This window comes from Cryptomeria japonica, chromosome 4, assembly GCF_030272615.1.
Source record: "Cryptomeria japonica chromosome 4, Sugi_1.0, whole genome shotgun sequence".
Taxonomy (NCBI): domain Eukaryota; kingdom Viridiplantae; phylum Streptophyta; class Pinopsida; order Cupressales; family Cupressaceae; genus Cryptomeria; species Cryptomeria japonica.
In genome coordinates, this window is record NC_081408.1 from 680,246,233 (window position 1) to 680,307,907 (window position 61,675).

A 61,675-nucleotide genomic window follows, 5' to 3' on the forward strand; every position below is an offset into this window, starting at 1 on the left:
GAACATTATTTAATGTTTCATCATCAATTGAGCAATAGAACCATTCCCATTAACACTCATGTAAGTGTTATTACCCATCAAAATTTATGGAAAAGGATAATGCTCAAAAGAAGAGAACACACCCTCTGATGATGTCATATAATGTGAGGCTCCTAAATTTAGAAACCACATGGAGGACTAAGAATGCATCAATGAAAGGAAAGCATGGCCCTTCATCATGTCTTCACCACACTCTAATGAAGATGACCCAAAATGTCCAAGTCCTCAAGTGGTAGAAGAAGATGTACTAGATCAACGTGGTTGAATATTGTGCTTCTATAGTACATGGTATCTGAGAAAATATGTTAATTTATTGTCCATATTCTTCGGGGTTCCAACCTTGAGTAATTTCTCTGTGCACATTAGGCTCAAATGGAGCCTTCTTTCCATTTTTGGAATTTTTTAATTATCAGAAACCCCTTGTAAGATTAACTTAGGGAGTTACACACTTAATTGAAGGGAGATACAATTACAGTGAATGAATGAATTCTTTTAAAGGATGAATGGAACCCTAGGTTCAAAATTAGTATGCTAGATTAAATTAGCATGCACCAAGTGTCGCAATCATAATGAATGAGACAACTTAAGCTATTATTAGCCTAATTAAATAAAAGCAAAAAGAAACTAAGTTTAGCTTAAGTGAAAAAACAATTAAAGGACCTAATTAATAAACAATTAGATAAAGTATCCTAATTGGTCCAACACTTGGTATAAAACATGTGCAAGATCTGAAAAAACCACTTATAGATTCAAATTGATGTAAAAAAAATGTTCCAATGATATATGGTTTGTACAATTTTGACTTCATATGATGAAATTATGAGCAAAAAATAACTTTTGCTTTTTAGGGAAAATTAGGGTATGGAGGGTACATGCATGTGTTATCTATATGATGACATCATGTTGATGAACTAGCATGATATCAGTAGAATATTTATAGAATATTCCCCCACTACCTAGAAAAAAATAGTTTGCCAAAAAAATGAAGATTCCTCAATATATACCCCTAAGTGTCAGAATATTTTGTGTACATCCAAATGTAGAAGATCGCTAAATTTAGTGAATAAGGTGCAACTGCTAAATTTGGCGGAAGAGCTTGCTAATGTAGGAAGTGCATGCATTCATAGGTGTACAATCCATACAACGTTCATAGCACTAAATATTACCACGTTTTCAAAAGAAAATTGAGTTGCTTTTGATTTTACAAAGAAAAAAACTTAAATAATTTTTTCACAAAAAAACTATTGAAAATTATGGAAAAAATTAGCATTGGATATATTTTTTAAACCCTAAATGTGTGACCTATGTATGTTGATTGAGAAGGTATTTTTGCATATGAACCATATACTATATGGATCTATACATAGGTACAGAAATACGTGCCAGACTGCAAAAAAATCAACTGCATCATTTTTATGGTTTGACAAGAAATTTTAAGGTATTTGAGCCTTTTGAATCTAATGGTGACCTCCATTTTGCTCCAAATTGCCAATATTTTTTAGTTAGCCTCATATTTTTCCTCAACTTTTGTGCCCTTAGCCAAATTGACCCAAAATTTCAATTGCTTGGATTTTGATGAAATGAGTCAATCTTAGGGTTTTGAGCTACTATGAACATGATGGAAACCTTTATTTGAGCCTAATATACATAGAAAAATCAACCCATGTTGGATCTCTCAAGCATGCAAATAACAACTTGACATATTTGATACTCTAATACCATGTAGAAGTTGATGATACAATCACAAGATCCAAGAATCATCTACTAGAAAAACACCTACTACACAAAAGAGATCAAGCAAAGATAATATGCTCTATGACAACCTAAGAATTCTTTATTACTGCACACACAATATGGAGATTCAATTACAATAAATGAATGGATCCTTATAAAGGAAAAATGAAACCCTAAGTGCAAAACCCTAATGCTAAAATTAGGAGAAATAAAGCAATGCAAAGTGGGAGCTAAATTAAGCTCATCTGCATCTATAAATAAACATAGAAAAGTAAACTCCAGATAACAAAAATCACCTAAGTTTAGTGTAAGTGTAATACCCGTCAAAATACCCCAGAGAAAATAACTAAACTAACTAGTTCAAATAGAGCTAATTTTAAAAAATAAAAATAAAATCTACTAATGCGTCATATCAATCTATTGTTACTCATATGCATGATTCATAACATATCATGATTGTATAAACAACTTAAACATGATCATAATCATAGCAACATATATCGCAAGCAGAAATAGCATCATAACCATTATCATCTCAAATCATACATAAATCCATTTACTCTCTCCCTAGGGTATTCTGACGTCACTACTTACTAGCAAAAACACATTAACACATTCATATCATGAATTCATTAGCATCCATTTCATTTAAGTTCTACTCAATTACTTTCTTCCTACCATGAGATTATGAGTTGTCAAATGCCTATCTACATAACCCTATTAACTTTCTAAGTTCATTTTACAATACCAAATCAAATACATTCCTAATTCCCATATCTTTCCATTATTCATCTATCACATTATGAATAAATATATTCTTCTCCTACAAATGGAACTAGAATACTTCCTTAAGAATAACCATTACACATTTCATCAAGTTACTATCTACAACATATGCAAGATTATAACAGCAAGTACTAATCTTCTTTCCAATTAGGATCTCATGCAATTAGACCAATTCAAGAACCATTTGATACAACAAGAATGCACATAATCTAATCATTCAATTTCCTAATCCAACATAAGATCTCAATCTTAGCATAATGAACATTCTTACAACATGAAATATACAATGAATACATCATCTTATTTTATGACAAGATCATACTTTCTACATGATCGTATCCTATTACATAATTATATATGATACAAGTGAATAGTCTCCTTTCATTTACAATGTCATCAGGATACAATATGCTATCTCAATTACATAGGACTCAACTACATAATGAAAAATCATAGAATCCACATCCACGCATGCTACCATCCAATGAAGAACATCCCAATGGAAGAAGGTATCAAACCACCCAACCATGTGGAACCAAATAGGAACCACCCCCTATGCTAGGAGATGACATGGGGTTCCAACTCACATTCCTGACCTAGGTTGACACCTACCAACCAAGGGACTCAAGAAGACAACCACAAAGATAACAACCATAACAATGAATCAAATCACATCACAAGGCTAATCATAAATCAATAAACTCCCAAAGGAATAATCAACAATCAAGGAATAATGATATTGGAATCTCATCACATGCTAGCCTCATGTAGAATTTGCCTCAGCCTTGGAGCCAAACAAGGGAGGTTGGTTCACCGCCCCAACAGTCTTCCCAATCTTAGATCCCAAAATAACCTCCCTAAGACTCTTCATTGGGGCACAAACTCAAATTCATTATCTTGATTAAGTGAATTCTTAATTACCCAACCCACTAATCAATTTATTAAGGTTATCACTTGCAATTACAAAATAAAACTCTTCATGTGCTTCCATCTTGTCTAGACCCCTTCCTAAAATTTTATTGCTCATGAACCTCGTCCTACACATGCAAGAGCTCACTCCCCCTAATCATGGACCAATACCTTAGGGTGATATATAAACCACAAATATAGTCACAACAACATCATGAAAGCTCTCCAAGAACATATATACAGTCACAACATCATTGATACAAAATGAAACACAAAATGAATCATACACCCATATGCAAAGCAAGAGCCTCCACCAAATCAATACAATTAATGAAAAATGGTATATATGAGGTCGAAAGATAATCCAAGAACAATACCAACCCTCAACAGTGAGGCATAATCATCCCACTGGAACTTCTCATAAACATTCTTTAATAGCAAGGTATTCTTCCTCTTACTGGAGCAAATCAACATATAAGCAATACCCTCAACAGTAAGGCACAAATCATCCTACCAGAGTCATAAAAAATCATGAAAGAAAAAATACAACATCTAATGACCTCTCTAGGAATCCAAAATAATCACACAAAACCTCTGGTATAAGCACAAAATCTATAAAAGCTATGACACTGAGCTAAACTGACAACACTAACAAATCTGGTATATCAGTGCACCAACAAAATAGTCTATAGCATATGGGAGATATATTATCACATAGGGAACATTACCTAGTGCATTCATGGTGAACATTAGTGCATTGGTGCCAAATTTTAGTGTTTTGGGTTCAAAGAGAAAAATTGACATAAAACAGAAGAATAAAGTGACGAAACTACACAATCTTGTACATAGGCTCTCAAGATGAACAAAAGACTCTCCCAGAAGGTACAGGAGGAAAAAATAGATCCAAGGCAACATAGAAACAAGGGAATAAAATCATACATAAGGAATTTTGACATCAATTCCCTGCACCTCATACACAAAAATAGTCACAAACTCACTCAGAACTGCACAAAACTTGAAGGATAACACCAAGGATTATAATAATGCAGGGAGAGGTTTCATTTATCATACAATGACTAATCAAGGACTCAAAAAGTCCATAGATAATAAGGAAAGCAAAAAAAATCATATGCAGCAAATACATAATTGATGTTTCAAGCAACTCTCATACCCAATTTGAGACAATATTGCACACAGCTATGCATATATGTATTTATCACTCCCCATAGTATAATAGAAGTCTTAAAATACTAAAAATATTTCCAAAGAAATCTTTCAACAATCGTGGAGCAAACAAAACTTTTCAATCAAAATGTTGAGCAAGGAAATAAGCAACCAACCTAGTAATCACAAATAAGGCAAGAAATCAATTTGATGAAGAGAAAATAAAATCCCGCAAATCCAACCACTCAATCCTCAGATTCAATCAACAAATATTCAACAATCCAAGCTTCAATGAAATCAAATCTCCAAATGTAATGCTCCTGAATGGTAACCTAGCAACATTCCCAGAAAGCTTTATAAATAAACAATTAATTCAAAACTATACAAAATCATCAACCAATAAAAATATTCCATAAAACTATATATTTTACTTACCATGCACAATATCGAGGCAAGTAATATTTAATAATATTATTTACTTACCTCCCCCAATTCAGCCAATAGGATAAAGGGGTAGGTAGATTATGTATATAGGCAGAAAAATGGGGAATCCTTCTCTTCATTTTTACAACGATGGAGAGGACTTGCTAGTTGATGCTCTTGTGATATCCCACAAAAACAAATGGTAGAAATGTTCAATCAAAACATCAACAAGGATATCGGATATGAGCTAAGAAAAGCTTGTTTGTCTACCTTCAAAGAGGTCATTAAGAAAGGAATGGCGACAGAGAGAGTTCTTATCGAACAAGGTGTTACAAAAATATTCAAAGAAAACAAAGAGGAAGCAAACGGGAAAGACAAACGCCGTTTTTGGAACAAGAATAAGAACACAATCAATGATGGGGTGGTAGATGCAAATGTTGTGAAAACTAAGATAATTTCCCCGATGAAATCTCATTCAATACGAATGATCAAGTGAACAATCAAAGGCAATCAAAACCCTGAAGAAAATACACTCTGTTAGGAGAACCAATACATATTTTATAGCAATAATATTGTAAACAATAGTAAATTAATAATAAATCAAACCCAATAGGATAATGGGAAAGGTAATAAATATAATATCCAAGGGATAAATAATAAATCAAATAAAACTATATAAATAAACTCCACTATAATTAATTAAATAACAATAATTAAATAAAATCAAATAAATCATAAATCATAATTAAACAATAAATTACCAACAACAATAAATCAATTAATTAAATAAATCAAGCTCAACTAATCATTAACCAAGCCAATAAAAATAAATATTAAATAGTCATCCAAATAATAAATAAATAATCAAACTATAATATTAATGCTATATTAATCGCATACAATCACCTCAAGGCAACCCGACATGGGGTCAAACATTGACACAAAACTCTAACCACTGACTTGCGCCACAACATAAAAACAACAAGATGAACAACTTAATCCTAGAGTGTAAGAGGGAAACACATGCCATCTCCAACAACTTGCCATTGGGATAAAGACATGCTTAGACTTGAGAGACCAAGTGGAGTTGATATCTAGTACCTACAAACCTGCATCCACCACTAAACACAATACAATACAATATATATAAAACACATATACATCATAAATGATTAGGCATGTGATAGAGAATCACAATGTCATATCACTCACAAAGAGTGGTATGACATCGTCTCTAATCACCAAGACACTAGAAGACAATCACAATCATCGAAGCATCAACTCAATTATCATAATCATAGATTAGGGTTAGTGTATTAATAATGTAATCAAAATCCCATAAGAAATATGATCCATCATAAATAATGAGCACATAAAAACCATCAAATATAGATCCATCATCAGTATAGTCTAAGGTGTATCAAACATCCACATAGCTCGCCACATAGCATGTGTCCACATAAAGTATCTAACATCATCAATATCATCTAAGATATAAATAGAGTCATAAGTAATCATAAAAACATCAATCATATGTCTAAATAAGTCTATCAATGCATAAATCAAAATGCAAGTCTAGGAGGGACACTACATCCCCCCCCCCTTTGCCTAGGCTTACTCCTAGAAGCCTGAGAACAAATAGGGGTAAAGCTCTCTCATTCATGCAGCATCCTCTAAAGTCGCCAAAGAATCATCACTTGGGTCTTATTGGACCCTTACCTACTCTATGTCCTAACCCCTAAGGGTCAACCCTCAACACTGAAGAATGCACATGGGATCCAAAAAACGTTGCTCGTCCTCTACATGCAATGCATTCCAATCCAAAACATGTGATACATCAGGATGATAAGGCTTGAAAACAAACACATGAAACACATCATGGATATGGGACAAGCTGGGTGGTAAGGAAAGGTGATACGCTACAGGACCAATCCACTCCAAAATCTCAAATGGTTCAACAAATCAAGGCACAACTTAGAGCCTTTTCCATAAAGAATAGGATTCTTTCACGGATGCACTCTCAAAAACAGCTTGTCTCCTACCAAAAACTACCTTTCCACATGATGAGCATCTGCATATTTCTTTTGTATATCCTATGTTGTTGTCAAATGCTCCCTAATACATGCCACCTACTATTCCATGTCTTGCAACATCTTGGGACCAAGAAGCACTCTATCCTCCAAATGATCCCAACTCAACAATGTGTGATACGGTCAACCATACAATGCCTAAAAATGGGACATGTCAATCAAACTATGATAGCTATCGTTAGAGGAAAACTCCACCAAATCAATATAATCCTCCCATCTAGACTACTGGTCCATGACATACATTTGTAACATATCCTCAAACACCTAATTAACCCTCTCAGTATGACCATCTATCTTGGGATGATATGTTGAACTTAATTTCAGCTAAGCTCCTAAACCATGCTAAAGGGAAGTCCATAATGTTGAAGTGAACACTGGATCACGATCTGATATAATCTGTCAAGGAATACCATGCAATCTCACTATCTCCTCCATGAAAACACGAGACACTATTGCTAATGTGTATGAGGATTTCATCAAAGAGAAATGTGCCACCTTGGTCAATCTATCAATGGTGACCATGATAGAATTATGACAACGTGAAGATATAGGCAATCCAATGATAAAATCCATAGATATAATGTCTCATTTCCACTTTGGAACCAGGTTCGACTGCAACAAACTTGTTGGATGTTGGTGCTCTACCTTCACATGTTGACACTCTAAGCAACGTGACACAAAATTTTCTATATCTCTCCTCATGCCTGCCCAATGATACAGTTGTCACAAATCTGCATGCATCTTCTTGACACCTGGATGTGTCAAGTATGGTGCACGATGAGCCTCTAATAAGATCAATGCTTGAAGACCATCTAAAGGTGAAACATATATACTTCCCAAATGTTGAAGAAGACCATCAAACTCCAATGAGTTTACAACCTGCATATCTGCCATCCAAAGCTCTCCCTGAAGAAATCTCTGCTCTAACCTCTTGATACCAATCGTCTTGAGGGAAGGGCACTAAGAATCATGCTCCTCAAATCTACACTGAGAGTCATCATTGAAACCTCATACCTTCTACGACTCAAAGCATCTGATACCACATTCTCCTTGCCCTGAATGTATCTCACCTCAAAATCATACTCACAAGAACTCCATCAAATGTCATTGCCTAGGATTCAAGTTTGGTTGCATGAAGATGTACTGCAAAGTGCAATGATCACTATGCAACTCGAACCGATGCCCAAGAAGAAAGTGTCTCCATTGAACCAAAGCATGTACCACTACCGCTAGCTCTAAATCGTGAATAGGATAATTCAACTCATGATCTTTGAGCTTACGCAACTCATATGCTATCACTCTACCATCCTACATCAGAACAGCTCCAAGACCCTCCAAAGACATACCTGTGCACACCACAAAATCATGCAAGAGATTTGGCACTGCTAGAATAGGTGCACTCATTAGACACTCCTTAAGTATCCGAAAATCTATCTCACACTGATCTAACCATACAAACTTATTCCCTTTCCTCTGAAGAGAAGTGATAGGGTGAGCAATCCCTGAGAAATCCTAAACAAAACTATGATAATAACCTGCAAGCCCCATGAAGCTACGAACCTTGCCTGCATTAGTGGGTGCTAGCCAATCCACTATATCCTGAATCTTAGAGGGATCCACTGCGATACACACTCCTGATATAACATGGCCAAGATATCTCACCTCTGTCTAGAAAAACTCGCACTTCACCATATTGTCGAACAACTGATTCTCTCAAAGACACTACAAAACTTGCCTCATGTGCTCCTCGTGCTCCTCCGCTAATCTCAAGAAAACCAATATATCATCCAAAAATACAAGCATAAACCTATTGAGATACATCCAAAAACTTCATTCATCAAGCTCATGAAAACTGATGGAGCATTAGTGATACCAAAAGGTACCACTGTAAACTCATAATGTCCATTCCTATGTGGAATGTTGTACAATGAATATCCACCTCGTGAATCCTCAACTAATGATACCTGGACTTAAGGTCTATCTTAGAGAAGACCTTTGCATCCTTAATCTAATCAAACAAGTCATCAATCCTCGGCAAAATATATTTGTTCTTCACTGTTGCCTTATTAAGTTGTTTGTAATCAATACACAACCTAAGAGATCCATTCTTCTTCTTCACAAACAACATTGCCACACCCCATGCAAAGACACTGGGGAAAATCAATCCCATAGCCAACAACTCCTCTAACTACAATCTCAACTCGCTCAACTCCTAAGTAGTCATTCGATAAGGTGCCTTAGATATAGGTTTTGCACCTATAACCAAATCTATCTGAAAATCAATGTCGCGCTTCGACGGCATGCCTAGAATCTCAGTAGGGAAAACATCTGAAAACTCTTGGAGGATGGGATGATGATGAAAGAGATCATAGTGATTCCATCCTTCATCCAATTCATGCACTCTCATTGCAAACAACTAAAAACCCTGTCGTGCACACTGCTTCAACTGCATAGCAGAAATCATGTGAAGAGAAAGAGGTCGTTGCACACCCACTCTCTCCACACTCTTTCCACTATCATCTAAACACTGCACCCTCTTGCCATGGCAATCAATATTAGCCTGATGAGACTCAAGCCAATCCATGCCTATCACAACACCATAGGAACCAAAAGAGAGAACAAGAAGATCCACTGAGGTGGTACAAACTCCCAAATCCAACACACAACCATGCACAAAGGAATCAACTTCAACCTTGGACCCCATAGCCAACTGAACCTTCCACCTATCACCTTTCTTTTCTATAGAAAGCTTGTATTTCTCTACTACTAAAGGAGAAATAAAATAATCTAAAGTGCTTGAGTCAAATAATATTGAGCAAGAGATACCACCTATCTCACTTGTACTCTCAACAATTGTAGCTTGGTGCTTGGCCTGACGATTGTCAACTGTCACAAATACACAATGGGATCTCTTTACATCACCTACTATAGGCTCATAAGTTTTTGGTCTCTGAACTGACATCTATGTGGATCTTTGAGGGCAATGAGCTACGAAGTGACCCTGTTATCCACAAGTGAAGCAACTCCCTCTATGAAATCCTTAGGTAACTAAAGGTGCACCGGACTGTTGAACACTACCTCTACTAGGTTGTTGTTGAGAATTCCAAGCTAGCTGGGAAGGATATGAATGCATGTCATGTTGTCTGTTATGATCTCTATCAACTTGTGATCTAGCACCACGAGAAAAACCCAGCCTCTGTGCAAACTTCTTCCAAGACCAATGTCTACTCTTGAAATTTGAGGGATGACTCCTAGAATGTCCTAAAAAGTGTAACTAAGCACCTCTCACAACTGCTAGTGCAGTTGGAGCACTAAACGTCTGCACACTTGGCACACATCCCAAAGTGAGAGTCACATTCTCCTCTGCCAACCTTGCCTTCTCCACAACTATCTCCAAAGTCTTAGGCTCAAGAAGTCAATCCCCTCTACTGATGTGGTCACTGAGACCTCTAACAAAATGTTGAATCAACATAGGCTCATCATCTACTATCCCAACATACTTCTTAAGTTCAAAGAACTTACGCTCGTACTTCTCAACTGTCATGTTCTGCTGCCTCAAATCATGAAACTCATCTGCCTTTCTAGGTTAGTGTAGGATCATTGGGGGCCAAAAAGTGGCGATGTGAAAAAAATAGCCTTCTCCACTCACCTAAAAACGCGAAAATCCTTGTTGACTTTTTGCTTGGCCTGGGTGTCAGTACACCTTGGCATGGTAATTACCTAAGCAAATCGGATATCGGATAAAATCGGATATCTGATTTATATCCGATAATATCGGATATCCGATTTTTATTTGTAATTTTAAATTAAAAAATATATTATACAATATAATGAAATATAATGTAATATTATATATTACATATTATATTATATATAATATATTATTATATTATATTATATATTATATAATACATAATATATAATATAATATTAGATTATAAAATATTATATTATATTATATTGTATTATATTATATAATAATATATTATATAATATATTATTATATAATATAATATATTATTATATAATATAATATATTATTATATTATATAATATATTATTATATTATGTAATATATTATTATATTATGTAATATATTATTATATTATGTAATATATTATTATATTATGTAATATATTATTATATAATATAATATATTATTATATTATGTAATATATTATTATATAATATAATATATTATTATATAATATAATATATTATTATATTATGTAATATATTATTATATAATGTATATTATATAATATAATATACATAATATACTAATATATTATATAATACGTATTATATAATATATTATTATATTATATTATATATTATGGGTAAGTGCAAGAAGTCCACTTTTTTGTCAAAAAGTGGAAGTTTTTTCCCATTTTTTTCGATTTCATCATGTTTGACCTAAATATTTGAGGCACCTAAAGGATGATTCTTGAAAAAATTCAGTAATAGAAAATGTAGTGCTCGAAGTATACTTTCCAAATATGTAATTTTTTTCAATACCCAGATCTTAAAAAGGAAGTTTGAATAGGCATTAGTAAAACCTATAGTTTAAAAGTCACTTTTTAGGATCAAACCATGCCCATGTACGACAAGCATTACTTGACCTAAATGAAACTATTTTTCTTTATCCTTTTGGGAAAAGATCTATAACTCACTCATCTTTGATGAGGATATTTTTTTGTAATTTTTTTCCATATATTTTTTTTTTTTGTTATTTTTTAATTGGGCATAATCACTGTTTTGAAAAATCCACGTGTACAGCAAGCATAATTTGATCTAAACTTAAACATTTTTTATTTTTATTTTTTTTTAACTGTATATATTTGTCTATAGTTTGATGCCATATAATTTTTTTTTCAAAAAACTAAAGACAAAAAAGTTATTAAAATTTTAAAAAACCATGTTATTTCAAGTTTATGGATCTCTTTCATTAGAAATTATTTTAAAATTAAAAATATTGATCCATTCTCTTAAAAAATTATATATTTGGAATCTAGATAGTGTGTACTATAATGGGTTTTTGTTGTTTAAAAAAATTCTGAAAATTAGGTGTTCAGATATATTTTTGAAGTCATTTTTTTGTATGAAGCTTGATTTAGGCTTGAAGTTGCAGGTCAAACCAGTTCTGAGCCTCAGGTTTGGCTTTCTGAACCATTTACCAAGCCTAATTTCGAACCTACAAGTGGGCCCCAAAATAATCTTTTTACAAATGGGATCTTGTGTTGAGAACAGGATCCCGTGTTGAAAATGGGATCCCGTTCTTTATTGCAAATTATTAATAAAAAAAAAGCAAACGGGATCACATTTGCTTTTACCATTAATTTTTTTTTTTTTGAATTATATAAATATATGATCATTTAACATAATAAAACATGTCGATTCAAATTTGTGAGTTTTTAAATGATATATTATGATCTAGTTGTCCTTTGGATGCTTTTTGGTTGCAATTTTAGATCCATTTTTTGAAGGTGGCATTTATTGCATAAGTTTTTAGTCATGGGGTCTAAACAACATCAGAAGAAGAAACAAAGGAGGAAATTGACCATCAAGGAAATTCAAGAAGAATGAGAGGAGGCCAAACGTCAAAGGGATAGAAGAATGACGATTTGACAAATGAATAATCCTGATGCTTTTGGATCCACAACAATGGAAGAGACAAACATTCAAGATGATGCCTTGGGGGATCAAATGGACGTAGATGATGCAATTATGGATGATGATGATGTGAATGAAATAATTATGAAGAATATTCCAAGTACAACATCCTCAAATCCAGGTACATCTTCAAATCCTTCTCTACAAGACATGGATACTGTGATTATAGGTGATCTTCATATTGCTGATTTAGTAGAAGCTGGATATACCAATGTTGAGATTGATAGAATTGTCCATGAAAATGAAAACCTTCATGTTGGTAGAGATGAAATTCTTTTGAATGTTGAAACTGAAAATCCTTTTGAACATGATGAAAATGAAAATCCTCCAATTGTTGAAGATCAGGGAAACTTTTTTATAAATATTGAAAAAAATGTTTTGGATAATCTTCCTGGTAAGATTTCTTGGAGACAGATAAGAACATATGCCAATAGAATGTACAAAGAATTTTTTTATCAAAAAAAACTTGCAATTCAATGTCAACTTATGATGCAATTGATGAGAATGTGAAAAATGAGAAAAGTGATGAAAAAAATAGGCATCTATGTGAAAGCATCAAAAAAGATGAATTTGTTAAGCAAGTTATGTCTATTGTTGCAAGTGCCATTGAATCTATTGGTACAACGAGTCGATCTAAAGATAAGAATGCAGCGCGACGAGTTATAACAACTGCCATATTGAATAAAGCAACCTTGAATAAAAGGATGGTAAGCAACATTAGTGGAATTTTAAAGATGCATCCTAAAACATTGGTTAGAGCAGCTAAAAGAAGAGAAAGTATTGAAAGTGATCCAATCAACCAAAGTTGGAGTTTTAGTGGTAGACTTTGTAGGTCAGATATGAAATTGAATATTGAAGTGAAATCTTTGGTTGAAAAGTTTTGGCATGATAATACAAGGGTATCATCTAATGCTAGAGATGTTCTAAAGTTGAGAGTGGGGTGTAAAATTCGTGACCCTCATCCAAAACACCTATTAGACACAACTCAAACTAAATTGTATAGAAAATTTTTGGATGAAGTTTTGTTACCTGGAAATATCACTATAAGTCAAAGATCATTTGAAAAATGCAAGCCCTGGTATGTGAAAATTAACAAGCAAAGAGTCTCTTGTTGTTGTAAAACGCACGTGCAATTTCATTACTATTATGATGTTTTTCGATACATACGTTGTGTTTTGCATAGTAAAATTCTTATCCAGGAATGTGGTATTGATATGCCACCTGAATCAATCAAAGAATTTGTAGCAAGTTTATTTTGTCAAAGAACTGATGGACAATTATTTTATTTACATTCATGTATTTCTGGACAATGTTCTAGTTGTGGTAATTTTTCATCACTAGTAGAATGTATGCATGAGAGTAGTGAAACTAATTTTGGACAACAACTAGTGGATGTTAGAAGATTTAAGAATGTTGAGTATCCCTTAAAGGATGGGAAAATAGGAAAGTGTGTTGATTTAATCACAGAGAAGGTTAGTGTACATGCATTCATGTCAGAATTTAAAAGTAAGATTGTACCAAAATATGTGACACACTCTCAACATGCTAGATGGCTTGATTCTCAATTTCGCACATGTAGAAATACATTTCCAATTGGAAGTATACTATCTGTGGTGGACTTTGCAGAAAACTATACTCTTAAGCCACAAGAGGAAATTCAATCTCAATATTACAATTCCACTCAAGTTGCTATTTTTGTTCATATTGTTTATAGACATGCAGATGATAGCACAGAGGATGATAGAAAAATCCTAAGGGAGTATCATTTCTATGTGAGTGATAATAGGATGCACTCATCAGAGTTTGTTCAATATTGTTTCAGCATATTCTATAGAAATATAAGAGAAAGAGGAATCCAGATGACAGAACATCTTATATGGTCAGATAATTGTACTGGACAATTCAAGAATGCTCGAATGTTTTATTGTTTAAGCAGGGCTCACAAGGAATACAATATCCAACATATATGGAGTTGTTTTGAAGTTGAACATGGCAAAGGAGAACATGATGGAGTTGGTGCATGTGTTAAAATAATTCTTGCTAGAGAGCAATTAAAATTTGAAGATAATGTAAAATTTAAAGATGCATGTGCAATTGTAGATTGGTGCAACACAACCTTATCTACTGGATCAAGTGTGAACTCTACAATTCAACGATTCTTTTGGTTAGTTGAAGAGGAAAACATTGTGCCGAAACTTGATTGTGAGACAATTAGCGGATCAGCGAAATGGCATTCATTTAAGAGTTCAAATGCAAGCACATGGACTATATGGATAAGGGAACTTGCATGTTTTTGTCAGTTTTGTATTTCAGGTGATTCTGATGTATGTGAGAATACTGAATGGGTTGAAGATTGGAATCAAAGATCATTGACTCCTACTCAAGCACAAGATCAGATTAACACAATTGAAGATAATGATGAACTATTTGCATCAGATGATTATGATCGTGTTTAAGACCTTGTACAGAAAGGTAATCATTTTTTATTATTTTGTTGGCCATTTAATAAAATTAGTTTCAAACTTTTTTATATTTGGTGCAAATTAAAAATGGCATTTTTTTAATTCTAAATTGTGACAATTTATTAATTTTTTGTTTGCCTAGGACATGTGTATGTCGTTGTTGCACCTGAGGACAATGAAGAGGAAAGAGAATATTGGTTGGCTTGATGTGTTGAGACTAAACACAAACTAGTTAATCCTCGAGAAGATGGCGATGGTTTTCATTATCCCACTGGTTCAGTGGTAGTTGTTGGAACTTGGCTAAGGAAATATTTGACAAGGAAGAATGGTTTGCCTTCTTTTGAAGATTATGAAACACATAAGAAGATAATACACTACTCACATTTGATTGTTGCAACAAATATACAACTAGTGAGATATCGTGGCAGACCTAGTAATAAAAAGTTGTGGACAATTTCTATGGAAGATCACGAGACAATTATAGATGCTTTGGAAAAAAGAGAGGATGCAGATGGTACAATGGAATAAGTATTTAAATAAAGAGGTATGTATACATGTTAAATGTATGTATGTATCTATTGTGTACATGTATTATTTCTTTTTATTACATACCATTTGATCATATAGATGGTTTAAATATTATTGTTTGATATATATAGGTCCATCCCCTTATTGAGAGCTCTTACACAATTGTGTTACATGTAATGGAATAAGTATTTAATATATAGAGGTATGTATACTTGTTTTAAAATTATGTATGTCTTTTGAAATGATTATACTTTCTTTAAAATTATACTTCAAATGATCCTCTTTTAAGGCACATGTCCTATTTCTAGTTTGATCCCCTTAAGCCACATGTCCCACTTGTACACCAATGCCCTTAAGCCGAGTCATGTCCTAATCAATTAATATCGCCTTAAGTCATGTCCTATAATTTAGTTCAAATGATCCTCTTTTAAGGCACATGTCCTATTTCTAGTTTGATCCCCTTAAGCCACATGTCCCAATTGTACACCCATGCCCTTAAGCCGAGTCATGTCCTAATCAATTAATCTCCCCTTGAGCCATGTCCTATAATTTAGTTCAAATGATCCTCTTTTAAGGCACATGTCCTATTTTTAGTTTGATCCCCTTAAGCCACATGTCCCAATTGTACACCAATGCCCTTAAGCCGAGTCATGTCCTAATCAATTAATCTCCCCTTGAGCCATGTCCTATAATTTAGTTCAAATGATCCTCTTTTAAGGCACATGTCCTATTTTTAGTTTGATCCCCTTAAGCCACATGTCCCAATCGTACACCCATCCCCTTAAGCCGAGTCATGTCCTAATCAATTAATCTCACCTTAAGCCATGTCCTATAATTTAGTTCAAATGATCCTCTTTTAAGGCACATGTCTTATTTCTAGTTTGATCCCCTTAAGCCACATGTCCCAATCATACACCCATCCCCTTAAGCTGAGTCGTGTCCTAATCAATTAATCTCCCCTTAAGCCATGTCCTATAATTTAGTTCAAATGATCCTCTTTTAAGGCACATATCCTATTTCTAGTTTGATCCCCTTAAGCCACATGTCCCAATTGTACACCCATCCCCTTAAGTCAAGTCATGTCCTAATCAATTAATCTCCCCTTAAGCCATGTCCTATAATTTAGTTCAAATGATCCTCTTTTAAGCAACATGTCTTATTTCTAGTTTAATCCCCTTAAGCGACATGTCCCAATTGTACACCCATGCCCTTAAGCCAAGTCATGTCCTAATCAATTAATCTCCCCTTAAGCCATGTCCTATAATTTAGTTCAAATGATCCTCTTTTAAGGCACATGTCCTATTTTGGTATTTTAAATTAAATTTGACTTACTATTTTGGTATTTTAAATTTATTGTACACCCATGCCCTTAAGCCGAGTCATGTACTATTTTGGTATTTTAAATTAAATTTGACTTACTTAATATACATGCATTTAATAGATTATTTCTAATTAAGTTCTGATTAATTTTTTTTTGTGTGCATGAGGTATATCTTGTTACCAGGCTTTTAATTGTGGAGATCTAATTTAAAATCTCTAGATTGCTTTTGAAACTATGGAGATCTAATTTATCTAGATCACTTTTGAAACTGCTTTAAATGTCTTAGATTGGATCAAACTTATATAATACTTTAGATTTTATAATATTGAGTTAGACTTTAATATATATATATAGATTTAAGATGTGTGGATCTTGAAAAATTTTAATTTGAGATACATGGATGAAGCTAAATTATTATATATTCAAGAGATGCACCTGGATTAAACTTTTATATTTTTAAGCTTTTAGTATGTATATATGTGTGCATGTACATGGTAATTTTAGAAATTATCAATTGCTTTGAATTAAATTTTTAATGTATACAACATTTGTGTGTGTAAACATGTGTTATTTGGAAAAATATCAAAATTGCAAGTGTTTTATTTTTAATACATGATATATATGTACATGTGTACAAGTGTGCTATTTTTATAAATATCAATTCCTCATGTGTGTATATGTGTTCAATTGCACTTGCTATTTTGAGATGTGGATGAAGCTCTAAATTATTATATATTCAAGAGATGCACCTGGATTAAACTTTTATAAATATCAATTGCTCATACTACATATATGTGTTCAAAATTGCACTTGCTTCATTTATTTTTAATCTATTTATTTAGTATGTATGTGTACTAGAGAAGTGAACACTCCAACATAAAACATATATATATATATATATATATATATATATATATATATATATATATATATATATATATATATATATATTATATATATCACATGTACAAGCACTGCATATATGTATATCAAGTCTAGATGTGTGATGATCAACAAGTCCACATGTGGTCAACATGAAATATAATCAAAGTGTACATGCAAAATAAACAAGTCCATGTGTACACGCAAAATAAACAAGTCCCAGTGTGTACACATGTACACACATGTATATATCAAGTCCATGCTCAAAATGAAATATATAATCAAAGTACACAAAATAAACAAGTCCCATGGGATGGAATGATCAAATGTCAGAAAACTGAATGAAACATGTAACAAATCTAGCCCCTAAAATGAAGATGGTTGTAAGCCCTAAATATGATCTAGATTCCTCTTCAAGCCACGTGGACGAAGAGGAGAAGATCCACTCTGCAAGACAAAAATGTTCAAGTTTGTGAGAGTTCTACATAGTTCATGTTCATATATTTATATATATATATATATATATATTTAAAAACAATTTAAAATTTTCAATTATAAGTTCAGCTGCACATACGTGTACATGAGTAGGCTCATCTCCTCTAGACTCTACTGAGGGCTCTGCATCTCTAGGTGATATAGGGGCAGTCGATGGCACTAGTATCTCATGCTATATATAGTGCATGAACACACACACACACACACACATATAGATCAAGATCAATTGATGATTTAAAATAGAAATATAGATCTAAGTTATATTTAAAATGTTCATTTTGAACTAGAGATAATTTAATGTTCATACGCATACATACCTGACTCAGATCATCTCCTCTAGGCATTACAGTATTTAGGGTGACATCAAAAAAAACTAAGCCACTATCAACAAGATCCTACAAGGTATTTTAAAAAGAGTTGCACGTGTCAATTATATGTATCAATTAATTTAATTTTTAAATAAAATATGATTCTGAAACTTGTATCAATTTTTTTTAATTTAAATCAACATTAAATACCTGAAATGATGATGATGTCTGTAGAAAACTATGAAGAGGATCAGGATGATCATATGGCCCATCTGGATGTAAACTCATCCTGATGGTCGTGTCCACCTGTACAACAAAATTAATTAAATCTACATATTAAATCAAATGTACATGATGTTTATTTATTTATTTAAAATATTGAATGTAAGTTGGATGAACAAAATTAATTAAATCTCTAAATATATATATGTATATGGTGAAAATGGATAACAATAATAACAATATTGAAAGGCTAAATGAATTCAACCACAAAACCCTAGCCTAACAACAACAAAGATCCACCATAACATATGAAGATTACCTAAGACAATGAAAATCAAACGAAATCACAAAGATTATACCATCACATGTCCAATAGGGTTTTGATCTCCATTCTTCCTATCTCCATTGATCTTGCTTGATATATTTGCTCTCAGATTTTATGTGTGCACAAGAGCTCAACAAAGAACGGAATGTGGTTGCAAGTAGGATCGTAGTGTAGTCCAATGTATAAAAGATGATTCATTAGGATCATTCGGGTTTGATAATAAAGGAAGCATCTCCTTATATAGAAGACACTATATGAAATGGAGGGATAAGATTGAGAGGTGTAAAAGGAGGTTGGCTATGATTAGAGGGTAGGTAAAAGAAATAATAAAATAATGAAAGGGGTAGGTAGTGTATGAATTAAGAGATGAATGACATGTGTCATAGGTAGAAAAGGTTAATGAATTAATTAAATAAATAAAGATTTATTTAATTAATAGAAGAATTGGGATAATTAAATAAATAAAATATTTATTAAATTTAGGAAAAGGATAATTTAAATAAATAAATGTATTTATTTAAATGAGAAATAAGGCTAGAAGAGGATAAATGAATTAATTAAATAAATAAATATTTATTTAATTAATAGAAGAATTAAGCTAAAGTAATTACATAAATAAAATATTTATTTAATTAGACATGACAATTTTGGGTGTCTACAATATATATATATAAATTAAGATAGAGTGTCAACGTACCTAATCTCTTTTCTCATCTGCAACAACTGATGTTGGAGGAGCTACACTCACCATAGTGGCAGATGGGTAATCTGACGTGGAAGTCGGTGTCGTAGTGGCCCCAAACATGGGCTAGAGACATGTAAATGTGTAAATAGTGAAGACATATAGATAGGGAGATCTATATAAATTATGTAAATTTAAATATATATATATATATATATATATATATAAAATTGCAAACTGTACATGTATGTACTAGATCTCCCCATACCTGTTTACCACGTACATCATGATCTATGGGATGATCATTGGCACAAAGAAAATTGACATATGAACCAATATTATCATGATCAGTGGATGCTCCCCGTGCTGCTGAAGAGGATGGACCATGATGTGAACTCGAAGCAAGGTCTGGACCATCACAAGGCCCATAGTATAGTCGATGGCAACTCATACAAAAATGAGGTGTCGATGTATGTGGAATGGTTGTACTCATGTCAACATCATCCTCACCAGTGTCAATGTTGCCACGGTCCAACAAATCGCTTGTCTGCTTACTAAGGCTACCAGTGAGTGTGGTCAATGAGTCCAATGTGGAGATAACATAATGCTAATGAACAATCATAGGTATAATAGGCATAGGAGCCACAATGGCCTAGCGATGGGCAGGTCTATTGGGGTCAATATGTGCCGCCAACCTATCTTGTGGCATGCCACCACCAACACCCTGGAATGCTCTTATATCAAAATAATTGGGCTTTAAACCCAAAACAAACTCTACATATAATTTTCTCAAGAAGTATAAAGGGCACTCTAAGTTGGCATGTGGTGGAGTATCAAATACCATCTGCAATCAATCCCAAAAATTATCAGCCCTGCCTAGATGTGTACACCACCCCATGGATATGCGGGATTTGTTTGGTGGAATGGGTTCAGCTGTGATGGGGTTTGAAAAATATGGAACAAGGTGAGATTTGTCTATTCTTAGGTTCAAAATATCCTTATAGGAGAGGCCATCAAAATAAAACCGGTGTCTCTCCTCTTTCCATGCTCAATGTGAATCGAGCTCTGCATCTATAGACCTAACTGCATCAATAACGTTTTGCATCTTCGATGCAAAATGGTGCATGTGTGGGGATATATGTGGTGCTCTAAGGATCTCATTAACTTTTCCCTATATGAAAATAACATTCTCATCAATAATGACTCGAAATCGACCCTCAACAGAATCAGGAGGTGGAGGATGATGATCGGGTGGGGGTGGGGGTGGAGGAGGGGGTGGGGGTGGAGGTGGGGGTGGAGGTGGTGCACCATGGGCAGGGTCATCTGGGGGGGGTTTCTCAGGCCTTGTTTCATTAAGAAAATCTTCTATATCAAACAAATCCATGTGATGATGTGTATGTAATCTGAGCTCTGCATATATATATACACATGTACACATTCAATACATTTAATTTAAAATCTAAATTTTGAAACTAAAACATGAATTTAAATTATGAATAATTTTAAAACATGTACAATCTATATATATATACATTGTAAACATATATATACATATACAAAATTTACAAATAAATAAATGATAAAAAAATTACATGTGTACATATGAAATCAAGAACATGCACGATTGTACATATAATATATATGATCATGTACATAAGAATTTAAAATTTAACATCTACATGAAAATTTTTATAATTAATCATCAAGTGACACACATGACTTAAGGGGATTGGCCTACAGTTAGGACACATGGCTTAAGGGGATCAAACTAGAAATAGGATAATTTTGGCTTAAGGGGATAGGCCTAAATAGATCGTAATTAAATTTTGTAATTAATAATTTAAGACACATGACTTAAAGGGATTTTCCTAACTAGGACAATTGGCTTAAGGGGGTAGGCCTAATTAGGATGTATGTTAATAGATTGGCTTAAGGGGATTGGCTTAAGGGGATAGATTGAATGTATGTTAATAGGGGAATTGTCGTAATTGTATGTTAAGAGGCCCGTATTGTTGTAAATATAGTTGATTTAATGTACTTAGAATAGTAATTTCAAATTCAGCATCTACAAACTATAGGATGTATGTGGCTTAAGGGGACAAGCCTAAATTATAGGATGTACATGCATTTCCTAATTACATGTGTCTTAAGGGGACATGGTCCAAATTAAATTACATTTGATCATAATTAAGTTTAATAAATTGAATATATAGTTAATAGGACCTATTTTATGCTATTTAATATATATGGCATTTAATAATATATATAGTTAATAGGTCCTAGTATGTCAAAAGGGGAATTGTCATAATAGTATGTTAAGAGGCCCGTATGGTTGTAAATATAGTTAATTTAATGTACTTAGAATAGGAATTTCAAATTTAGCATCTACAAATTATAGGATGTATGTGGCTTAAGGGGACATGGTCGAAATTAAATTACATTTGAGTATAATTAAGTTTAATAAATTGAATATATAGTTAATAGGAACTATTTCATGCCATTTAATATATATGGCATTTAATAATATATATAGTTAATAGGTCCTAGTATGTCAAAAGGGGAATTGTCGTAATAGTATGTTAAGAGGCCCATATGGTTGTAAATATAGTTAATTTAATGTACTTAGAATAGGAATTTCAAATTTAGCAACTACAAATTATAGGATGTATGTGGCTTAAGGGGACGAGCCTAAATTATAGGATGTACGTGCATTTCCTAATTACATGTGTCTTAAGGGGACATGGTCGAAATTAAATTACATTTGATCATAATTAAGTTTAATAAATTGAATATATAGTTAATAGGACCTATTTCATGCTATTTAATACATATGGCATTTAATAATATATATAGTTAATAGGTCCTAGTATGTTAAAAGGGGAATTGACGTAATAGTATGTTAAGAGGCCCGTATGGTTGTAAATAGTTGATTTAATGTACTTAGAATAGGAATTTCAAATTTAGCATCTACAAATTATAGGATGTATGTGGCTTAAGGGGAGAGGCATAAATTATAGGATGTATCTGGCTTAAGGGGACAGGCCTAGAAATTATAGGATGTACATGCAACATTTCCTAATTACATGTGTCTTAGGGGACATGGTCGAAATTAAATTACATTTGATCATAATTAAGTTTAATAAATTGAATATATAGTTAATAGGACCTATTACATGCTATTTAAGAGGCCCATATGGTTGTAATTAGTTAATTTCATGTAAGTTTAGAATAGGAATTTCAAATTTAGCATCTACAAATTTTGTAATTAATCATTTAAGACACATGACTTAAACGGATTGGGCTAATTAGGATGTATGTGGCTTAAGATGATAGGCCTAATTAGGATGTATGTGGCTTAATACCATCTGCCTAGATTATAGGATGTATGTGGCAAGTAAAGGAAAGAAGATTTACTTTAAATATAGGACACACATGTGGCTTAAGGGGATCATTTTATAAGGTCCTAGTATATACATATAGTTAATAGGTCCTAGTATACATTTTAAAATATCCTAGTATACATATAGTTTATAGGTCCTAGTATACATATAGTTAAGGGGATCATTTTATAAGAAGATTTACTTTAAATATAGTTTATAGGTCCTAGTATACATTAAAACGGGTATGATTGTAATAGTATGTTTTAAGAGGGGTATAGTCGTAATTAGTTAATTATTTAATTTCATGTACTTAAGACACCTGACTTAAGGGGATAGACATATGTACACAATATAGGAGATCTTATGTGGTCAAATTGGGTCATAAGGGGTACATGTTGTGTACATAAATGTTAAAAAAGTGGCATGTGTGTGACGGGCCTTTAGGACCACATTGTGTTGTAAGGGGTCACGCATGTGTGACCCCTTAAGACCACATATGAGCCCTTTTAACATCCTATACTTGGTGTATGCAATATACCCCAACTACTAGGATGGTAAAAGGGGTCATATGTGGTCCTAAGGGGTCACACATGTGTTCTAACACGTGTGACCCCTTAGGACCATATTATGACCCATTAGAATAGAATGTGGTCCTAGTAAAGGCTCGTCACACACATACACGCATTCTAACTCAAGGTATAATATAGACATGGCTCAAACTAAATTATAGGACAAATGTGGCTTAAAAGGGGAATGAATTTGAAAATAGGAGATGGCTTAAGGGGATACACGCATGTGTTCTACAATGTACATGTGCGACCCCATGGGATCGTGCATAGTGTCCTAAGGGGTCACACATGTACATTAGAATGTGCATGCATGACCCCTTAAGGCCACATACATGACCCCTTTGGACACTATGGCTGATCCTATGGGGTCATATGTGGTCGTAAGGGGTTGGACGTGATGTGATCCTATGTGGTCATAGGGGGTATGTTGTATACAATTTAAAGATGTTTTAAATAGTTTCATTTTTGTTGTGATTTTTTGGTTTTGGTTTTCATTTTCATTTTTGTTTTGATCTTGTAAACTAAATGTTTTGGTTTTGATTTTTTGGGGGGTTTTCGTTTCGTTTTAAAAAAATCCTAATCTAATCAATTCATAAAAAAATTTCAAACTAAATTTAACTAATTTTTAAAATAAAAACATACTTTTCTAATTAAAATAAAATTATTGAACTAAAACACATTTTTTTCTAACAAAAAAATAAATTTAAAACTAAAAATTATTAACAAAAAAAATAATTTTTAAACTAAATTTCTAATTTTTCAACTAAAAAATTAATCTAAACATGAATTATTGAATAAAAATGGGTGTTGGGCATACCTGGAAGACTAGAAGGTGAGTTGTTGGCAATTCCTGTGAGGGATCCACACCTTGAATCAGTATCCCGTATGATAAAAATGAACTGCATTACGTTTAAAAAAAATTATATATTCCAAACGATCCCGCTTGGAGCTCTAGGCTCGAGATCCCAGGGCCCACAAGATCCTGTTTGATTTTAGGCTCGAGATGCTGAGAGCCAACGGGATCTCGATTCCTCTCCTATTCTTTCTGCCCAATTTCAACTTTTTAACTAAGTCCAAAACTTCCACATTAAGTGGACACAACTTCTTGCTCTTACCCTTTACTTTGATCATTATCTTTCTGTTGTATATAATTTGCTGATAGTGCATACCTACACATACTTTTTTTATATCAAACAATCTGTGTCCAATTATTGTAATTGTAACAAGGTCCGATAAACTCCATCAATTCATCAACTTTGTTGTAATAGACCTTTGTGCCATCCATGGAAAATAGGCCCAAACCATGCAACGACGAAGGTTCTATGCGATATATCCTTGGGTACCCATTGTTTCTATAGATGTTTGTACCTCAAGGGCACCTCAATGTTGCAGTTGGTCTCATCATCATAAGAACGTGACCCCCCTTGAGCAAGGAAAAATTTCATGCGTTTATTGAATTTTCTTCTAATCTTTTGACCTCTAGTTAATCTCCCTACTATAGACCTACTACATGTCTCACTTTCATTTTCTATTCCTACATTTCCCTCACTCGAGGAAGACACGTCTGACAAATACCTATTTGGTGGTACCTACACTCCATCAAATGAGAGAGTTAGCTAGTAATGAGAGAGATATTTTGCAAATGAGGTTAATGTTGATGAAGAAGTCGGCCCTAAAGTTGATGTTGAGATTAAAATTTGAATAATTCCAACTGGGGCCTCAAGTGTTGATAACTGTATCAGATTTGTTGCTAATGTTGAGGTTTGAAAAACTTAGGAAGTTTGTTTTCCAAGTAATTTTTAAAAAATAAACTATTTCTATAGGGTGTATTGACTTATACCTATCAATCCATGAGACTATATAGGATCCTCGTCAAAGGAGTTTAGGTTCCTACACATGTAATTCAATTATCTTATGTTAGCTAAAAATTACATAGTACACAACATGAACTTTGTAGACAAAAAGAGTATTAAATAAAAAAAAGACATTGTCATCATAATCATTGTAAATTTTTTAATTCCTTACCTTTACTTTATGTAGACTATGCAGGATCCTCAACTAAAGGGTTGACGATGTTTGTAGTCAATGACCTCTTCCCACCAAGGGTGACAGCATCACACAAAATATATACATGAAATCAGCACCTTCAATTGAGCATCATAAGCATTACATTTGTAAGTTGATAAACAATAAATACCTATGTATCATCAGCATCACATGATGTATCATCATATACGTAATTGAGCATCATAATTAGCATCACATATGTGTCATCATAAACTTGTAATCCATCACATATGTATCATAAATCAACATCCATCACATAGGTAATAAACAAACCACATTCTATAAATAAACACAAAGTTCAAAAAATGTCACATGTATCATCATAAACATTTAATCCATCACATATGTATTTTAAATCAACATCCATCACATAGCTAATAAACAATCCAAATTCCATGAATAAAACAAATTTTAAAAAATGTCACATAAATAGTCACTCTCCCTATCTCCAACTCCTCGGGGTGGCATAGTTCTAATATAAGGACCTGCTAGAGGTCATGCAACATGAATTAAAAACATTAAAAGGTGCATCATGAATTAATTATGTAATGGCATTAGAATTCAAGACATAATGAATTAATTATGTAACCATATAATTCAAATAAATTTCTATCAAGAAATCAATATTAAATAGATAATATACTAATTGCATAGCCCATACATTTCATTCATCATCATGACCATCATGATCGTCATCACCATCATCATCATCATCATCATCATCATCATCATCATCATCATCATCATCATCATCATCATCACCACCACCGCCATCATCGTCTTCGTCATCATCATCACCATCACCATCACCATCACCATCACCATCACCATCACCATCACCATCACCATCATCATCATCATCATCATCATCATCATCATCATCATCATCATCAGTAGCAGCAGCAACAGCTTCTTCTTCTTCATCATCATTGAGTAACTATCAATCGTGATCATCATCTACATCATCTTCTAATTCTTCGGTATCTTCTTCTTCCATTACATTATAATTTATTGGCCTTCCTCTTGGATCGTGTCTAACAACAAATGACCAGCCCAGTTTATGTGGAACCTCTGAGTAAAATACCTGCTCACATTGGCTTGGAAGAACATAGGGCTCATCCCCAACTGGTTCAAATGACCTTGTATTAACCATTGTAAAAATCATTATCATATTCAATAACAGTTCTATCAGGATCATTTTTATTCAATCGTAGCTTGTACCATTTGACGATGAACAAAACTAACTTGAAGGAATTAAAGTCACACTCAAGTATATCATCCAAAATGCCATAGTATCGATTTTGAGACTCTTGAGGAAGTATGTCGTTTCTCGATGAAATATTTGTCACCTCAAAGACTGTAGTTATCCCAGAATCACAAGTTTTCTTCGTGTCATCCAAATTTTTGATGCAAAATTTATGACCATTGCAGCACATAGCATTGTGGTGTTTAACCCGCGATATGTCAAACATGTAAAAATTACTGTATCGTGATTTGATAAACATATGGGTGATTAATAAATTTATACGTACTTGTTTATCTCTTAAACCATATGCTAAATCAATTTCCCTTTGCATAACATTGGAATCTCCATTACGATGAGCTTCTTTAACCAATGAAGCCACACCTTCCCATGTTAATGTGCAAGTAGAATGTTGACAACATTCAATCCATACCGTCATCCAATCAAGATTGATTGCAATATACAAATGTAGTGCATCCCAATCTCGACCAATTGTACAAAAAATAAATAGACGTCATACAACCAATTTATTTTAAAGATTAATAATTAATTAACTACAATAACATCTTATAATTACCTCTCACTTTCCTCAATCTACCTTTCCCCATCAAGTACTCCCCGGTTAGGATCCCAAATACGATCCACGTGGATCTTTGCTGCAAACTTAGGAAGATATTCAGAAATATACACTATAGTTTGGTATACCATATATGCCTCCACCAGAGAACCCTCAGGATGTGCTCTTTGTCAAACCAAAGCCTTCAAAAATTTCAAGTGCCTCTCAACCATCCACATTAACCTAGTGTGTACAAGTCCACACAATTCAATCTCCTCACCTTGGTGTATGAGGTAGTGTTCTTGTGCATTGAAAAAAGCTAAAGGTAGACACTTTTGCATTTCACACATGAGATGAGGAATTTTTCTCTTCCAATATTTTATATCTTCTTTATGGATTTCTTTACATGACAACCACCTACAAGATATTCAAGATGCAAAAAAATATATTACATAACAAGTAAAACAAATCGCAAATATAATATCTATACAATGAACTGAACAAATATCACTACTTACCTCATGTATTTTCCAAGATCATATATGAATTACTTGACATTATTGTCGAAGTCATCCGGGAGAGATAGAGGTAGAACGTATTGCAACAATTATAAAATTATCTTTTCATTTCATTTTTTTTCTAACATAATACAATGAAAAGTACATGCGTAGTATACAAATATATAGTAAAAACACAAGAACGTGAATTACCTTAATGAAGGTGTACCAATCATGTGTTTTCATCCCTGGCCCAAATTCACTTTTCTTTGATATAAGATTGTTTATGTTCGCAACAAATCCTGTGGAAAATTAAATTTTCGTATGAATTTTTTTTATAGCATTGCTTTGCTGGTCCGTTAATAACCAAGGAAGGTCACTTATATTAATCTGGTCTCCATGGCTATTTGATTGAATGACATTTTTCATTGCATGATTGGATTACTGAATGTCACTACAAATTTTGACAATTTTTTCTTTGTCATGCCTTCCATCCAATATTTTCCATAAAGTCTCTATTATATTCTTTCCAATATACATAGTATCAAACAAATGCACAATTTGTAACTTCTCATAGTAGGGAAACCTACTAAATTGTCAGGGATAACTTTTTAGTCCCTTAGGAAGGTGGTCATTTATGCCTTGACGACCTTCACGATCATCAATCACATCATCCATAAACAAAACACAATAGAAAAGATGTTTTATGACATAAACCATTAGATGGAATGGCATTACCTTGATGATTAATTCTATTATATTCCAACTTCCACAGGTGAGGTGTCATTCTTCATGGCTTTGATGTATTCTCTTCTTTCCCATTGAAAAGATGTTTTTCAGTATTTCGATACTTATGATTTTTGTGGAGAAAGTGCCTATACTCATGAAACACCTACTTTCCTAAACTTTTTGAATGACGATATTTCATCTTTGGACCACAAACTGGACATGCAAATTTTCCCTTTGTTTGAAGACCTACAAGATAATGTATAATTGGATTAAATATGTTAATTTTTTTAATTATAATTATCATGCACAACTTGAACACTATAACATACCACAAAAATGTGTTAGCCCTGGGGCATCATGTATTGTCCATACAAGCATCGCATGGAATTGAAATTGTCTTTGTCCAATTGGTCTAGAGACGTCATACATAGTGACACCATTTCATAACTCCAGCAACTCGTCAATAAGAGGCTCAATATATACATTCATATCTTTAACTTGGTACTTACCTACTCGAATGAACAAAAACATTACATAATTATTATGACCATTTTAATGCAATATTTATAATTAAATGTAGATGACTATTAAATGATAAAATACCCGGAACAATCATTGCCAACATTATGTGCTCCCTCTTTATTGACATCCATGGATGAATGTTATTGTTGATAACAAAAACAAGCCACACTAAGTAAATAGATCTCAGCTCTCCAAATGGATTGACATCATCTACTGCCAATGAAAGCCTAAAATTACGAGGTTCTTCTTTAAAGTGTGGCCACTTTTCCTCTATGTCCATAAATGTTGAACCATCTATAGTCATTCAAATAATGTCATCTCGACTTCTCTTGCGTGCATGGTAATCCATAAATTGTGCTAAGCTAGTGCACTTGAATAATCGTTGCATACGTGGAATAATGGGAATATAACGAAGAACCTTGCGAGGAACCCTTTTTGTTATTTGATTTATTCGATATCTACTAATATGGCATTCAGGGCATTTAGTTTGAAATTCGTGTTGTTTGTGATATATAATATGATCACTGGGACAAGCATCTATTGCTTGATACTCCATTCCAATATCTTTCATAATGGCAAATAATTCTCTGTATGAGCAAGGTGGAATATTTGATGGTGGTAACAAAAACTCACCTATCAATATACAACAAAAAAATATAATTTGTTAATATAAAGAATATTAATGGTACATGATTCACCATTTATTAATTATAATGGCATATATGGCATACATTAACATACGTTAGATTGTTATGTTGGATAAGCCATTCATAACCTTCAAGTTCACCAACAACAATACAACGGAGAGAAGACTTGTCTGGGAGCCTTCGTAAAGGGCCTCAGATGCCTTCTCAAGTAGAGGGACATCATGAACAACATCAAGGTCATCTTCATCATCATGATCAAATGTGCCAATACTAAATGTATCATGGATCAATGTATTTGTACCATTATCTTCAATTGTGTTTTGTGGCTCATGATCGTCATCTTCCATGGGATCATTATCTTCAGCTTTGATATTCACACCTCCATGTTCCTCCACTTCAAAAACCATATTCTCTAGGTTGTGTTGATCCATATCATGTGCTCTGGGGTGCTCGAACTATATAAAATTGATAAACATAAATAAACCATGATCATGATCTCATCATCAAGTGATTTCTTATGCATATAAATTGTTAAAATGATATAATGAAAAACTTACCAATGGATGATAATCATGTCCACCTTCAATGTGACCATGTAGCCTACAATGTTTCTTAGTTGTTTTGATTAGAAGTCTTCTAGTCTTTAACCCCTTATAGATTTTGCAGGGACAATAACATTTTTCATCACCTTTTCTTTTCAAGTTAGACCACAATCTAGAAGTTGAAATGTTAGTTCTGAAATCACGTTTTAGTATAATATACCAAATTAAATTACTTGAACATGGAAATTATGCAAATTGAACCAAAACCATTTAACTCTTCTTTTTCATCTCAAAACATATCTAATGGCTTTGTGGTGATTTAGACACAACTCCCAATGCCAAATGGGTGCATACCACTCCAAGGTATTGCATGACAACTTCAAGGGAACTATTTTTCATAGCCAAACACCCTTCTTTACCCTCCCAACCACCCTAAAGGTCACAAAGTATCCTACTGCTGCAACACTGTCCTATTAAGATAGGCATGTATGCTTGGGACAGTCACACTTTCAAGGGACAAACCCCCATCCCAATAATCCAAATTCTTATCATAAAGATTGTGAACCCCTTCTAATATCTTTCCTCACACCAAACACACACAAACCCCTTGCTTACACTCCTTTCCACTTGGATTATTTCAACCCATGACTGCATTGTTTCAATCTAAAGCACTGTCATTAAGTTAGTCATCATCTTCCTTATTTGGCTTAGGTATTTGGCATTGCCAACCCTTGGGACATATTTGTGATGTCTTCACACACCCTTCTAGACTTCCACTAACTCTTCCAAAGCCTGATTATTGCATTCACACCACCTAAAACTCATCATCTCATTATCTTATCAGACTAAGACACAAAAACCAAACTCTCCAACACACTTTGCACATGTAGATTGCATCATGGAACCATACAAAGCATAAGGTATAAAAACACATATGTACATAAGATTTTCCACCCATTGGTGGGGTTATTTAACTTAGAAATAAAACAAAAATCATTATTGTACAGACACTGGTTACCCCAATTGTAAGTTTGATAAAGATTCCTCAATGTTATATTGTCTTTTTACCAGCACATTCCTAGGAATGCTTGGTATGCGGACGGTAGGGCCTCTAGGCATATGTCATTAACTACTATATTTCCTTTACTTTTTGAAATGAATTTTTTTATAAACTATCAAAAAAATAACCATAAAAAATAATTTTATGTCTTTTGTATCAATAGCTTCATTAAATTTGAAATTAAGGTTTCTATTCAATAATTATATATTTCAAGTAATTCACATGTTCATTATCACATTTCAAAAATAATAGAATAATAAATATTGTGAACTCTATGAAACTGTATACTTTTATACATCTTTCAAAGATATTTTTATAACTAGTTTGGTGCATTCCAAATCGATAGACAAACTAAAAAAAATCAAAACATTGCTACATAAGAACTTACCAATGAGTTTAGATGCCAAATATAATCAAAGACAACATTATTTTATTGACAAAATGCTTTCTCTCATGACTTGTGATACTTAAGGAGCACTCAAATTTGGTAATGATATTATTGTACAAGAATTTAGCAGCAATATATGCAATATAATCTTTGGCTGGTTTATTTTCTACCAATTTGGCTAAGTAGTCAACACGGGTAATAATGAATATTTCTTTGGATAGCTTTGTTTAGCTCTATTTTCACCCTTTTCTTCATGTTAGGTTTTACGTGGTATGGTCTTTTCCTATGTGTTTTAGTGCTCTCATTTAGTTGTATTTTCATAGTACCTATTTCCTTAATTCCCTTCATCTCCATGAAAGTTTAGGGGAATAGTTCCACAAACTGTGTCAATAATTCAATTATTGATACTACAACTAGTTCTTTCCTAATAGTCTCCTATTGTTGTCATTTTTGGGCTATCTGATATAGCTATTTTTTCTTCTCAAAGATTAAGTGGTTAATTATAATAGTGATTTTTAGAATCCTTCTTTACTTGTAATTGTCATTCTCCTTTTCCTACCTTAATATCTATTATTGGATTTGCCTCTTCTTCATCCTTGTGAACCTTGTAACATCTATTTTCTACAAATTTTGTCTATTTATCTAGCCACTTGACTAACTTACATACTCCTTAACTTTGAGGTGGTGGGTTGGGTTCTAATTACTTTCAACCATTCTTCCAATTCCAGTCCTCAAATAACTGGTTCACTTATTTCTTCTTATTCCAGTGCTTTCCCCATTGTTTTAATTTAAGCACCAAGTCCTTTTGTTTGGCAAGGGCTGCTATTTCTAAAAGCATTTTAACTTCTTCCTTAGTGAAACAACCCTCCTCTTCATGTTATTGTTGAATTATTGATTATTTATCCTGCTCTACTACTCTCTCATGTTTCTTTTTATTTGGCTAAAAATATTTTGGTTCTTCATCATCTTCTTCTTCTAGACTATAATCTTCTTCATAACCTTCCTCTACCATTTATTTCTTCTTATTCTTTCTAGTATCAGTACCTTGTCTAGTTAGAACATGTGCTTTCTTCTCCCATCTAGTTTTCTTTTTCTTCTTATTCTCCATGACTGGTTTTCCTCTAGAGTACTCTTCCATAGAAGTATCCAAGGACCCCATATCCATTCTATGACATCCTCTAATTCATTGTTGTAGCATCTTCAAATCACTCTTGTTTCTCTTTGTAACTCATCACTTTGGGTAGGTTGACTAGCTAGTTTTTGAAAGAATATCCTTGCATTTTCATATGAAAATATATATTGAGTGTCTTGCTCGCAAAAATCACATTTCTCTTTCTTCTCCACCCAGCATATAAATGCATGATGTCTCACTTTTCCACAGAGAAAAAAATTTGCATCACATCTTTTTCTATTGCTTCAATCTCTTCATGTACCTCCTCTATAATTATATTGTTTGTTATTGCCATGATAACTTTGTTGTTAATTATTCAACATGTAGTAGGAATATTGGTTATCTTTCTAGTGTGGGATTTAGTATCCAACATTGCTTTTCTTATCCACATCATAGTTGTGATTATGACAATATTGATTTCCTCCATTTTAGATTGGAGGTTTTCTTCAGACAATCTTTTATTAGATGTATATTTCATTCTTGATAAATAACATAACACATAGAATTGGGTCATACTAATTTCATTGTAGCTAGTGTCTTCTTTCATCTTTCCTTGGGGCATTCATTTTGGATATGCCCTTACATATTACAGTATGTATACCAAATTTTCTTAGGATTTTTAGGTTCACCGACCTTGTTTACTTGTTGTACTAATAATTTATGTACTTTTAGTTGTAAATCTTCAAGGATTTTAGCATTACTATCTTTCTTCAGTCTTCTCCATGTTTGAGCTTCAATTTGGTATGCCATGGAAATCGAATAAACATATTTGTTAGGTACTTCCATCCAATCTTGCTCAAATATCTCTATGTAATACGTGTATGAACTATTCTATTTTCTATTTTTCACTTAAAGGTTCCTCCAGTTTTCTATATACTTCCTTAAATTTTTTGTTATAGCTTTTAACTGATTAATTGTCTCCTTGTGTTAAGTTTTGCATCCTACTAACACTTTCAGTTGGAATTTCTAGGGTGCCAAAGTTTGCTAAAAATTCTCTTTTTTTACTACATCCCAAGTGACTGAGTGTTGAGGATAGTTCTTCAAGTACCACTCCAATTCTTCTTTTCTCAATTACCCGATGAAAACCAATGGTCTATCATTATTTGCATATTTGCCCAATCCCTCTCATATAGACTCCAAAAGAAATGCATGGTCTAAAGCTTCGGTACTATCGAGTCAAGATATGAAAAAGAAGAAATGATTCATGAGGTACAGAGTGCAGAGCTCTCAAGGATAGTAAGAAGCAATAAGGATCCTGCAAATAAGAACATCAAAGCAAGAACAAGTTAAAAAATGTGAAATTTTGCCTCAGCTTATACTAAGGATCTCGGTAAACCAATCTTGATAGAAGAGAAGGATGAGTATGAGCAATACAACAAATGGAGGTACATAGCTGGCACTGCAAAAAGATTATGCACATATTGCAGGAAGATATCAAGGACAATATTCAATCAAGAGGAATCAGATTGGTCTAATCGATTCCAGAATTGTGGCTCAGTAGTTTCACGATTGATCATTATAAAAAGACCATTGTGTTTGTAGAGAGGAGGCATGCCATATTCAACTAAGTGTCACAGAAATGGTTCATCATTTCAGTCTGAGTTACATGTGTAGAGAGGAAATTTTTCAAATGCAGTGCAGGAGGTTGTTTCATACCTATGATAGGGCAGGAGATGCGATATGGAGACTGGTGACCTCCATCTTGGCTAGTGGTAGACATTGGTGTGATGGTTTTGTCTATGAAGTCGTGCTTTGCCCAATGATCGATGTTCTAGATTCAAAGGAGGCATGTATCCAAAAGATAGATGGGTTCATTCGCTTTGTGGATGGGCAAGTTGTTGCTAACAAAATTTGAACCTGGATTTAAGTAGCTGGGTAAGCTTGTTGGGTCTATATTTCAACTCGAGCAATTACGTCTCATCATATTCGGAAGAGGACCCAGACGATGAGGAAGAGGAGAATGTCCAAGAAAAGGCAGAGAAGGAAAGAAAGAATACCCTAATAGAAGATGCATGGGAGGTGTACCAAATTGGGGTCATCAACAGAAATTTAGCCCCCTTCCAAAGGATGTTGGATGCGGAATATGATTGGCTCTTGGCGGCTTCTGCGGTGAAAGTAGTAGAATTGACAATTATCTGGCTATCATTCTTTAAGCCCTTGTGAATTAATGTTATGTTTCAGAGGAATTATGCATGCAATTATGTCTATTAGGTCTAGTATAGTGATGATGGGAATGTAAGGAAAGAGGTCCTTTTTTGGATTATTCCTGATATGATGTACAGGAGCTTCAACAAGACTTAAGGGTTTTCTTCAGCATTTTATTTTAAGGTTCAACTTCCATATTTTGTTAGCATGATCAAGGTTAATATAGCTATCGATAATCATGATCTTCATAGATAATCTAGTTATCGATGGTGTGGCATAAAGTTCCCTTGCAGTAGGTCCAAAATTCATTGCAAAATTCAATATTATCAATGTTAAATCGATAATGTGCAACCCCAAAATGAAAATTTATATGAAAAATTAATATGAAGTAGAGCACCCTAACCTTTTAGTTGTTAAATTGCGCGAAATGTTGTCAAAGTTGGAATGTGTCGCCACAGTGAAGCTTGAATGTTGGGTTGGGTGGGAGTGATAGTGTTGGCATTTTCAGTAGAAAGGCAGATTGTTGATATTCATTAAGGATATTGAGAAGGTTGTTGAAGACTATTTGATATAACTGAAAAAGGATGATAACTATCTTTATAACATTATTTTCTCATTGATGTCAAGAAATTGATTTTCTGATTCAGTATGATGTTGCCATATCTTGAGGAGATTGATTTGAAGAGAATTAAGTGGTCGGTAAGTGACACAGAAAGAATATGAATAAGGGGAATAAGTTATTCAATGGGCAACTATTACCGAGTTAGACAATGATGAGATCATGATGTTTAGATTTTGTTGATATCCTACATATGTTGTTGATTGTAAGGTTAATACTATACTATGTCACCGAGCAAAGAACCTAGTCGGTAAACCCTAAGGAACCCAGTCGGTAAACCCTAACGTTATCGATATTGGTTAATGAAGGTGGAATGTCTATCGAGTAAAGTTTAGTATTTATCGAGTTGCAACCGAGTTATGACAGAGCGCATTGGATGAATACAAACATTATTTAATGAAGGAAAATGATGAGCTGGATATGTATAAATGATTGGAATGCCACACATAAAGTTTGTTAAAGGATCTATGGCAAAGAAAGATCGGCAGGAAGATCTACAGTGCAGATTGAACTGCAATAACCTTGTGCAAGTTCCAAGAAAAGACTGCAAGTCCTGAGGCAAGGTAAAACATTTTCAGATCAAAAGATGCATTGAACCTAGTCAAGATTGAAGATTTGATGGCTAAGATTGATCATGGGCAATGTGATCAAAGAGATTAAGCAGTGAGAATTGTTTATAAATAAGAAATCATTGATGAACAATGTATGCGGGCAAGTGTAAGCACAGGGATGCTACATAGTGATTACCGAGCACAGAAGCTTGGATACCTATTTGAATAACAGAGTAAGGAGCCCAGCAGAAGACTAGATAAGTCTTATAGCAAGATTGTTTTGAGCAAATAAGAATTTGCTTTAGCATTTTAGATGTGAAGTTGCAGATATATTTACTACTGTTGTTTATTCTGAATAACAGAGAAATCTCTTAACCGAGTGGACTTAACAGTCTTATTTGTAAACCCTCTAGCAAGGTAACATTCTAAATGAGTGTTTGAAATCCTTTCACAAGGTCACTTCTAACAAAGTGAAGATCCTAACAGATCTGAGGGAAATTTCTTAACCGGGTCACATCTAGCAATGTGTTTGTAATCTTTAACAAGATTTGCTTTTAACCGAGCATAATCTAGAAGAGTATATTTCTTAGTGGGTCTGAAATCCCATAGTGATTTTTCCCTATTTGGGTTTCCATGTTAAATCTGGTGTTATGAGTTTCATGATGATTATATGTTTATGCGTTTACATGTTTAGCAGTTTTTGGTTATATTGCTGAAATATATATTACCGAGGTTGAATCTGTTGATTTTATGGAAGTTTAAGTTTGTATGATTCACCCCCCCCCTCTCATCTTGTCAGCTATTGGCATTAGCTCTTTGCATCAAGTATTAGAACTATCAGATAGAGCTATTCTTTTCATAGGCAAGTAGTTTGATCTAGGATTGGGTGGAGGAGATCACACGCAGGGAGTGATAGAGCTCTGCTTGCGCGGGATTGCAACTTTGAGTTAAAATGAAATGTGGTGTTTCTTTTTTTTTTGAAGTAATGCCCGTTGTCATCGAAATTTCGACGAATGCAAACACTTTTAAAATATATATATATATCATTCCTAATGCCTTCTCCGTCGAAACCAAATGTGAAATTATCATCAAAATTCAAGGAATTCAGTCATTTTTTCAAAAAAAATTAAATTTGGTCACAATATACCTTCTCCGTCAGAAACCTCCATCAAAATTCTAAACCAAATGTATTAGTGTCATAATTCCGACGAACACGGGAAATTTTTTGAAAAAAATAAATCAATCCAATAAAGCAAAAGAAATCTCATAGATCATCGGAATTTGAGGCCAAATGTATTAGTGACATACAAGAATATCCACGATGAACATGGTGTGTGATGAAAGTATCAAACCGTCAAATTTTAGAAAAGAAACCACCAAACCTAATGAATAAAATAAATGGTCTAAGCTCAGATTTCACACTTACAGGGATAAGAAAACACATGCCAAACCACTTCAAACTTGAGGGGCACCCCCAAGCCCATGAATCAACAGAATAAGCAATAAATGATGACCACACAAGGCTAATATAGAATGCTAATGCAAGAAGAGGGAATATCCGTAGGAGAGACTTCCAAATATTCCAAGCCCTCAACTGTTGCCTTGTTAGCAAGAAAATCAATAATACAATTAATTTCCCTATAACAATGAGAGATAGTAAAGGAACTCAAAAACTTTAATTGAGCAAGAACTCAGTCTAAAAGGTATTGTAAGTGCCAAGAGGCACATTTCTTATTGGAAACCGAATGAAAAACCAACATAGAATCCCCTTCAATGACAATATCCTTAATGAGAAATAGCTAAATCCAGACCAAATGATAAAGCATGAAATTCTGCAGAATTGTTAGAACCAAAACCAATATACTTACAAGCAACTTTGACCAATTTTGAGTTATGGTCAAAAAGGACAGCTCCAATCCTGGATTTGCCCGAATTGCCCTTGGCAGCCCCATCAAAATTTAATTTAAAAGAGAGTTGCAGTGGAGGGGACCATTTAGCAAGCCTACGCTTGACAACAGAAGATAAATCTAATGATACAGCCCCATGAGAGGGAATGACTCGAAGAGCCTCCCAATTCCATGTCACCCAATTATCCCAATGGAAAAAGGAACATAAAGGATCCAAATTTTTATAAATATAGGAAATCACCACCTCAAAAATGAAATATTGAATCCTACCTATCACATCCGCCAATGAAGCAGATTTGTGCTTGAAAATCCTATAGTTCCTCTCAAGCCAAATATTCCAAATAACAATAGACGGAGCAACAATCCAGAGATAGGAATAAAACGAAGTCGAATACAACAAAGGCCAAGCCAAGAATTGAGATTATAAATTATAACAAATAGCAAATGACCATCCAAGCTTACCAAACAGCCAATACCACCAATCTGAAGCAAACCGACAATGCAAAAACACATGGTCCAAAGATTCCATGAAGAAGCCACAAAACACACAAGGAAACACAGCTGTAATCCCAAGCCTATCTAATCTCATCCCCGTAAGAAATCTATCTTGAACAGCTAACCAGACAAAGAAACCAGCTTTAGGAAGGCAAGTCGAATGCCAAAATAGATGAGAAGGCCAAGAGGGGAAAGAAGAGGGATGAGATAAAGCCTTATATCCCCCCTTTACTGTATAAGAACTTGAAACATTCTTAGTCTAGATAAAAAAATCCTCCTTATCCTGAAATACTAGTAATCTCTTCTCAAGCTCCTGCATATAAGCATCTTTGAGTTCTTGACCTATCAACACATAATCAATGGATTTCCAATGAAAAATAGGATAGGGACCTAAAACATCAACATAACAATAATGAGTAACAAACACACCCCACTGATCTGTGAGGATATCAGATAAAGGGGACCAATCCTGAATGGAAGTCATGGCAGCATGGCCATTCCAAACTTAATCCCAAAATTGAGCCTTTCTCCCATTATGAATTACCCAAGAAAGATGGGGAAGGATAACCAATCTACAATTAGAAATAAAATTCCAAAAAATGACCCTTTTGGAAGAGATGAAGCTGTGAATAACCGCTCTCTAGGAGACCCCCTCAAATACTTAGCAAACATAAGAGAGGCCCATTTGCTTGAGGGATCCTTGTTGAGCTTCCAGACAAGTTTCACCCCCAAATCTTTATTCTGAGTAAATAAATCTCTGATACCCGAACCCCCTAACTCCTTAGGAAGACAAACCCTATTGTAGGCCAAGAGAGGGATCTTCTTCTTGCCCCCAATATTTTTATTTTGAAGAAAGGATCTTAAAGACACCTTAAGCTCATGAACAACCTTGGAAGGAATTTTAAAAATAGACATCAAATAAATAGGAATAGCATTAAGAACTGACTTGATCAAAAGAATCTTACCAGCTAAAGTACGCCATTTATGATTCCAAGAAGGAATTTTGGAAGACATCGCATGAACCACTTTGTCCCAAAACATTGTCTTATCTGAACCAAAAAAAAAGGGAATGCCTAAATACTTACAAGGAAAGGATCCCACCTCAAAACCCCAAAATTGAGTCAACCTACTCTATACTAAAGGGGAAAAATTCAGAAAAAAAAACCTTAGATTTGAGACTATTAACTTACTGCCTAGAGAAAGAAGAGTAGTATGCAATAATTTTCTTGATGACTCTAACCTCTACCAATGAGGCTGAACCAAACAGAAGAATATCATCTGCAAAAATACAATGGGATTGGGAAATCGGATACCCATCTATATTAATACCTTTCCAAAGGCCTAAAGATCTAGCAACATAAATGGTCCTACTAAAAGTCTCAGCTAAAAGAATAAATAGAAAGGGGGACAAAGGATCACCTTCCCTAACACCTCGAGAGGAAGAGAAAAATCCAGAAAGGGGACCATTAAACAATACTGAAAAAAAGAGTAGAAGAAATGCAGGAAAAACTCATTTAACCCAACTATGAGCAAAACCAAAATGATTCAGAACAGAAACTAATGAATGCCATTCCAATCGATCATAAGCTTTAAGCATATCAAGTTTAAGGATCATAGCCAGAGGCTTTTGTAGTGAGATGGAATGTAGATTCTCATGTGCAACAATAGCACCCTCTGAAGTTTCCCTCCCAAGAACAAATCCACCCTGATCAACAGAAATAATCCTAAGAATGAGTTTAGCCAGCCTAACTGAGATTGTCTTAGTGATGATTTTATACAAGGTGTTACATAAAGCAATAGGATGAAAGTCAAAAAAAGAATTACGATTGTCCACCTTAGGGATAATAGAAATAAGAGTTGTGTTAAGCTCCTTCAAAATAGTTATATTGCGCCTAGACTCCTCAAAAGCTAATAGGACATCATTCCCCACAAAATCTCAGCATTTTTGAAAAAATAAAGCAGTGAACCCATCTGGCCCTGGAGCCTTCTCCGGAGACATGGAAAAGACCACCTCTCTTAACTCAAGACTAGTAAAAGGAGTCATGGGCATCTTATTGTCTTCCTCTTTAACAAGAGGATGAATTGAATTAACAAAGCTACTATCTAAATCCACAAAATCAGCAGAAAGAAAGGACCTAAAAATTTTAACAACCTCTGAACCAATTTCACCCTCATCAGACAGACAATTCCCATTAGAATCATGAATGCAAGATATCCTATTACAGTGTCTCCTTAGTTTAGTTGATGAATGAAAAAACTTAGTATTCCTATCACCTTCTGATAACCACAAATCCCTAGACTTTTTCCTCCAATAAGATTCACGAGCCAATACTTCCTCAAGCTAAGCTTTCAAATTTCCTCCTAAATCCTAGCCTTTTCACCAAACATATTCTTAAAATGAAGAGAATTCCATTCTCTAATCTTACCTTTAAGATAGGCCAACTTTTTAACAATTTGATACATCCTAGACCCACTCACATAAGGAGCAAACATCCACCACATTCTCAACAGGGGCAAAAAAGATTGATCCCTAAACCACATCAGCTCAAACTTAAAAGGAAGCTTCCAAGGGGCCCTATCCTCAAGAATAGAAAATAAAATAGGAAAATGATATGAACTAGTATAAGGAAGAACTGAGGAAAATAATTCCCAATCTAGACTAAACCAACTTTCAGACACCAAAAAATTATCCAACCTATCAACAATCCGAAAAAAATCCTTTCTCATGTTAGTCCAAGTAAAAGGACCATTTTGAGTTTTACAATCAACTAGGTTCAATTCCTTAATAAAATGACAAAAATCAATAATAATATGCTTGTTTGGAATAATACCCCCATCTTTCTCTTCAAGACTTGAGATATCATTGAAATCTTCCCCAAAATAAAAAAGGCACCTTCAATGGAGAAGCAATCACAACTAATCTCTCCCAAAGTTTCCTTTTCTCAACAATACTAATAGGACCATAATATTAAAAAGCTAGAATTTAACATTGGAAAATCTACTTTTAACCAAACCAAGCATCCAATTCGAGGAAGAAGCAACCAAATAAAAATCCACACTAAAATCATTCCAAAGGAAAGCAAGCCCTCCCAAAGCCCCCTCAGAAGGAGAAAAGAAAAATTTCCAAAGCTTCCAAGAGGAGAACAAAGACTCAGCAGAAGACAAATTTAACTTTGTTTCTTGCACCATCACAATATCACCCTTCATTAAATCCAACTGGGACTTAATCAAGCATCTTTTATTAGGGGCATTTAAGCTGATCCTCATTGGCCTTGAGGGGAGGCTGAGGCTCCCCTCTTTACACAATTGGAAGTTTGAGATATCTTCCCCTCAGAAAATTCCTTCTGAAGACACCTCTTAGAAGCCAAAGCCCTTGTAACAGACGGACTATAAGGCTTCTTATTTCTCTTCCTCTTGGAAGAATCCATCGGAGAAATAAGATTTGATTGAATACCCGCATCAATTTCTTGTTGGGTCTTAACATGCTTTGGTTTATGGCCCCTCTTCAAAGGGGTAGTAAATGGAGATACAAGAGAGAGTGGAGACTTAATCAAGGGAAACCTGGTAGTGCTACCCAAAGGAATATTAGGAACACTAGGAAGCCTATCCTTATCCTGATCAAGAACCTCAAAACCACTACTACCCAAAGGCATATCGAGAACTCTAAGTAGCCTATCCTTATCCGGATCAAGCACCTCAAAAGGATTAGTTGTAGGAAATCTAGACAAATCTTTATTCAACTTAACTAGATCATTATCAATCGAAGTAATCACTCTATCTACTACATCAAAATTAAGAGCAATGTTATTTATATTAACAATATTCTGCACTTGAGCAATGAGATGATCATCTGGAGCGATAAGAGGGCCATCCAAAGCCTTATGAGAAGACTTAGGAAGAGAATCAGATCTGCCCCGCTCATGAGAAGGTTTAACCAGATCTTCAGTGTTTGAAGAAGGATTAACAAAATTAGCAGGCAAAGAATTTAGAGGGTCCGAGTAATTAACCTTATCCAGAACAAAACCAACATCCAAAGAATTTATAGGGATAGAACAATTAGTCTTATCCAGGATAAAACCAATCCCAAATGAGGCATAAATACCCCATGGATGCAAAGGAGGGACATAAGAGGGGATATTAGATCCCTTTAAAATACCCTGCATTTTATCCCATGAGATTGAGTCCAAATTAGTGAAGTCCTTCTCCATGATCCCAACAGAAGATTCCAACCCTTTAGAAGTGGATTTGACCAACACCCTTTTCATATAAAAAAACAAAGCAGAGTCCATAGAAATAGAGGAGCGACCAAAACCATCAGAATCCCTAACAATGTTTTGATGCCAAATACTAGCAGTTGACCTAATATTGCAAGTCTGAGGAGGAGAAGTGCTTGAATTAACTAAAACACAAATTTTAACAAGGAACAAATCATCCTCAAACACCCAATGAGATAATAAAATTTCCCAAAAGAATCCCCAATTTTTTGTAAGATATTAGAATCAACAAATTCAAAGGGCAATTGTGGAAGCTTAAACCAAATCAAAACCTGTTTGGAGGAGACCCAAGAAGGCTCAAAGAGAGGTTTCCATACCTCAACAAAAATTAAATTCCTACCCAACCAGAAAAATGGGACTTCCAAAGCCTTATTTCTAGCTTCTTGTGAATCAAAAACAACAATAAAAGAACTAGTAGACAAGACTTGGAAATATAAAGTGCCATACCAGTGCATATGAATCTTACACTACAATTTTAAAAGGGTAATGGCATCACCCCAAACCTGAATAATGAGTGCAAGTGCTTGTAGATCCCAAGCTTTCTTACCCAATGGATTAACAAAGGCATCAATTGAAGGCATCGAGAGCCAAAATGTCTGTGGCTTAACAACCCCCACATTATGACTACCAGCCAAAGGATTACGGGTGCCACCTAAAGCATCCATAGAATTCTCTCCTGGTAACAAATGATTAGAGTTTACTGCAAACTATATTTCCACAGAAGCTCATTTATTGAGGGAAATCCTAGACCCATCTTTCTGCTCAACATTCAAATTAGGTGCATTCACATTGACAACATCTTTGGAAGCCCTAAATTTATCAAACCCTCTTTCACCTTCTCGCCGAATAACAGAAACCCCATTTCCAGACTTCTGAACACACTTTCCCTTCTGTTTGAAAAAACCCCAGAAATAGTTAGAAACAGGATAGTACTGAAAATCCTTCTGTTGAACATCCATCCGATGAAAACCCTTATCAAAATGTCAATCGTCTTGCTTTACTGCCATGTCAACCCACTTCCCTCCATAAAATACCCACTGAGGAACATGACCTACGTGTTTCCTGAACGAATCCACATGTGGGGGGGATCCACTAACGCTTCATCCCCCCAAACATGCTTCTGGAAAACCTCCCGCATTGTGAAAATTTGCAGTGATAACTAACAAAAATAATAAATAAACTTAAAATATAATTTCTAAAAAATAAAATAATTATATAATAATAAATTCTATGATTACACCAACATATAAAACTAATGGGCAAAAATATTTGACGGTTAGGAAAATATACATAATGCAGGCGAGTCAAATTTTAATAGCACCTTTAATATTGCAAGGCAAATAAATTTACAAACTAGACAAAGTTACTTTAGCAGTGAAATTAAAAATAATAGCAAACAAAGAAATCGATTGCAGGGAAAGAAGAATTTTAGTAGAGCAAATAACAAAATACAAGGCGATACTAACAATACTAGGCACAATACCGAATTCTAGACAATAAAGTTTATTAGCAAGCCAAGAATAGTGGTCGGCGACCTAATTTTAGGCAACACGAAGGAGGGAAGGAGAGCGATAAAAGAAAAAAAAAATTGTAGAGAAGCATGGGAGTCTTTCCTCACACCGTGGAGGAGTCTCCCCTCCATAGCGTGGAGATGGCTCCCCATGGATGTGGGAGAGGACTCCCCATAGAGTGGGGTCATGGGTTGAGGCTCCCCACGGCTATGGGTTGAGCCTCCCCATGTGGTGGTGTGTTAAACCCGCCACCACAAAATAGAACACATTTTTTTTTTAAAGAAACAAAATTTACAATGTTTCTGTAAAAAAATTCATAATTAAAATTTATAGAGAAAAAATTTGATAATCCAAATTTATAATTAAAATTATAGATTCAATTTCAGATTAGAATCTCCAGGTTACATATCTAAAATTATAAATTAAAATCTCAAATCTAACCCCCCTCCCCGACAAAGGATTTAAAAAAACATGGATAATTTGGATCTCCCGAAACCAATTTATACACAAAACACAATTTCCAAATTCATAGGCCAAATGGGATTTAATCCCACCTCTAATCACAATCCTAGAAGACAAGTGCAGAGGCAAACTTTGAATCCTCAAAATCCATAGCTTCACAATCCAGTATACAACAATTCCAGGCAATCAAAAAGAAAACCCACAAAACTCCCTTCTCTGTCCAAATCTACTCTTTTGTCAGTTTTCCTGAAGCTTTTTCCCAAAAAAAAAAGAATTGAACCACCATCCCCCATACTTGAAAATTTCCAAAGTAATAAATTATTTCATCCAAACTATTTCACGAGAATGGAAACTTCCCCCTAAAAATCTATCTTTACAAAAGTTCTAAAATAAATATTTCTAAGATTTTAATTAGTTTAATTTAAATTTCATTAAAGTTATTTTATAATTTAATTTATTCCATCAATTAAATAAAAACTTAATTTATTAATCAATAAAGCTTATATTATATATATGTGTGTGTGTGTGTGTGTGTGTGTGTGGTGAAAACTAATGAGGGGAGATCAAGTGGAAAGCTTTACTCCCCTCAAAAGAGGGATGAAAGTTTCACAAGGGATTCCCTTCAATTTTTCACATACATTACATTTAAAAGAGGGGTTGAATTGACTAGATCCAATCCCAATGGAAAGATATTTAATACTAAGTGAATTGTGGGAAATTTGGAATGTATTAGGAAAGTAAATTAACCCTCTTTTATAATAGACTAGTTGAATTAAGAAAATTGAGACTAAGTGTACAAATGACAAAGAAGCAATTATATCTTGAGATAGAGATGCAGGATGAAGCTATGCACTTGGAATTAGCAGTAGAATTTCGAGACGAAGCTTCCCTGCAAATCTGAACAAAAGTTCCAGGGACTGTGTTGAATTTGCACACGGTCCTCCAAAAAATCCATGCGCTGAAAAGGGTTTTTTCATCTCTAGAAATGAATCCTAAACCTGCAATTATAGTTGTGCACCTGCAACCTACACATAGAAAAGAGAGGAAAATGTTGTTGGGATTGGGGATTTACCTTCAAGTCAAACCCTATTTTGGAATTAACCAAGTGGTTGAAAAATATGTTGCAAGTAAATGAAAGGAAATGTCTGAAGTAAAATCCACCTCAAGAAGGGGATGTAATTGAAACATTGATGAATTTGCTTGAAAGGATATGTAAAATAGGATATCTTGAGTGTTGATAGAAATCTCCTCTTCAATGGTTCAATCTTTGTCTTGAATGCAACACCTAGCCTTGAAAGGAGACTTGAAATGCTCAATACTTGAATGAATGCTTTAATGCTTGATAATGATAATGGAGACCTCTCGCTTGTTCACCCTACTATCACTTATGAAAATAGGAGTGGAAATGCTCCTTATATACTTGCCAATTAGGGGCATTTAGGTAATTTCCCACCTTAGGCCGACATAGGGAAACTTGTCCTGCTCAACAATTGACAAGCTCAATGCAAGATAGGACCAAAGGGGGCCCAAAATAGGGCTAGGACAAGGGCGCCATGCCCCTGTCCTAGGAGAACAGGGGTGCCATGCCCCTGTCCTGCTCTAATTTAGGATAGGAAGCAACTAAGAGACAATGTAGAATGATGGAAAATGCATGTTGTTGATGGCCTGAGCATATTTCAGGTCTCTGATCAGGCTTAGGGATTCGTCTACCAATGCAAAGACCCAAATGCGGTCGAAAATTTGCAAGGGTCACAATTTTATGATGATATATATATATATGATTAGATGTTGTCATTGGTGGCAACTTGAGTCAGATATTCAATCTGCAGTTCATGATTCATTCATACCAAAAGATTGATTGAGGTCCAATGAGGTTTGATGAGAAGAACAGGTCATCTAGTAGAGTGTATAGTGTTGTGGTTGGTGATTTAGTTGTGTTGAGTGCTTTGTGTTGTGAATCTCAAAAATACATTGTGGATACCTAAATTGCCTTATTCCAGGTTTGTGTGCTCCGATGTTGAGTCTTATGTGAGTTGGAAGATCTAGTAGACAATTTTTCTATTAGAACAGTACTTATCAACAATATTGTGTGAAGATTCATTGTGTGGATCGTGCGGAGTGATTTCGGTCATTGCTTATGTGTTCGAGGTTAGTGAGCCAACATGAAGGAAGCATGTGGACAATTTTTTTAGGCCTGCATTGGTTGTTTTGGATCGAATTAAGCCGATTTAAGTAACACATTTCATTTGTGTGTTATGTGGTTTTTGGGCCGACATTAAATAAACCCAAATTGATGTTGCGGATATATAAGACCGATTGATATGATCATTTTTAGTATCGATGGTTGTGTGTGAAGGGTGTATGATAATGAAACTAGGAATGTCCTATCGGTAGATAATGTAGTTCAAGCTAAAGGACGATATTTTCTTGCCAGTGACAGTAGTTAATGGAACATCTTTGTTCCACAATGGGCACCAAAAATGTTTGCAAGAAAGATGGTTAGATGTAAATTAAGAGAAAACACAACAAGCATACTAACAAAACATTAGATGTAAGGATTTAGCAAACAAAACAAAGTAAATAAGCCATCCTCCCAAGACATCCCATTGTTCTCTATTTCATAAGATTCCTCACGTCATGGTTGCTCTCATATCATTGAGCAACCGACCTTTGAAATGACAACTCTAAGAATGAGTGATATGTGATGAAAATTATCTATATGCAAGTGAAACTAAGATCTATTATATGATAACGAAAGCCAGATTTGATGGAGATTATGCTATGATAATGAAACTAACTATGCTATGAAATAGATATTAAACTATACTAAAATGAATATGCTATGCTAATGATATGAGATACTTATAAATGAAATATTATGATTAAAAAAAGAGAGGCAAAAGCTTAAGACTTGATGAAATGGACTATAATTTGGATGCATGAAACTTGGATGATGGATTATGAGAGAAATGAGGCCTATTTATAGAAGAAATGGGCAATTAGATGGTAAAGATTGAGTAATCTTAACAAGGGCTAGGATTGAATGATTTTCAATCTATGTGACACTTTCAAACCAATCCTATGTTGACAAGTGTAAATATGAGAAGGCTTTGAGAGGGGAGAGAAGAGGCATTAAATGTCTAAGAAGACATGAGGGTTACCCTAGGAGGGTTTGGTTAGGGTTGAGTTAGTGGATAAAGCTTTTATCCAAAGGATAAACTCTTGTACAAGGGTTAAGGAATAACCATGGTCAAAGCAATGAATTCTTGAAGAGACCCATGGGTTAAAGAATGGTTAAGTTAGAGAGAAAGTCTCTAAGAAAGGGTCAAGGTTGAGTTAATCATTAATGATTATGTAAGAGCCTTACAAGTTTTGGAAGACTTTGGAGGTTAACTTGTTGAAGACATAAAGCCTTTAATGGTTTATGAAGACTTGGGGGTTTTTGAGAAGTGGCCCTTTTCTTCAGGAATGTGCAAATGTTTAGGAGAGGAATTAGACTAAATTGAAAGTGATTAGAAGAATCTAGAAGGGGGTTTAATGGGTAAGTGAATTTGTAGGAAAATGCAAGTGGGAGGGTTTTTAGGATTTTATTTGAAATTAATTTATTTCAAAAAGTGGGTTGCAACTTGCATTGTGTTGATTTAAATAAATATTGATTTATTTGAATGTCAAAAGGTGTTTTACATTTAAATTTAATTAAATGAGAAAACAAGATTTATTTACTTAAAGGCTAGAATTTGGCTAAATGATTTAAATCAAATAAATTAAATAATCTATTTAATTAATAGAGAAAGGGGGTGAATTAATTAAATATTAATTTAATTAATAGAAGAATTGTTAGAGAATTAAATAAACATTAAATATTTATTTAATTTGATGGTCAGATTTATGTGTCTACACTTTGCCCCTCTTTGAAGTGATGTGTGTGGCCACACGTTGATTCAAAGAAAAATCACCTGATGGTGTTGATTAAAAAAAATTCATTTGCCCCAAATGATTGTCAAATGATGGTACACTGAATATTGGATAAGGATATGATCGATGCCCCCTCGAGAGATTAATTGAGAAAATTCAATGATTTTGGATTTTTTTTAGATTTTTTGGATTTTTTTTGGATTTTTTAAATTTTTTATTTTGTTTTTGGATTTTTTGATATTGATCTCCTGAAAAAAAATGATTTAATTTTGAAAATACGATGTGAGCACAATGCTCACATGCCCCACACATCCATTCATGTGGCATGCCCCACTTGCATCACCATGGGCTATATAAACCTTTGGGGGCCACTTTTCAGCTCATTTGTATATTTGTCATATGTTGATTAGTGTTGGATATTGTTGCTGCTAGGATATGTTGTTGTCATTGATGTCAACATATTCTTGTGTTCTTGTGTTGCAGAGAGCTTTCGGGTGTTTTGGTGATTGCATTGAGCTGATATGGATGGTTTATCTATTTGAGATGTTGGAATACTTCATTCCTTATTGGTTTCAGTGATCTGAAAGTTTACTTGATCATATTATTTGATCTGGTTTGTAGTTCAGTCTTTCTGTTCAATGCCTAGAAGAGTTTGGTATTTGATCCGATGAGCTCCGGTATGATCATAACTTTAGTTACGGATTTGTGAGAATGTTTTGGATTTTCATGTGTGTCTTCGTTTCAAATGGTTCATGATTTGGTTCTTCGCAAGCTATCTTTCTAGTCCGAGTTGTTGTTGTTGAGTGTTCTTGAGAGTTAGTGTGTTGATCGATGAAGATTTGAATTAGTAGTGTTGGTGCATCTATTGTGGATGGTTCTAATGTGCTTGTCGGTGTTTCTTGATCATGTCCTATGTGTCTTGATGGTCTACATTGATCCTTGTGCGTTCTCTTGGTGATTTTGTTAATTTGGTGATATTCTTCATGTTATGCGTATTCTTGGTGGTGTAATGTATTGTGGTTGATCTTGGTGAGATTTTTGATGGTGATGCGTGTTTGCAAATTTGATTTAGGTCCATGATATGTTGTCTATGACCTTATATTGGTCCAATTGTTTATTTGTGTATTGTGAGATGTAATTTTGTAATTCAGGGTTGAGGGTTTGGCCAACCTTGTAGTCAAGGTTCATGATTTGTATAAATAGGTGGTATAGTCATGTAATTTTGGTGTCGATATTATGTCTGCATTGTCAAAGAGTGGAGTATGTGTGCATAAGAAAATGTATCCTTCAGTGTGGTGTATTGGGCAAACATTGTTGTAGGGCAGAAAAATATGCTTAACCAGAACTGTCATCAGGCATAAGGAGGTGCTATACTTGCAGTTCATTTAATCTGAATTGTAGTTTGAATCTTATTGTAAGGTAGTGAACCTTCCCTAAGGGTTAGAGCCTTCTGGATCATCTTATTTTGAGCAGTGAGCTCTAGGAAATGTACCTGAATGCATGTGCATTCCCCATTGTAATATTTACACATACTACTACAGCATATCATCTTATTGTGGGTAGGTTCCCACCGTTATTTTTCCCTTGACCAATTTTTCCATGTCAAAATCTTGGTGTTATATGTTATGTTGTTATTGTCTTTATCTTTACTCTTAATGTTGTTGATTAGATCTGAGATTATGTTTAAATTGTTTAGTCTGATGAAAACTGATTCACCCTCCCCCCCTCTCAGTTTTCCTTCTTTGTTGCTGTTAACAATTAGAGCTTGGAGAGAAGAGGAGAAAACGGTGCCACCATATGCCACCCACTAATTTGAGAGAGTTCACCGAATCTAGAGGCCAGCAGCGTATGGACCCCAGATGAGTTAATTTCGAACCTCTTTGAGTTGATTTTGTATGATTTTTCAATTATATTTTGTGTGGGGATTTTGATTTTTGTTTTGGCACGTTTGATAATTATCGTGACATTTTTTATTAATCTTTTAGCGCTTTTGAATTTTGTTTTGGTGCTTTTGATATTGGATGTCGCATGTTAAGATGAGGATACTACAGCACATTTGGTGATTGTAGTAGGGTGTTTGATAAAGGGAATGGCACATTTAATAAATGATTTAGCTCTTTTGGTAAATGTTTTGGCACTTTTGAGTCAATGAGCCTTTGTGGATGGTTTTTTTTTTTCTTTTTTTCAAGTTTTGAATGATGAAAATGTTATGTTGTTGTTTGTGTTGATGTTTGTCACTGGATTTGATGATTGAAATTATTTTTTTGATCAAATGATCGATGTTGTCAACAATTTTTAAACTTGAGATTTCATAATAGGATAGGTTTGTTGGATTGATGAGAGTTTGTGATATAAACTCCAAATGGAGATGTCGTGACTTGCATCACTGATAGGTTAGGTATGTTTAACTTTTTTGGTTTTGATAAGAGTTTGTGATTTAAACTTCTGGTTTGATGATTGTGTGACTTGCATCACTAATAGGTCAAGTGTGTGTAACCTTTTGTTTAAGAGTTTGTGATATAAACTCCAAGTTTGATGATGTCATGACTTGCGTCACTGATAGGTCGGGTGTTGATTTATTAATTTAACTCCAACGTTGATGATGTCGTGACTTTCATTACTGATATGTTAGGTGTGTTTAACCTTTAAATAAGAGTTTATGATGGAAACTCCATTCTTCATGATAACGTGACTTGCATCACTGATAGGTGCTCAAAGAGATCGATTAAGATCTCACATGAGCGGATAGGATAATTGTTTGATTGACTGATTGATTTTGATTAGATGATAAAGAACTTGACATTTTGTTAATATCATGGTGCAGGAGTATCTGTTGGCATGATTGGTATAACTGATGCAGATCAAGAGTGGTGATTGAACCAGTAAAGGATTGTTTGTGATGACATTGTGATGAATAGATTGAGATTGCATGATCGGATGACTTTGATCAGTTATTTGTGTTGTCATTGATGGCAACTGATATTTATTATGTCGTATTTTGTCATCTAAGTCTTTTTGGTCTACCTAAAATGCCTTACCGGTATTATAGACAGTGAACTAGGAATTAAGACCTTAACCGGTAAACAAGGAATTTTTTGATTTGATCTGGCGATTAGTAATGATTGAAGTGTTGCGGTTTGAAATATGAGCTTGTATCATTATAATATGTATCTGACCCGAACCACATCATGTTTTGGTTATCAGAAATCATGTTTATGATTTTTGTTGTATTTTTGCTAGGGTTTAAGAAGGGTTTAAGGACCGGTAAAGAATTCTCTTAACCAATAATGATTTTTGGTTTGGTGGTGATCTACATCAAGTTAAAATGTTAGTGATGGCATGGCACAAACCACATGAAGTGTTTGAAAGATGTTTTGGAGAGAGAATTTCTTGGGAATATGCAAAATCCTTAGCGGAGTGTTCTAAGGGTTTGACTTTGTATCAGATCGAGATGCGATGATCATTAAATGGTTGCAATTAATTTGTAATTGATTGTAATGATCCATATGATGATCAATGATGTTCTATAATGAGTTGTAAAAGATCTGTGATGATCTATGTTGTAAGTCTTAGGGTTTTGTAACCGACTAAGTTGAAAAGGTTATTTATGTCGGTACAGTTGATGTTTGTTGTGTCGGTGGTTTTGAGAATAGTGTGAAGTCGAACCAGAGTATGAGATCTACAAGAGAGTAGTAGATTTGAAGCTTAATTGGATTTGATCAAGCAAGCAGTTAAGTGTTGTAACCAGATCATTCATTGTTGTTCTCTAACAACTGCAGCAGTCAAAATCCCTTAACCAAGCAGGTCCTAACAGGCCTTACATTGTAAATCCCTTAACCGGGTAGCTCAACATCTGAGTGTTAAATCCTCTTGTGAGGTTGATCCTAATAGGTCAAAGCTCCTAACAGAGCTCATCATCTAAATCCCTTAACCGGGTGACTCCTAACATGGTCTGCTCCTAATAGGGCATCATTGTAAGCTTCTAACTGAGCTAGGCTCCTAACAAGGCGCATTCCAAAAGAGTGCACAATTTTTGTGGGTACCAATTCCCATTGTGGTTTTTCCCTATTTGGGTTTCCATGTGAAAAACATGGTATTCAAATGGTGAATTTGTTTATGTGTTATTATGTTTTACTTTCAGTTTATGCATATCGATGAACACTTAATGATTTGTTCTGATAAACCGATTTAACAGCTGGTTATCAGTGATTACCGATAATGGTAAAGAGTTTATTATTGGTTTATGTTTGATTTGAAGAATTTTTATATGTTCAAGTTTTATGTTTGAAATTATTGTTAATATTGATTCACCCCCCCTCTCACTATTAACGTATCCAATAAGATTATCAATTGGTATCAGAGCGTTGGTCCTCTGTATGTAGAAAGATTAACAGCTTGAGGGAAAGATCCTGAAGACAAATGATGAAGAAGGAGGGTCCCGAGTTTACCAAGGACAACTACCTGATATGGAAAGACCAAATGAAGATATAAATTAAAGGATTGGGTGCTCAATATTGGAATCATGTGATGAACAAGTAAGTTGCTCCTACTACCAGCCCCTTGACACCAGATGAACTTAAAGAACAACAAGAAAACATTCAAGCCTTGGAAGCAATTGTAAGTACTTTATCTAATTCTAAGTATATATTAGAATTGATTTATGGAGGAGATGAACATGTTCAAAGAGCAAAAGAAGAAATTTTAAGAGGCAAATTTGATGACATGAAAATGGCTAATGGTGAGAACATTGCACAATATGGTCAAAGGATTAAAGAGGTTGTAGGTGGTATTAAGAGTGTTGGAGGTAAGATTGATGATGATATTGTTGTTAGTAAAATGCTTAGAACTCTCCTACCACATTATGCTATTAGAGTTTCTACAATTCAAGAACTGAGATCTATCTCTAAAGATAAAGTCACTATTGATTCTCTTATTGGAAAGTTGATTGTGTTTGAGTTAAACAACTTTGATAATAGTGTTTCAAAACTATCTGAATCTTCTTTTAAAGCTTCTATAACTAGTACATCTATTAGGAAAGGAAAGGATATTTGTCATAATCATGACTGCAGATCTAGTCATGGTGGTAGCAGAGGTGAGGATGATAATAAAGATTTTTTATGGAACTTGAGGCACTGATAAGTATAAAGGTAAATTACCCTTGAAGTGTTTTTCCTATGATAAGATTGGAAACATTGTTGCAAATTGTCCTAGCGGTGATAGAAAAGAAAAGTTCAGAAAGTTCAAAGGAAAAGGACATTAACATTGCTATGTTGCAGTTGATGAAGGAGTAACTGATGAGGAATCAAAAGATGATGACAATGAGGAGATAGTGTTTGTTGTTGTAAAGGAAGATTTGACTGATGAAAAGGCATTGGTGTCTCACATGGATAGCAGTGATGAATGGATAATAGATAATGGTTGCTCACGCCATATGACCGGTGATAGAAACAAGTTCTTATTTCTTGAAGAATTTGATGGCAGTGTGGTAAGATTTGGTAACAACACACCCTGCATGGTTAAAGATAAAGGAACTATTTCATTAAATGGAAAAAGAAATGTAGATGATGTCTTTTTAGTTGATGGATTAAAACATAATCTTTTGAGTGTTGGTCAATTAAATGATAAGGATTATCTTCTATAATTTAAAAGTGGAGTGTGCAGGATTCTTGGAAATAATGGAGAATTGATTGCTACTAGAAAGCAAACAAGAGGTAATCTTTTTCATCTGAATACTAATGTGAATAGTTGTTTTGGTTTCAAATATTTAAGATAGTTGGTTATGGCACAAGAGATTTTGTCATGTTAATTTTGACAATTTGATAAAGGTTAGTAAATCAAGTATTGTGAGAGTTTTTTCCCATCTTGTTAAACCGGATAATGTGTTATGTAAAGACTGTCAGATGGGTAAGATGACTTCTATATCTTTCAAGAGTAAGTCTTTTTCTTCAGAAAATATTCTTGATTTGGTTCATACTGATCTTTGTGGTCTTATGATGACTAAGGGTTATTTTGGTGATATATATTTCATGATTTTCACTGATGATTTTTCCAAGATGATGTAGGTAACTTTTCTGAGAGAAAAGTTAGAGGCATTCAGTAAATTAAAAGCATTCAAAGCTTTAGTTGAGAAAGAAACTGGGAAGAATTTGAAATGTTTAAGATCTGACCAAGGTGGAGAATTTACTTCTGATGAATTTGTGAAATTTTGTGATTAACAAGGAATCAAGAGGCAAATGTCAGCTCCTAAAACTCCACAACAAAATGGGATAGCAAAGAGGATGAATAGAACAATTATTGAAGCTTCTAGAACCATGTTGATTCAAGGTGAAGTACCAAAAATGTTTTGGAGAGAAGCAGTTAGCACTGTTGTTTACACTTTGAACCAAATACTTGTCAAAAGAGGTAACAACAAAACACCTTATGAATTATGGCATGGCAAGACTCCTACTATAAGTTACTTTAAAAATTTTGGGAGTAGATGTTTCATTAAACATGATGATTACACTAGAAAGTTTGATGCAAAGTGTGATGAAGGTATTTTTCTTGGTTACTCTACAAAGGGTAAGGCTTTCAAATGTTATAACAAGAGAACAAAAAAGATCATTGAGAGTGCTAATCTAAAGGCAGATGAACACTCTGAGAAATCTAATGAGACCAACAGATCTGAACCTGAGAAAGATGAAGATAAACTTGTGTTTATTGAACCAGAGGTACAAAAGAATGATGAGCAAAACAATGTAGAAATAGGTGCTCAACCGGTAAATGAAGATAGCGATGAAGAAGATGGAGAACGTGAAGAAAAAGGCACAACACCAGAACCGTTAATACCAAGGTATGTCAAACTGAATCATTCAAAAGAATAAATTATAGGAGATAAAATCGTTGGTGTACAAACAAGAAGGAAAATTAGAGAAAACTCATGTTTGATTTCAACTATAGAGCCTAAAATAGTAAGAGAGGAATTGAAGGATGATGATTGGATTAATGCTATGAATGAGGAACTGGATCAGATAGAGAAGAACAAAACATGGTCACTTGTCCCCAGACCAGAAGACAAGAATGTGATCGACACTAAATGGGTCTTTAGAAACAAGTTAAATGAAGAAGGCAAGGTTGTGAGGAATAAAGAAAGGTTGGTATGCAAAGGCTATGCACAAGAAGAAGGAGAAGACTATGGAGAAACCTTTGCACCGGTGGTGAGATTGGAAGGAGTTAGAATGTTACTTGCTTATGCTACATTTAAAGGATTTAAGGTCTACCAGATAAATGTTAAATCTTATTTTCTTAATGGAATCCTTGAGGAAGAAGTGTACATAGAACAACCGAATGGATTTGTTTTAATTGGAGATAAAGATATGGTTTACAAGTTACATAAGGTACTGTATGGATTGAAATAGGCACCGAGGGCATGGTTTGAAAGATTTTATGCACACCTAATCAAGATAGGATTCGAGCGTATCAGTGAGGATAGTAACATATATCTTAAGATTGATGGAGACAGAGTGTTGATAGCTGAAGTATTTGTAGATGATATAATTTTTGGAGGTGATGATGATTTATGTATGGTGTTTGCTGAGGAGATGAAGAAAGAATTTGAAATGTCTCTTACTGGTGAGGTTAAGTTTTTCATTGGGTTGTAGGTCCAACAATTGAATGGTGGAATATTTATTTGTCAAAGTATGTAAAGGAAGTGTCAAAAACATTTAGCATGGGGCATTGTAAACTGGTTGGTACTCCGATGTTGACAAGATGTAAAATGTCTAAACAAGATGATTCACCCTCTGTTGATGAAAAATAATGCAGGTCCATGATTGGTAAGTTGTATTATGTTGTTCATAGTAGGCCTGATATTACACATGCTATTGGTTTGGTTGCTATATTTCAGAATGATCCCAAGGATACTCACTTGGTAGAAGTGAAAAGGATATTCTAGTACTTGAAAGGCACAATAGGCTATGGTTTATGGTGTCCTTATAAAAATGATTTTTCTTTGGAAGTGTTTACTGATGCAGATTGGGTAGGCAATGTTGATGACCAGAAAAGCACTACCAGTGGAGCTTTTATTCTTGGAGATAGATTGATTGCATGGACAAGTAAGAAGAAAAAATATGTATCACAGTCAACAGCAAAGGCAGAGTATGTTGCAGCTTCAATGAATTGCACACAGGCAATCTGGATGAGACATGTGTTAGAAGGTTTTAAACTTGATATGTCTAAACTGGTAACTATTTATTGTGGCAATAGAAGTGCTATTAATATTTCAAAAAATCTTCGGTTACATGCAAGGAAAAAGCACATAGAATTGAAATATCACTTTCTAAGGGAGAGAGTAAAGGAAAAACAAGTCAGAATGGAGTATATGACAAGCAAAGAACAGCTTGCAGACATTTTCACAAAACCATTTTTGAAGACTATATTTGAGTACCTCAAAGGTAAATTAGGGTGTCAGACCCCTACATAAGAAGAACTAAGATGTAGGAGATGCACCAATCTAGTGGGCTTACTGATTTTTTTTCATTGAGGATTGATGAAATGGTGGCTACTCCACAGGGGGAGCATCTTAGATGAGATTTGATGATCGACGATGCATATGCACCTTTGGCATTGATGTCAAAAGGGGAGAAGAAATATATTAGCCTAAGGAGGAGAAGATGTGTAACAAAAAGGGGGAGAAGAAATGAAGATTCAGTTCCAGGTAAAGAAGAACTGAGAGAACCGGCATAAGAGTGAAGTACAATAGAGAAGTTTCAGAACTAAGCAGCATGATTTTGGTTGAATATGTTGGATTTTATGTTGGTGTTGCCATCAATGCCAAAGGGGGAGAATGTTGGCATGATTGGCATAACTGATGCAGATCAAGAGTGGTGATTGAACCGGTAAAGGATTGTTTGTGATGACATTGTGATGAAGAGATTGAGATTGCATTATCGGATGACTTTGATCAGTTATTTGTGTTGTCATTGATGGCAACTAATGTTTACTATGTCATATTTTTTCATCTAAGTCTTTTTGGTCTACCAGAAATGCCATACTAGTATTATAGACAGTGAACTAGGAATTAGGACTCTAACCGGTAAACAAGCAATGTTTTGATTTGATCTAGAGATTAGTAGTGATTGAAGTGTCGTGGTTTGAAATATGAGCTTGTATCATTGTAATATGTATCTGACTGGAACCGCATCATGTTTTGGTTATCAGAAATTATGTTTATGATTTTTATTGTATTTTTGCTAGGGTTTAAGAAGGATTAAAGGACCGGTAAAGAATTCTCTTAACCAGTAATGATTTTTGGTTTGGCAATGATCTACTTCAAGTTCAAATGTTAGTGATGATGTGGCACAAACCACATGAAGTGTTTGAAAGATGTTTTGGAGTATTTGGAGAGAGAATTTCTTGGGAATATGCAAAATGCTTAGTGGAGTGTTCTAAGGGTTTGATTTTGTATCAAATCAAGATGCAATGATCATTCAACAGTTGTAATTGATTTGTAATTGATTGTAATGATCCATATGATGATCAATGATAATCTGTAATGAGTTGTAAAATATCTGTGATGATCTATGTTGTAAGTCTTAGGGTTTTGTAACCGACTAAGTTGAAAAGGTTATTTATGTCAGTACAGTTGATGTTTGTTGTGTCAGTGGTTTAGAGAAAAGTGCGAAGATGAACCAAAGTATGAGATCTGCTAGAGAGTAGCAGATTTGGAGCTTAATTGGATCTAATTAAGCAAGCAGTTAAGTGTTGTACCCAGATCATTCACTGTTGTTCTCTAAAAAATGCAGCAGTCAAAATCCCTTAACTCAATAGGTCCTAACAGGCCTTACATTGTAAATCCCTTAACCGGGTAGCTCAACATCTGAGTGTTAAATCCTCTTACAAGGTTGATCCTAATAGGTCAAAGCTCCTAACAGAGCTCATCATCTAAATCCCTTAATCGGGTGACTCATAACAGGGTCTAATCCTAACAGGGCATCATTACAAACTTCTAACCGAACTAGGCTCCTAGCAAGGTGCATTCTGAAAGAGTGCACAATTTTTTTGGGTACCAATTCCCACCATGGTTTTTCCCTATTTGGGTTTCCACGTGAAAAATATGGTGTTCATATGGTGAATGTTTTTATGTGTTGTTATGTTTTAATTTTAGTTTATGCATATTGATGAACACTTAATGAGTTGTTTTGATAAACCAGTTTAACAGTTTGTTATCAGTGATTACCAGTAATGGTAAAGAGTTTATTACTGGTTAATGTATGATTTGGAGAAGTTTTATATGTTCAAGTTTTAAGTTTAAAATTATTATTAATACTAATTCACCCCCCCTCTTAGTATTAACTGGATCCTCTAAGATTATCAGTATCTTGGTGTGTTGATGTCTCAAGAGTGATATCTGAAGACCTTCTCCATGAGAGGAGATCTTACTAATGCAAACTGGGCAATTATTCATTCTTGCGATTCATCCCACATCTTGTTCATGTCTGATTATAGGATGAATACAGATTTATTGATGGCATTCGCAAAGAGGTGGTATAGTGACCACAATACCTTCCATCTACCCACTGGAGAGATTATAGTGACTCTAGAGGATGTATACAGGATTTTGTGGGTCCCGATCACTAGACAGTTTATAGAGTATGATCGTTGTGATGCTAGGAGTATAGCAGCATTCTAGAAGGTATTTGGAGATGAAGAGATTGAGGGACCAAGGATTATGTGGGAGTATCTAGTGGAGATGTACATGCCATTGCCATCAATATTAGCAAGTTTGGTGGGAGGCTTCCTATGTTTGGACACGAGGTCGTGTGGTTTTGGAGTGGGATGGGGTCATATTTTGGAGTGGATGGTTACACGGGGTACACCATATGCATGGGGGGTTTTTATCTTAGCCCATGTATATAATGATTTGCACTGGGTAGTCTATGAAAGAGAAGCTTGTTTATTTGTGGGGGTTTACATTGCTCTATATTTGGGCCTAGGAGCACATAGCTTGGACATGGCCTATAGTAGAGAGATCATGAGCTCTTGGAAAGCCCTACTTGTATGCTTACAGGCATGCAATTTCCAAGTCGATGCTCAAGAAACTGGAGTATTGGAGATGGGCTCTCGATGATTTGGACTGAGTGATATGGAGGCCATACATTGATTGTGAGGCTTGGGATGATGATGTGATAGAGGTGCTAGTTTTGATGCAAAGCAAGTATTTTATTGGCAGGGCACCCTATATTGTGGAGAGATCCATTTTGACTCGTGTATTGAGGCAATTCGGTCGTACCTAGGGGATGCCTTAGGGTTCTGCCTTGTATTCCCATATGCATAAGGATAGAGTAGATTAGGGTCCAACGCTGGATTTTGAGACAACCCAAGCAGAGTTCTACGCACTACCTCGATTAGCCTAGGAAATAGTAGTGTATATTACAGATGGGGGCATGATAGCATAGTATGCACAGTATAGGGTTGAGAATCCTTTCCCTCTATTGATAGTACCAGGAGAGTTGATACCACTATTAGATGTTGTTGATGATGATGAGGATCAGCCTTGAGCTCAAGGATAGACATACAACAAGTGGTTGAGGTCGAGGGAGAGGTGGAGGTAGAGGGTGGGTGTTAGAGATGCAAGTCGGGGTGGTGGTCGGGTTAGATGGATAGGTGTAGGTTGGGGTGGACCCTTGCAGATTGGAGGGGAGGATTCTGAGTCTAATTCGGAGACTAGCGATGTCGAGGATTATGGAGGAGATGAGTCAGATTCTGATGAGATCAAGGAGGATGAGTAGCCATTGATTCAAAGGAAATAGAAATATATACCTCCTTCCCTGACTCCCCTATAGGATATCCTGGTACAAGTAGCATAGGATCCCTATCCATCATAACCATTGGGAGTACAGATTGTGGTACCACCTCATCAGTAGACAACCCAAATAACCAGTCGATGATATAGGGTTTATAGGGCCAGTTAGCACAGGCACAGGCATAGATTGCTATTATGACAACAAAGAGAGACACGACTCTAGATAGGTGTCGGAAGGAAAAGTCTTAGTTAGAAGCGTTTGTAGGGAACATCTTAGGTGAGGCCATCAGGGCCATCCAGCACTCAGCTCAAGTGGTCGAGTATTATAGGACTTTGTATTATGCAGTCGTTCCAGCTAATCAGAGAGCTCCTAGCTATACGCAGGCCAACAGTATGAGATTGGGACGGAGCCAATCAAAGAGTCGAAGAGTGACAAGGCCACTCTATCAAGATCCACCATGTGTAGATACAGTTGTAGGAGCCTCTAGCATTGTGAGGCCTATAGCCTCAGGGGATAGCCATGTCTAGACTCTAGTGTCCGATTTTGGTTTATCATAAAGTATACTTTGATTTATCCAAATATTTATTATGACGTTGAGC

The 61,675-nt window shown here is 34.5% G+C and overlaps 1 protein-coding gene across 1 annotated transcript; it reads right to left on the reverse strand.

The window, feature by feature from the left end:
• Positions 1-38,514: 38,514 nt before the first annotated feature.
• On the reverse strand, positions 38,515-39,225 carry LOC131875317 (uncharacterized). Its single transcript, XM_059219402.1, has 2 exons — positions 39,099-39,225; positions 38,515-38,906 (listed from the first exon to the last, which is right to left on the reverse strand). The coding sequence occupies exons 1-2, from the start codon at positions 39,223-39,225 to the stop codon at positions 38,515-38,517; spliced, it is 519 nt and encodes a 172-aa protein (XP_059075385.1).
• Positions 39,226-61,675: the final 22,450 nt, after the last annotated feature.

What these genes read in the sequence shown, in the direction of transcription:
- LOC131875317 (XM_059219402.1), bottom strand. Translation starts at nt 39,225, where the DNA reads ATGAGATTAGATAGGCTTGGGATTACAGCTGTGTTTCCTTGTGTGTTT. An exon ending in TTGGTGGTATTGGCTGTTTG is followed by an intron (nt 38,907 to 39,098) that starts GTAAGCTTGGAT and finishes CGGATGTGATAG; the next exon opens with GTAGGATTCAATATTTCATT.